We start from the raw sequence: 72089 nt of genomic DNA, 5'->3' as shown, positions 1-72089 counted from the left end.
AAAAACACCTATTGGATTGAAAGACTTACTAAACAAAATTTGGAAATCAAAGATATTGATGAATTTGTTGATTGGTTTTTGGAATCAGTTCAGAATGAGACATTGAATGAAAACGATTTTGCTTCCACTTCTTTCCTCGCTTATCGAATATCAAAAATTGCTATATGTGCCTTAACCAGAGTTCAACAAGCCACAATAGGCAGAAATATATCAATTAATTCATTACATCCTGGTTCTGTTAAAACTGACATGACTATGCAACATGGAGATTTTTCCATTGATCAATCGAGTAAAGCTCCCGTTTATTTGGCGTTAGATTGCGACCAGTCTCTGAAGGGGAAATTTATATGGTATGACAAAACTGAAGTCGATTGGGCTGATCCAAATGTTAAATTGAAGTGCCAGGATAAGGAAGAGGTGGACAGGTATTTTGAGGCTGTATCGAAGACATAATAGTATTGGTTTTCAATGTTATTGCTTTAAAGTAAACAATTTTATATTTAAAAGTATATTTTTTTTATTGGTGGTGGTCATTCAAAGGAAGCTTCATTTATCTCATAAATAAATACGTAACAGAATCACAATATCTTTTATTCTCTATTGTTATCAGTATTCCTATCAACATTTATTGAGTACTCCTATACCTAATCTTGTAATGAGGACAGTGATGGCGAAGGGCACTTGGCTAATAAGTGTGTGACTGTACGCTCGACTGGTTGCGGGTTCGATTCCCACACGAGAAATTGAAATATTTATTTGAATTTACATTTTCATTTCAAGGTAAAGCGTGGCGTTCTGTTCTGTCACTCAAAACGCAAACTTCTGGAATTTAGTGGAAAGCATCTTAATACTATTCCCTCTGCTTACCCTGCTATGTGCGTGATACAGCGTGAAGCTGATAATATTGATATAAATTATTTTAATAAGTATTTATATATGTATTCAGTAAAAAATACGCCATCGACAATTCATTATACAATAATAATAAAAGCAAAGATTTCAACTTTCAACGTTGCTAGTAAAAAAGCCGATAAGTTTCTGTAGCGAACCAATTATTTTTGCTCCTCATTTCTGTAAAAACGACTATCGCATCCAGAACAGACTACAGAGACCATTGCGGATCGCGACTGGATAATTGGACTGTCAGTTGTGGTATTGTCTTACCTACGACCTGTAAGCGAGCTGACGTCTTGCATTAAATACTTTAGTTGTACTATAATATATTAGTTTTTTAAATATATATTAGTTTTTTATTAAAAAAACGTACATAATATAAAAATGTTTGCAAATATTTCAATGCACATGGGGTGGGTTCAATCTATATGGAAAAAATATTTAGATATCTTTAACTTATTTTTATTTCCAACTTTCTCAATTGACTTCCGCTTATGCCATCGCCAAATTAATTACTAACAGCTAAATGTCGCTTATTATAGAAGTTTAATTTTTGATACGTATTCTTCACTTCCGGTACAATCAATCAACCAATCAAATTAGCCTATTCGGGTCCACTGCCGGATATAGGCCTCACCCAGGGTGCGCCAAAGCTCCCGATCCTCCGCCTTCCGCATCAAGTCGAAGCCAGCAACCTTCTTCAGGTCGTCGGTCCACCGAGCTGGAGGGCGCCCGATCCGCGGTCTCCACTGAAGGACTCGTCTGCTCCAACGGCCATCGGTCCTTCGACAGATGTGTACTTCCGGTACAATCGATATTAATTAGTCAATATAATAATATTTAAATAAGTATCAATCAAACTAATGAGTGATCATTGCAAAGAATATAAATAATAATTTATGAGTAGTTACTGCCGCTTACAGGTGAAAGAGGATGATTTGACATACACACTTAACACACGGCTAGGTTCAATAAAAATAAAGCTAGTAACTATATCTAAATACCATATAAGTGGATGCTTGAAAACAATTTTTCTGCATTATTCTCCATCCACTCTAGAATAATTAAAATTCTCTTCTTATTATTACCATTCTCTAAAGCTCCAATGTTATATGAGCAACAATTTGTATCATATGTTGCCATAAATTGGATTATTATATCGATTTCTGAATTTTTTTCTGCGCCTTACTTGGCATTTTACTCACCAGTAATGGTGGATGATTCTTAATATAATAGAGAAAATGGTGTCCAAATAAGCTCTTGGTTATTGTATTTATAATATTTATTTATAATTTAATATTTATAATATTATATTTATAATATTTATGAAACTTTTCATTACGAATAATATTTGTAGTCCTTCAAAATGTGAAAATTACAATAACGCCTCGCTAGCTTCTCCACTCGTTATAGGTACACTGAAAAAGCTAAAAACTCTTATATTTTTTTGTGTTTTTTGAAAATGATTAAAAGTAACACCCTCCTCGTTAAAATGTTCAGTTGTGGGAGTATTTTAGAGTACTTCAAGTAAAAATCTTTTACTTACTAAGGATGCTCGAAACACATATCTCTGTTTAATGATAGTCGAAAAAATACAGAATAAATATAACATATTTCACGATGTCATACTAAAATCTTATTTTTTTTCAAGTTATAAAGATGTACTGCCTAGGTCTGTTCTAGACACAGTGCTTAAGAGTGGATAAAATTAATCGTATTTAATAAATCTGAAGAAAGAGAGACCAGTCGTAGTGCAGGTTCACGAAGTGTCACTATAAACGTTAATGTTTGTAGGTTCGATGATATGAAATATTTATTTAAATATTTATTTCTTCAGTTTGGTATCGAGGCAAAGCGCGGCGTTTAGTTCCGCCACTGAATATGCAATGGCTCCAGAATTCGGCAGGAAGTGGGGAAATAAATGTCTTACTGGGTTTCTTTTTTCTGTCTACGATACTGTGTGCGAGATAAGTAAGACACTGTGTTCCTTCCTACCCTAAATCCCTAAATATATTAAGCCGTAACTACATGCGTGTTATTAAGTCCTTATCTCACTACAATAGCTTTAAATAAATATATATCAATAATTCCCACTAACCGAGACATATTTTATCAGAGCTAAGGCCCAAGGTTAAATAAAAAGCGAAATACAATGGAAAAGCAAAAGTAAATCTTATTTTTATACCGAACTCATTTAATAAGAGTATGAAAAATACGACCTAGAATGAAATAACTTTCTGAATATTAACATTAGATATTTAACTTGATATTCAACATGGAGGTTACTTGGGGTTTGTATAATAAATATTATTCTTGTGTGAAGTTGAAGTAATAGAAATGATATTCCTGGAAAATAGGATGTACCTATCTTTAATATAATAGTCCTTGTGACGCAGTGGCATATCACCTAATTGTAAACGGGACGGTTGCGGGTTCGATTCCTATTCAGAGTCTCTTCTGAGTTCAACGTAGTCCTTAATGGGCCGTAGTCCTTAGTGGAAATGGGATATAAGAAAACCAAAAATATCAAGAATTTTAGGTCACTATTTTTTGTCGTTTATATATCTTTCTCTGAATTCGTAGTACCATAGTTGGGACAAGAATCAATATAGTATGGCTATGAGTTCAAGCCTTAGTTACTATCTGCATCAGCATTCGTCCACTTTTAAATATAAGCATCTTCAATAACACACCACTGAAAGCCGGACCATTGAGAGTTGTGACTCTCAACCTTTCAACCGTTTGTGATATTCAACCCGGCGTTTGTAAATCGAACGGAAATTGAGAAAATAGACTTATGTGTGTCTTTGTCTACAATCTCTCTCAATCATGAATCTAAGAAAGTTATATGAAATTTTAATAAATTTTCATTTGGCCGCCAATTTGGTTTTGTTATCAAAAATTCCTTCACCTGAGTGGAATTAATATAGATTTTTTTATTATCTAATATTGAAAATGTAAAAAGATTGGTTGAACGCAATCGCAGGAACTACTGGTTCAAATTTAAAAAATCTTAATGTGTCGGATACTTTATCGGGGAAGCCCAATAAATTAATTAACCATAATATCACGGTAAACGTTTCAATGTAGCCCATCGTACAGTTAGTACTGTACGCTTATCTTAGTGATATATTAATCATAGTTAAACATTAATCTTAGTTAAACACTAATCGTAATTATTTCCAATTGACCATGGAAACGTAGCTGAAAGTCTAAGCCAGTCCATTATAAACGGATTTATAGCATAAAGTTTTTAATATCTTGCATCTCGTAGAGCATAAGTGAAATTCTTCTCTAAAATATATATACAGATAAATATATATACATTTATGTAGGTCACTTTAAAATCTTTTTCAACGACAATATGTTCCAGAATCCTTGTTATATAAGAATGTCTTGCGGGAGTATATGAATATTTTATATTGTCTTTTGTGAACGTTTAGTGTGAAAGGTCCCTATTTGTTTTCCGTCATACAACTCTCATGATAAATATTATATGTGTTTCTGTTGTCAAGTTTAAAAATATTTAAGGATTCTTTTAGTAGTACAGAAGAATTTGTTTTTTGCGACGAGGCCGTAGTGGCTTAGTGGCGTAAGATACGATGTCTCGAAAATTAAGCAGATAGTGCCATATTTTCTGCACAATTTCCGTGTATTTTATCACTAGGTTCCCTCAGACTGCGCGGGAAAAAGCGTTGTTTCTTTTATAATTCGAGAAAGTGAAATCAAAATTGTGTGAAGGTAATAAATCGATTTGGGCCGTTTCAATGTGTTATTTCTTTGGAAATTTCGTGGGAATTTGTTACTTAACTTGCAAAAAAGAAACAATTTCCTTTCACAATAAATAAAAAAAACAAACAAGTTCTTTGCATAACAAAATAAATTAAGCAACAAAAATACAAACAAAAAAAAGCAATACGACATTAAAATGTCACATAATTTCCATTGAAATGTCCCTCCAAGACGAATTTCCTCCAGTTAACGCATTCTGAGATCTCATCATGTAAAAAACCGACTTTTGAAGACGTTCTACAAAACAAAGTAAACCTAATGGAGCGAAATGAGATACGAAAAAATACAACGTCGCCCTTATCATCCGATTCCTCTGTCGTCGAATTCATTGAATTCTCCCGTTTTTATTTTACGATCTCGATGTCGAGAAGAACCTAGTCAAATGCAAATGGTTGTTAAATTTAATAAGAAACATGAGTTTGTTCGTACTTATTTAATATTTTTTGTCAGTTTTAGCAAATAAAGGAGTTTTAAATTATTTGATACATAGTACTTTAAAACAAGTGATAGTAAGGTCTAAGTCGGAGTTAACCAAAATGATTAGAAATGCATATAAAAAGAAATATGTATTTTTAATATAAACAGCTACGAGAATATTTTGAACCATTTTGCCTATAAGAAGAATACAAAAAAATCATAAATTTCCATAAGTATTTGCAAATAAATAATACAAAAAGTCATAACATTAAAACATTTCCTTTTGTTTCCATTGAAATAGTAAAATACGTCTCGAATTTAGAAATTTCAAGATTAAGGAACGAAGTATCGAAGAATTTTCATTAGGCGAAAGTGGAATTCATTTCCCCGGAGTCGATCGAGGAATTTAAAGTTCGTATATTCTAAGGGTATCGGAATTTTCATAATCAATCAAATTCCGTTTGTTTGCCGTCAAGGTACGCCGACTCGACGATTTGGACTTTGAAAAATCAATTATAGCGTGGGATGTTAAGTTATAATTTTCATTTGTATCATCGAGATTGGTATTAACATAAAATTGTATAAATTATTTTGATTATCTTTATTGTTTGAGATCTTCTTTGAGCGTTTAATTGATTTCAGTTTCTTTTGTTGTTTTGGCGTCCTTTTTGCACCGCTCAGATATTTATGGATTTTTCAGTTTGTTGTTTGTATATTGTATAAATTACAGTCGTTGTAATGTTATTTTTGAAAACAAAACATTTGTGTTGTCTAGTTATTATTAGAAACAGTTTTTATATAGCCCAAGATATAGGGCCCCCAGATTTACGTCATTTTACCAAAGCTGAAACTGTGAGGATTAGTAGTATGCGGTAGGTGATAGATTACAAAAAAAGGAAAAAAATATCACCTAACTCACTTAATACCTACTTTTTTTCCAAGCTTCGCGATAGATACGAGAGTATATTGTAGGGTAGGCAGAGGGAACCTAGTGGAAAGGAAGAGGGAAACTCGTGGCATTGCATGTTGAGTGGCAGAACTCAACGCCCCGTTTTGGCTTGAAATGAAATGAAAATATTAATTCATTCCTCTAAGTGGGTATCGAACAACCGTCGCGTTTACAGCCACTCGCTTGTACCACTACGCCACGATAGCCTCAATACATATATAATGTATGAAATATTGTACGTATGTATACGCTTGTTTATATTTTAAAAATATTCGTTCAAAATAAACAAGTATCATACAAAATATACGTTCTACGAGTACGAGTCTATTTAGAACACAGCTTGTGAAGGCGCTACGGCACGAAACAGTTAACTCTAAAACAACAGTCCTGCAGAACACTTATGTAAACAAAGCCGCGGGCGAGACCGAGTACAAAATAACACCCGAGCTTAGGTTTACGAGTCATTCACTCCATTGGATTTTTCTTCTAATGAGAGGGAAAACCTTTTGCTGCGTGAAGTAGATTGTAATTTTTTACATTTTCATGCTATATCTGAAAGCTGAGCATTGAAATTTCCCGTTTTTGACTGTGTCATTCCTGAAGGTAATGATCTGGTTGGGTCAGAAGATTACCATAAAAATAACATTTTAACTGGCTTTTAATTGTTTCAGAGTGTGAAATCATAGAAAAGTATATATTTCAAATTATTATATTCGCATAAAATATCTACTGTAGAGATTGAGCTAAGAACAGTATTTAGCACCAATAAGGTGAACATAATTTTAAAGTTAGTTTCACGCTTCTATTCACGTAGAGTATAGGCAGAGGGAGCCCTAGTCACTCTGTTCCCCATTTTTGCTCGATTTTCGACATGTTGAGTAGTGGAACTCAACGCTGTGATTAGTTTACCAGAGTGAGGAAATGAAATTAATGTATATATAAATATATATAACCTTAACATTTAGGTTAAGCCTATAAATAGACTGAACCATAGCCATTAAAACAAGTCAAATCAATCTAGCCGCAATATTTTCATTCGATTTCCTAGTTTTATTTCCGCAAAGAGTAAACTATATTCCGAAACGAATGGGCCAGAGTTTACGGGTGCTTTTCTGTTGAATTTTATTCAACTTGTGTCAACTATTTAGCGAGGCCCCCATCCCTGGGGGGTGGTAACGGACGGACGCGTCAAGTTATATTGGCCCGTCCTCCGTAATATTTCATAGTGATTTGTGATTTATTCCCCAACTGTCCCGAGTTAGAATCGAGCAAACAAATTGATTCAATACGTCTTCCTGTCCGAACAACAATTATTTGTGTTGGAAACTCGTCTACTGTGTGAAATTGTTATTTCTATACAAATATGTAACTGTCATCGTTTAGGTTATGTTGGGCGGTGTACTATACGGGTCATATAACAACGATATGGGTCAAATACCTAATAATTGCTAGAATTAGGTAAATATTCAAAAACTGGTCAAGTGCGAGTCGGACTTGCCCACTGAGTGTTGTCAATTCTTGCCAAATTTCATATTCAATGCTATAGAATAAGGTTGACAAATTTAAGAATGCGAGTGTATGTACTCGTTTTATGAGAAACGAACTGTAAATATATATTTGTAATGATTTTTTTTTATTTATACTCGTATTACAGTCATGGTAACGTTATTTTTGAAAGCTAATAATTAGTCATATCAATTAGGTAAAATTAGATAAAATAATTTTTCAATTTATCAGATAAAATAATTTTTCAATTTATTACATAAAATATTTTTTCAATTAGGTAAAATAATTTTTCAATTAGGTTAAATTAGATAAAATATATTTAGTGATGGCTTGCGCATATCATCGCCGCACATTATGAAAACATTAAATGATCCAAGCAATGTATGAAATATTTAAAAAAATATAATATATATAGCTTTTAAACCTTCCACTTTCACATAATAAAATCCAAATAAAGGAAGTTTCTGTAAAAAATTGGTACACTCGCATTCTAAATGTATGCGCATACATTTCCCATCGTTAGGATTCCACTCAGAATGCAATCTAAGATAGTGTTGCTCTAGATATGGAAAATATGTCTACATATAATATATATATTTCAAATTAGTTTTGCGTATTTTATTATTTTCTCTGTCATTTAAAATTTTTTTTTAACAGATATCAATGTAATCTGTCGTATTTTGTCTTATCAGAGCAGGAAGATGATAATACAGTCGTATATAGAGTATTAGAAAGTAGTCGATTAATCGAATGATCGCTTATCCGAACCACTACGTCCACCGGAGAACGAATAACCCCGAGAAGTGACCAGGATCAGAGCAGGTCATTACCTACATATTTGTCTGTATATCTTGCGTGATTTATTACAATAATTATGCTAAATATAGATAAGAATAACTCCATATTTAAGTGTGTGCTAAAATAGAAAACGCTAGAAAATTAACTTCTGTCGTATGCAATAGATGAATGTGTGCCCAACTGCCCACATATTTGAGATAGGAAATTTAGAAAGAGTAAATTAGAAATTAGACAAGTTATTTTTAAATAGGTATAACATTAAAGCTGTTGTGTGATATTTATATAATAATTGATAGAAAAGATTTATTGTATCTATGTACTCTTGTATGTATGATATTATATTCTACATATAAAAAAATATTTAAAAAATGTCATATCTAGAAAGTATTTATCGTTAAAATAAGTTACTCGTGTGGATATAGAATATTTTTATATTCTAACAATAGCTCTTAATAATTGGAAAAGGTATTTATAGAAAATAGAACAATTGTGATGGGTTGTGTTGAGCCAACTTCGCCTAGATATTTTATCTTTTATTATTTTTACAGATATATTTTTATTAAAGTTTCATGTTTATTATAACTCTAATAATTCTAATTAGGCAGAGGGAACCTAGTGTTAAGACACTGCGTTCCATAACTTCCTAACGTCCTTAACGCCGAAATCAGATAAAATATTGACACTATTGTTTAGTTATATTTTTGTATTACAAAACACTTACATAATATAAGTATTTTTTTTTTAAATACAGAAACAGTTTAAATCTAATGAATAAATACAAAAATACATTTTATCATTTTAATTATATAACAATCTACATAACAGGCTTTAGTTTAGTCCTAACATTACTGGGATGCCTCTCTTAAACCTTTTTCGACGTTTGCATAACAACAATGCAATTTAAGATTAGGATCTGTCCAATCTCTTTCAGATTTGTCGAACCAAATGTATTTTCCTTTCAGTGATTGATCAGCGTCCAATGCTAAATAAACAGGAGCGACACTTGATTCTTCCATTGTCAAATCACCAGCATTATTTGTCATGCTTGTTTTAACAAAACCTGGATGTAAGGAATTGATAGATATTCCTCTTCCTAATTCCTTTTGTTGCAGTCTCGTTATAGCACATAAGGCAACTTTAGATATTCTATAAGCGAGTAATGGCATTTCTTCAAAATCAGCCTCGTTCAAAGTATTATTCTTCACGGACTCTAAGAACCAATTTACGAAGGCGTTCACATCATCTGCAGTTATATCATCTTTAGTTAAGCGATCGATCCAGTACTTATTTCTTAAATTAGATATATGACCACAATCACTAGACACGTTGACAACACGCGCGTTATCTTTCAAAATAGGGAATATATGCTTTTGAACATTGAAAATACTGAAATAATTAATATTGATGACATATTTAGAATCATCATAGGTTGTTTCAGTAAAATTTGATGTTATAACACCTGCATTATTAATTAGAATATCGAGCCCTCCGTGTTGTTGTTTCAAATAAACTGCAAATTCTTGTACACTGTTCTCATCAGTCACGTCGAGTTGATGAAATACCGGATTATAGCCTTTTTTCTTTAAGTTATCTACTGCATCTTGTCCACGTTTCACATCTCGTGCTGTGAGGTAAACTACTCCAACTCCTCGTCTGCATAATTCTTCAACAATTGCATATCCAATTCCTTTATTAGAACCTGTCACTACTGCCACCTTATCCGCCATGGTTGTCTTATTTGTTATAACTGATCAACCGACGATTATAACGTGCCTTATAAATGTATTATTTTTGATAAGGCAAGATAATTGCGTAATAATAACTTTCACGTCTTTTGTACATGCGTTGTTTGTGTGATTACATCTTTGTGTTGATTATATAATAAAATAGTGTAATGTTTTTCAAAATATACGAAAAATATTTGTATCCTATCTATATATATAAAAGGACTTGTCCTCACTGACTGAGATAAGATGCAAGCACAGCTGTAACCGCTGTGCGTAAAAACGTGAAATTTGGGCAGATGTTTACTTTCGTAATCTGGACATCCACTAAGAAGGGATTTTGAAAAATTTTAACCCTAAAGGGGCGAAATAGGGGTTGAAGATTTGTATGGAAAAAAAATTAAAACGGCACCGATACTTATAAAATTTGAAATTTAGATTTTTAAAAGTATTTAATTGAACACGTGTTTTATCGTTTTCTAGAATTCTCCCCCTAAGGGTGAAAATAAGGGGTTAAAAGTTTCTATGGAAAAATTCTTAAATCGCCACCGATTTTTATAAAATTTGAAATTTAGACTCTTAAAAATATTTCATTGAACACATGTTTCATGGGTTATTAGAATTCATCCCTAAATACGCGAGTGAAGCTGCGCGCGTCCGCTAGTAGTAAATAATTGTAGAGATCAAATATGTAGCGGGATTTGAACCTGCGGCTCTTGGGGTAAGTATTTAACTTAGAATAGATCACGAAATTTTATTATTTTAGCTTAAAATTATATTATTTTTTAGCTTAAAAAATCTCATACATACATTCACATACAAGAGTACCTATTCTTTAATCAATGGAAGCTATCATCAGGAGCAGTTAATATCAACACAGTGTAATCTTGTTGGCGGCCAGCAGCATACAGTAGTAAATTACGCCTTATCTACAGTTCAGCACGCATTGCTTCGCAGATTATAATATAATCTTGTACTTCGTTTATACTTTATAGTGTAGAGGATTGCAATTATTGCTTGCGGCTTCGCCCGCTTGGACTACATAATTGTTTTCTTGTTCTAATAATATTACCATTTTAATACATTAGAAACTAAAATTCCAGCTAATTTAATGAAATAATTAATTGGTAGCGGTTTCGTCCAAATAAATGACATTAAATGTGCATACTAAACTGTATTTACGTAGCCGTTTTCTAAGCTGTTTATGAGATTAGCGTGCACAAACGCACAGACAAACCGACAAACATACAAATTTAAAAATCAATCAATAATAGATTTTCGTATATATCTCCAATGTACAAAACGCGATCACTCTCAATTTTCTTATATGTATATATAGATTATATATGACTAGTTTCTACCTGTGGCTTTCCCCGTGTGGTCAAATGGAAATAACAACGAGTTGTATATGATAGGTACAACATATTCTAAGTGCCGAGGGTACTTTGACCGCAGGCCGATATAGTGGGTTTCATAGAAGCGATAGCTTTCCTCCAAAATGAACTCTACCTCAATCCGAATTGAAAATAACATTTTTATTTTCATTTTCAACCAAAAAAATTTTCAAATTTATAATATAATATTGATATTTAAATTGTCAATTAGGCTATGTACTGTTAATTTATAAAAAAACTCGTTATTCATAGTGCAAAATTAAAACTATTTTAGAGAAGTCGATAGTTGTGGATTTAAATCATAATATTAATGAAATTGGTAAAATATTTGTATTCATAATGTTATCTATATTATCATATTTGGCTAAATAAAGATTGCACGATTATTTTAAATGAAAATAAAAAGTGTTTTTTAAATCAGCTTCACGCAGCATCCCGCACACAGCAGGGTACGCAAAGAGAAACTTGTGTTAAGATTCCGTTCCCCACTTTCCGCCGAATACTGGAGGCATTGCGTGTTGAGACGAACCAGAGCGAAGAAATGAAAATATACATTTAAACAAATATTTTATTTCCTCGAATGGGGATCGAACCCACAACCAGCCGGTTTTGCAACACACTTTGAGCCCCTGCGCCACGACTGGCCTAAGTGTTTTTCATCTTTAACAATGTCACTACCATTTTTAGTTTTAATTTATAGATATGAACTAAAAGATAAATAATTTGTCTAACTAATAGATCGAACAGAATAGAAAAATTATATATTTTAAAATACAAAATCCCTCAATAGAATATGAATCTACTACCATACCATTCAAACACTTAATGCACTTCGATGACCAACTAAATTACACCCTTAATTGATTATAATGTGCTAATACCGTTCTAAATAGGACGCCTGAGGCAGAGCTGAGTAATTTCGTAGTCTTGCATTGTTGCCACAATTAATTGAAATAGGCCAATACTGGCCACTACTACAAAACTGAGCTACAATAAACCCTATAACTATACAAATAAGGTATACACAAATTTCATTCAGTCTATTCAATTTGAAATGCAATAGCATTATAGGCTTAATGTAGTAAGAAATAAGGGTTATACGTTTGTATTATGTATATATGTATAGCCCGATTAGTCCTCTTTAAGACGCCGGCACCGCTATTATGGAGTCTTAGTGATTATAGATCTTTGATTGGTTTGTGTATATCTCTGGGCTATACCCAATGGTTATCTGATAGTCCTAGGCCTGGGATAAATGGGTATATTCCATTCGTTTGATTAATTTCTGTTTTAAATTAAGTCTACCCACTTTCTGTAGTCCAAGATCAGAGATAAAACGATATCGACGATGATTCACTTGCTCTGGTTCACCTGCTCTAGTGGCTCAGGGCGGCGTTGAGTTTCGCCACTCAACACGTAATGCTTCCAGAACTCGGCGGAAAGTTGGGAACGGAAGTGTCTTAATGGGAACGGAGTGTCCTAACACTACGTGCGGTGTGAAGCTAAAAAAAGTTGAGGCACTATTTTAATCTTCAAATAACTAAAAATACTCTACAATATTTATATATATATAAAATGAACCATAATTTCTATTTTCCTAAAAGACATTACTAAAATATCTAGCTATAATGACCATAAAATATGAAATAGTCCAAAAAAATGAATAGGGTAATTAATTAGTAAGATCCTTGTTTTAGTGGAGATGTTGGGGAAAATTGCTGTGTAATTTAAGTATACGTTAAATAAACTTGATCTTGTTTTAGATTTGACTAAAATTAAGTAGTACTCGAGTAATAGTCTAGTAATCGTAATAAATAACAGCATCTAACACTAAAGGCAATGGTTGTGGATTCGATTTTCACTCCAAGAAATGGGAAACAAGAAGAGCATAGGGTGCCGTCACTCAACACACAATGTCTTGAAAATTTGGTAATGGAGCATCGTAAAATTAAGTTTTTACCCAGGCCTAATCTTCGTTACCATTTTCATCACAAATTTAATTTCGTTTTTGGTAAAAAGTAAATGAGAAAGCAAGAATCATTACTTCATAGTATATTTTCTTTTACACAAAAACAAAACAAAACAGCTTTACCAACTCTAAAACAAATTTTAAACGTTTGGCGAAGAAATTTAAATGGCACTTCTGTTGCCACTCGCCGAGATTTTTTTCACAACATTAGACTGATCTATTCAACAAACTCTTAGTAAATCCATGGAACTATATCAGCGGAGTTGAATTTTCCGCTTCGGCGGTTATTGGAGGACTTTTCGCAATTTATGTCGACTGTTTAAAACTAGGTTTTTTGGCTTTTGGCTTTAAACTTTCAATCGTTTATTCATTCATTCATTATTAGTTCAGGCATTAGCCTTGTTTTTTATAAGCTCCAGACGCAACGGCTCCCGAATTCGGCAGAAAGTCGGAAACGGAGTGTCTTAACACTAGGATCCCTCTGCCTACCCTCCTGTGTGCGGGATACAGCGTGAAGCTGATGATGAGTTCCAGTGCCGTAAAGCGGTCAATAGCAACAGGCAGACCCTTAATATTTTTTGTTCCACAACATTTAACTGATCTATTCCACAAACTTCAAACAAATCGAAAGCTTTAACTACATCAGCGAAGTCGAATTTTCCACACGAACGGTTATGGGAAGACTTATCAGAATTTATGCGGACCGTCTGAAGGCTAGGTTTACTGTTTTCTTTGAAAGATTATTTGAAATATTTAATTGAATATTGAAATTTTGTTTAGTTCTAAGGTTCCGTAGGATTTGGCTATGTGTCAAAAACATTCATCTCAAGATTGTGGAGGAAGGGTAGAATAGAGATATAAATCTGAAATTAATATCAAATATTTAAGGTCTACGGAGAACAAAAAAGAAATGAAGCTTCTAAGTCAATGTAATTAATATATACTCGAGCATTTATACGTTGCTATTACAGAACCATTACAAAATTATATTTGAAAATCATTTTTAATTAAATAATAAAAATATATACAGTTTCCCTTTGAACTACAATCCGGAAAGAAATATCTCTCTCTCTCTTCGTATGCAAGCTCGACTCGCGCTTGACTGTTTTTTTTCTGATGTCTATATTCAAAGATGTTATAGTATCAAAATCATATTCGTTCTCCGTTTCTACTCTTCCATAATTAATATTATTATTAATATTTAATAAAACTTTACTGAAATTACATTAAATTGACGAATCAAACTCTAAAAGTTTATATAAACTCTAAATACTTCGCAATCACATTTCGTTATTTGTTTTGAATTTTCACTTTATCTAACAACGGCTGTAGGTCGCCGATAAGGGAATAAACATTTAGCGAGAAATATCTTAAAACTTTTTGGCACTGTCTTTTTTCGTTTCGTTTGTTCGTCTTATAATATTTATAGACTTATATAGATTGTATAGGTAATTTGCAGACAGTATTTTTAAACGAAATCAATCAATATTATTGAATTATTATATCAGTATATGTCGACACGAAAACGTATTGTTTAAGAGAAGCGTTCAGTTTTTTGTAAGAAAATCTTAAAATGTTATTACTGTAAGTAAGATCAAATATTATGTTTCCCCTACAAAATATTGCACCTTTTTTGAAGCATGAACCCAAAAAAAAAGTAGTGTACGTGTAGTGTTGAGAGTTAAGTCACTCAGTTACCTTATAGATTCGATCAAATTCAACTTTAAACTCAAATTCAACTTATAAGAACATAGCGTTTACAGTTCGACGTGATTAAAAGTAAATCTATAAAACAGTTTTAGTTTTAGTATAAGCTTAAAAAGTTTTTTAAGCACTAGAACTATAGAATAATACTCTTGGAAACGTACGAGGTATACTATAAATGTACGTATTGGTTCAAAAGGTCTAAAATATCGCGTGACTCACGAGTGGCGGCTAACGAAGCTCTTTGTTGCATCTGTCGAATAAGTTGGGATGTCATTATTTTAGGATTTAGTCCATTTTTTTTGTTTCATTGAATTGAAATCTATAAACCTGGGAACCTAATGTTACGATACCCGTTACCCACTTTCCATCAAGTTCTGAAGGTATTGCGTGCTAATTAATTGCGGAAATGAAAATAATAAATATTTCATTTGCTCGAGTGGAAATCGAACTCACAACTCGCATTCACAGTCGGTCGCTTGTGCCCTTAGAAAACAACTGGCCTCTATCAGCATATAGTCAGATAAAAAAAATTAACAATTTTTTTTTATTGATTAGGCAAAATCTATATGTTTTGTAGGCATAATTGGTAAATTTACTGAAAGTTCACATCAAAATTAGTAAATTTTCAAAACTCCCTCCTAGTAGTTTTTGACCTGACGTTCGAACTTTGACTTTACAACCTGAAGCTGTGGTTCATCATCAAGGAGTTACATATCAGTATACTATATCTACAAACAGTATCTATAGATTACTGATAACCTAACAAAGCAATCTGTGCCCACATTAGAATCGCTACAATTGTAATTGTCATTAACCCATCTTCAATTACCCTGTATAATTAATGAACGATTTCTACTAATTATAACTAAATATATATCTAGTTATATAGCAGTACACTTTGAAATATAAGACGATTTGTGAATTATATATTAGACTAGCGGACGCGCGCAGCTTCGCTAGCTTATTTAGGGGTGAATTCTAATAAACCATGAAACATGTGTTCAATGAAATATTTTTAAGAGTCTAAATTAAAAATTTTATAAAAATCGGTGGCGATTTGAAGATTTTTCCATAAAAACCTTATTTGCATCCTTAGGGGGTGAATTCTAGAAAACCATGAAACACATGTTCAATTAAATACTTTTAAAAATCTAAATTTCAAATTTTATAAAAATCGGTGCTAAATTTAAATTTTTTTCCATACAAACTTTCAACCCCTATTTCACCCCTTTAGAGTAAAAATTTTTCAAAATCCCTTCTTAGTGGATGTCCAGATTACGAAAGTAAACATCTGTCCAAATTTCACGTTTCTACGCACAGCGGTTACGGCTGTGCGTGCGTCTTACCTCAGTCAGTGAGGACAAGTCCTTTTATATATATAGATAACTTTGAGAATATTTGATAACATTGACAGGTTAGGTGATATAATGCAATATTCAGGCAGAAACATTGTAATATCTTGAATACGGACAGACGTAGATGTAGACAACGTTGATATTATATAAGAAAATATGAGTTTATATACCTATTCGTAATCTATATTCTTTAATACATTCCTATTCTTACCTTAAAAAAGTAGTGTTTGTCCTACATTCACATCCATTATTATTTCAGATATGAAATACTTGTAAATATACGTGTATATAATAAAATTCCGCAGTGTATTTTAGGTTTTCCACTTCCAAAATTTAAAATATCTTTAAAAAAAATTCTAACAAGTAAAGTTTATTACACTGTTCAAGAATATTAAGAGGATAAGCATGTATCGAATTAATGTCTATTGAATGTAATGCGGGATAGCTGCCAACTAATGTAATAGATTGTGATTGTACCATTGATTTTGAAAAGAGCAACTGTTGAGTTTCTTGCCGGCTCTTCTCAGCAGAACTGCCTTCCTAACCGGTGGTAGCTTTTTGTTCATATGTTCATTCGACGATTCAAAAGTGCTTATAATAATAGCCTATTTGAATAAAGAATATTTTGAATTTGAATTTGAATATCAGCCTATGTTTAGATTATGCAATACCAAAATACGATAGAGTCTATGCCAAATGTAAACGTTACCAACAAATCCATACTAAGATATCTGATATATGCAGTGTAGACGCCTTTGAAACTACTGTTACAGAATCTTGTAGAGAGGGAGTCAGTACCAGCCAGACCTTCGCTATGGTATAAAATACCGGTAATACCGGTAAGTAATATCAGGGAATATAAATTGGGATTTTGGTTACTTTTCAACGTGTATAAAATAGTATCTGACTTTCATTCTAAGCTCAAGATTTATTTTCTTGGAAATAATATTAGAAATGACATTATCGATTGCCAAACACTGTATTGTTTTTTACATGCCTAGTAAAAGACTCGTATTAAGATAATACAGCGCAGGATTCTTTATATAAGAAGCTGGTCCAAATTTTCTGCAAAACGATAGAAAACGATTCAATGTTTTGTTACTAAAAAAAAATTCTCTGTCGCTCATTTTATAGATTCGAGGATGTTTTTTTACGTGTTTGTAACTTGAAATTAACGAAATACTCTTTAATTTAAGGGTCAAAGGGACCCCCCCAAACTACTGGGGTAGTGGGTAATAAGTCAAACATTCAAATTTTAAGCTCCATTGTATGTACAATGTACATATTAAAATTGTATATCTCCTAAAACTTAAAATTATAATAACAGTTTGACCTTGACTACCAAAACTGGAAAAGGTCTTTAACAGGCACAATACATAACGCCGGCTTCGCCTCATTACCTCTCACGGGATTAATATCTGACAAGTTTGGTAGGAAAGTGGCTCCGGCGTTAGCTTCCTTGATGAATGGCCTGTGTGGAGTAGTGCGGTCATTTTGTAAGAGCTAAGGGATGTTTTTGGGTTTCTGGAGGCTGCGATAGGAGAACGCGCGTATGTTATGTATGAACAAATGAATTTGAAAATGAAAAACTAGTATTTTTTTTTTTTTATTTCGCACAGCAATGTGGCTCACCTAGTGTTAAGACACTCCGTGCTATCATAATATTTTTTGTGTATGAGTTGTGGATTTAATAACCACGGAGAATATTTATTTTTAAAAGAAATTTCTATGTTCTTAATAAGATATAGCGAGGACGAAGAACTATTTTGATTTTCTTGCCCCGGTGACAAGATTTAGACTAGCGTCGAAGTCGTAGTGCGTAAGTAAATAATACAATGTCTTAAAAAAAACCAAACCCCCCCATCTTTTACGAACGGAATAAATTGATATAATATTTATATAATATAGCACCATAAATATTATTTCAGTTATGGAACTCATTTCACCGAAGGGTCGTGTGTTCGGGAACACCCTCATTAATTTTGTCTACGTTTTTGGTCTCGTGATTGTTGCGGGGCTCGCGTGGTTGTTACAAAATTGGAGATACATGCCCCGAATAATATATGTAGCGGTGCTATTCGTTTCATTTTACCTGTATACGGTAAACGAGTCTTCGATGGTTGCTTAGGAAAGGAAAACATTAAGATGCTATTAAAAAAATTCTAGAAAGCCGCAAAAATAAATAACTTAATGATATCTGATGCCACGCAAGTTTTGCTGAAACAAGAAAAAATTGATATTTGGAAATGAAGTGAGACTTCGTCATTTTTGGTAGTTTAATTTCCTGTAATCTACTTTTATTATATATTTATTAGCAATTTACAAAATAGTTTATAATTACATAACTTTTTCTTTGTGATTGAATTAAAGCAATTTCCATGTACAGACGATTAGTTACGATTTTTTATAAGTATAGAGTATACATATATATGTAAGCCTTGTATGTTATGTACGTGGACAAGTATGTGTGCTCTGCCTAACATATATATTGTGGCACTTAAAAAGAACGACACTGGCTGGAGATACAAGCCTGCTTGTCAATTTTAAAATTTTACTTTTTCATTGTCTGAAACTACAAAATATTGGAAGTAAAAACCTTTAATTGTCGATTTTTTTATTTTAGGTTTGTAGATAACAATTTACGATGTGTAAATATTAGATTGTTGTTTATTAAAATGTTTAATATTATAATAACATTAAATTTTTCTATTTTATATAAACATATACATTTATATAAACATAACAACAATTGTGTGTTATTTACTCCGGTATCATCCAACATATTACACGTATATACATATTTTTTCAGAAAAATAAAAAAAAAAACCTGACGTTTAGTTTGATATCTCTCTCAAAAGTTCCTAATAACGATCGCGTACACTTCAGTGTACATACTCGTACGTATCTCAAGTGTTTCCAACGAACACGAGGCAATTTCTTCCCGCTATATGCTCCTGTGCTGGAAGGGTGGAATCTACTTTGGCTCCATTAACACCCTTATTGGTAAATATCAAATCTTATTACCGAAATACTCTTTAATATGTGAATAAGATTATTTTTTTCATGGTTAAAACGAAATGTGGTATACTTACTAAATATTCGAAGCCTGCTGTTGTTATTTTTATGTTGTTTTTAGATGTACGTGAGGTAGAATTTAGTTTTTTAAAATTAAGTTCTTCTGTATCCTGCATCCTGCTTATAGTAGGGAAGAAAGAGATAAATTAAAGATAAAGCAGGTTTAAGAGGAAAATTTTTGCCTGAGATTTGCGACACTTACAGCAGACAAACTAAGTGTAGGCTTAAGGAGCTCCCTCAAAATGCACATCCGCATTAACACTTACCTGCACTGTCTGACCTCGTCTTAACACAGATGCGAATTTAAAGAAAAATACAGTAATGAATTGATATAGTTCTAAAAAAATAGTTATAGATAGGTGGGTCCTGAAAATAAAGAAAATATGTACTATTATAGATGACTAGCGGCCCGCTCGCGGTTACACCCGCGTGAACTATGTTATTATTAATTTCTGTCTCCATGGCTACGTCCTAGTGACGTCTGTGCAAAATTTGAGACTTCTAGCATTTGTAGTAACGAAGTTTCATACAAACTTTCGACCCCAAAAACAACCCCTTAGAAGTCGAATATTGCAAATTCCCGTCTTAGCGAGCACCTACGTCCTATAAGTAACTCCTATGCAAAATTTCAGTTTCCTAGCACATGTAGTTTCTGAGATTTCGTGATGAGTGAGTGACCTTTCGATTTTATATATATAGATATAAGTAAGTATGTACTCAAATTTCAGATTACTACAATAATATTAAAAAAATATATACAATACACAAAGAAGAATATGAAGAGAAAGGAAATTTTAGGTGACGTATATTACAGGTGATAATAAATGTATGAAAACACATAAATACGAATAACAACCCGTGTTCTTGGGAAAGTCAAATTTAATGATTGTCAAAGTTACCGATGCTCGCTGTCGTCACATTTTTCCTTACATCTCTTAATATGGCCTGAAGCTTTGAACTGAGAGAGATATAATATATGTAGGTGTATTTTTTTAAGTAATATATTTCTTTTCTCAGTCTGGACTAATAATTTAAGAAATGTTAAAATTTCTTTAGTTATTTTAGTATTTCTATTAATAATTTTATAGAGACTCTCATTAAATTTTATAAAGACATTGTTTTGTCACGCATTGTTTTAACAAAAGTAAAAAATTGAAATAATTTTTATATTACAATTAGTTTTGTATTTACTTTAACGATTTACTTCTTAAATAATTAATAAAACGTGAATGGGAACCGAATCCAAGACTTTCATTCCCAAACTTATGTCACTAACATTACATAATATTTTACATCATACAAAACTTAAATTTTTCCTTTAATTATTACTTTTAAACACTTTTAAAAAAAAACCTCTTTTTCTCAGCTTTTATTTACTCGGAGGTTTAACTTTTAACTTGAGCCAAACAAAAGAACCTAATATAATGTCGCCTGTTGCTTCATAAAGCCTTTCCTGACACTTATTCAATGGTGACGCCTTTATACCAATTTTATATAATTTACATAAATATTCCTTTTTCCAGTTTGTTATTTCATTAATTAACATTTCCTCATGAAATAAATAATTTTACAGTATTAAATGATGTAATTACATTTCTAATTATAGCGCTTTGTCACTATTTCTCTTGTAAAATATGTATACAATATAAATCCTTTTAATAAATTGTTGAGTTCCTCCATTCAACACGCAATGCCTCGAAAATTCGGTGGGAAGTGAAGAACGAAATGTCCTAAGGTTCCCTTTGCCTAACCTGCTATATACGGGATAAATAAATAGTGTATATAAGTTATCCTTTTTTATTGTACCTCCTAAAGCAACCGCTTTGTGCGAGAAATCAACACCTCGCTTTACCTCGTTGCCAGAACGTGGAAAGGAAAATATTAAATGTTTGATTTCCTCAGGTAGGAATCGAACCCACCACTACAGTCGCACACTTGTAACCCTGCGTCCCGATTAACAAACATAATTATATACGTTAAGAAGTGCGCCGACCACCGCCGCGTGAGGTCGTGTGCTGGACCGCGCCGCCGCGCCGCCGCGCCGCTGTTGTAGTGACGACAAATACTTACTTTTATTATGATATACACGAGAAAGTAATTTTACAGTTGTACAAAAATATGAGTAACTTTTACACAGTCGTGGTAGTTGAGTAAACATTGAAGTGCCGACCGCCGCAGTTCGTGTGAAAATTACATACTTCGAAGTGATAAGTGTTAAAAGCGGGTATTACTAGAAATTTTTGCGACCATATGTTTTCACTTATTCTTGTACCTTGGACTTTTGATTATTATTATAATACGCAAGAATGAACTCCACGAACCAAAAATGTTCCAGCTGCACAAAAAAAATATTAAAAAAAGAATTTCTGAAATGCATAACATGTAAGGAAGTATATGATTTGGAATGTGCGAATGTTAGCCAAAAAAATTTTGGCTTAATGGATCATAAAGAACAATGGAAGTGTCCAGACTGCTCAAATAGAGGGCTTAAAGTAGGAAACATAAGTACGCCAACATTTACTACAGAAATTAGGAATGTAACTCATCGAGCAAGAACTACTCGGGTAAATAGCCCAAGTACAAGCCAGAAGGACCCTGACCATAACATGATGGAAGAGTTAAAATTTTATATGGCAAACTTAATTCGAAACAGCATGGACAGCGTCACAGAGGCCATAAATGGTCTCACAAACACCATACGGGATCAGAATATTCGTATCGAGCAATTAGAGGCAAGAGTTTGTTTACTCGAAAATAAAAAGGAGCAATCGTGTGATATCACTGCTCTCGAAAGTATCATAGAACAACTTAAAGGAGATATTTCTGATCGGGATCAGCGTATGTTATCTAATGACGTCGAAGTAGCAGGATGCCCGGAAACGCCCGCGGAGAACTGTGTTCACCTCATCCTCTCCGTTGCAAAAAAAATAGGCGTAGATCTAGATGAAAAAGATATTGTTAGTGCTCATCGGGCTGGTCCGGAGAGGTCGACCAGTGCAAATTCAGCAAATAGCGGCGGGCGCGCGCGGCCACGCCCTCTAGTCGTGTGTCTCGCTCGCAGAGCTCTGCGCGATGCAATGCTGCGCGCAGCTCGCGTGAGACGCAATCTTACGACGGAGGGCCTAAACCTACCTGGACAGACAAACTCCATATATGTTAACGAACGGCTTACAAAACACAATCGGCTCATATTTTATAAAGCGCGCTCTTTGGCTCGCGAGCATCAATACAAATATGTGTGGACTAGAGATGGAAAGATTTTTGTATGTCAGGCTCAGGGGAAGTTAAGACATCGCTTGCGCACAGAAGAGGATATTCTTAGGGTTTTTGATAAAAATTGTGTTGGATCATAAACTTAGCCAAAATTATTTAATTGTTATATGTTTAAACTTTTTTATTCATTATGTTTACATGTTTAAGTTAATTGTTTTTAAGTTAAGTTTTCCGTTCATTATATCATCAAATTCATATCAAGTATATTTTCCATTCACACACAATACCACACACCACATTCATAACTACACAATAAAATTTTCTAAATATGTGCATATATACACTGTTCTACTTTGCCTACTGACGTTTTATTTTTTCCTTTGTTTCTGGACAATTTTAATTATATTTTGGAAATATTTTTGCAATGACTAGTGGCAGAAAATATCTTTTGCGACTAGGGCTGCTAAATGCAAGATCTCTCAATACTGGTACTGATGAACTATTTGTAACTGTACAAAAATACACCCCTGACATTTTAGCTATCAATGAGACCTGGCTGAAAGCTGATGAAGAGAGTCTGGCACCAGTGTTGCCCGACTACAAGTTTCTACATAAAGCTCGTCAAGGTAAGAAAGGTGGAGGTGTAGGTTTCTATATTAGACAAGGCATAAATTTTCATACACATCCTCATCCGGATTCAATACTTGAACAATTTTGGCTAGAAGTTCGACTGTCAGGAGTCGTTTTGGCAATTGGCACTGCATACAGACCCGAAACTGTGAAAGTCAGTGATGCATTGGATGGTATAAGTGAATCGTTAAACGTCATGGCCCACTGTGACCATACTTGTATTCTAGGCGATCTGAATATCGACATCAATCGAACGGAGACTAGCATTGCAAGAGAATTAGGGGATTTTTGTAAGCAACATAACCTAGGGCAGCTAGTTAAAGAACCAACGAGAATAACTGAAACATCAAGAACCATCTTAGACGTAGTAATGACAGATATCATATCAAGATGTCGTGGGGTTCAAGTTGTACATAATCCATGTCTTAGTGACCATGCTATGATATTAGTCGATCTTGATATAAAAAAGCCGAATCTAATTAGACAAATTAAATTTAAACGTAAACTTAGCGACATAAACTTGGAACAGTTTAAATACGATTTAAAATCTATTCCTTGGCATTTAATTACCGCATCTAATAATGTCGATATTATGGTGGAAATGTTCAATAATTACTTGTTATGCTTATTTGACATCCACGCACCAATGCAAAAAGTTATATGTAAAAATACACCAAAACCATGGATCACAAACATGATTAAATTTATGATGACTCTACGTGACAAAGCTCTAGTGAAAGCACACGCGAAGAAAAATGATTCATCGATAAAATACTATCGCGACTTAAAAAATCTTGTTACCTCTGCAACAGATAGGGAAAAGAGAGCCTTTATTAATAGTTATATAAATGACACATTGCATCAGCCAATGATAATGTGGCACAACTTAAAAAATACAGTGATGCCTAACAAAAATGCAATAATTAATATTCCTGATCACATTAATGACCCGGATAAAATCAATGCTCATTTTCTCGATCTTCCACCTATTAATGACTGTGATATAGAAGGGGCAGGTGTTCCTGCAATTAATTCCAGCGCACTGTTCAATATAAAAACAACAACACAATCAGAGGTACTTAAAATAATAAATAACATTAAAACTAAGGCAATAGGTCATGATGATTTAAATATAGAAATGATAAAACTCACCTTAGATGTCACTTTGCCTATTATCACTGATATCATCAACAAATCGATAGAAACTCTAGCGTACCCAACATCTTGGAAACGTGCTCTGATCAGGCCTATTCCTAAAAAGCACTGTGTTGAACAGCTTAAAGACCTTCGCCCAATATCAATCCTACCTGTTTTGTCAAAGGTTCTAGAAAGAACAATACTGAATCAAATGTTAACCTTTTTAGATGCCAACAATATTGTACCTAAATTTCAATCCGGATTTCGCAGATGCCATGGCACCGAAACAGCCCTTCTAAATATTACTGACGATATAAGCGAAGCTTCAGACAAGGGTCTGAGTACAATTATGATCCTGCTGGACTATTCACGCGCTTTTGACTGCCTCCTCCCAGAGCTACTCTTAGGCAAGTTGGAATGCTATGGTTTTTCAAAGGAAACCTGCCAGTGGTTTAGGACATTTTTATTAAATAGAGAACAAATGGTCGTTACTGATGGTAATGACGGGCAAAGAAGATATTCTGCTTTGACAACAGTTCAGCGTGGGGTACCCCAAGGGTCCTTATTAAGTCCTATACTATTTTCGTTATTCACAGCAGATCTACCAAACCACATACATTTCTGCAAACACCATCTGTATGCTGACGATACCCAACTATATTACTCTTTTAAAGTTGAAGATACCAAGAATGCCATCCAGAACATAAATGAGGATTTGAAGCGCATATCCAATTGGTCAACAAAAAATTCACTATTCCTAAATCCATCTAAGTCACAATTGCTACTATTGGGCACTAAGAAGCAAGTGGAAAGGCTTACAACAGTTAGAGGAAAGATAAAAATTAACGACACGGCGATTGAACTCGTGAAAACCGCTCGCAACCTTGGCTTAATAATAGATCCTCAACAGAAGTACATCGAGCACATCAACACCAAGATTAGCAATGCATTTTTTAAACTTAAAACCTTGTATAAAATCAGATCCTATATAAGAGAGGACCTTCGACTCAAACTTGTGGATTCACTTGTCCTTTCCCTCTTTAATTATTGCAGTTCTGTCTTCAGTACTAGAATAAACTCGTACACGCTAAAGGCTATTCAACGGGTTCAAAACGCTTGTATCAGGTTTTGCTATAACGTGCCACGAAGAGAACACATAACACCCTATCTAAACCGCAAGGGTATACTAAATATGAGTGCAAGAATGGAGGTGCAATACGCGTCTCTTATTCAAAGGGTTCTGTGGAATAAAAAGCCACAGTACTTATTTGAAAAGCTCACCTGGGCTAGTGATGGTAACAGAAGCCTTCGGCCAGTTAACCGGAACCTATTGAATATACCCCCACATTACACATCCCGCTATCGCGGATGTTTTAAGTTTTCTGCAGCAAGAATTTGGAATGACCTACCGCCTCCCCTAAGAGTTAAAATTAGTGCAGCTAATTTTAAGAATAAATACAAAAGCGCACTACTAAAACGGCAACTTGATGCAGAAAATCATAACACGGATAAAAAGAGCTTAAAATATTATTTCTAGGCCTGAAATTTCAAATTAGTGTACTAGTATTATTGATGTATGATTTATTCTCCTTATTAAAACTTATTTATTTATTCCAAACCGGATGTAAAGGTGTATATAGGCACAAATAAGAACACACACACACACACGCACGCACACACACACACACACGCACACACAAACACACACACACACTCACGCACATACACACACGCACACACCCATGAACGGATACCTTAATTCTATTCTTATTATTTTTCTTTTTTGTGAGAGTCTGTTTGTCCGTGATCCAAGGTGTAACTGAAAAACAGCGATGCTTGAGAGTAAAAACTCAAGCATCATTTAGCTGAGTTATACCTTTTGCCATAATGTTCTTTTGTTAAATTGTTAATTTGTTTGTTAAATGTGTATATGTTGTTTATGGCAATAAATGTTTTTATTATTATTATTATTATTATTAATATATATTTATATTTCTAATCTTACACAAAATTCTATTACAAAAATAGCAATCTGATCAAAAAGTTGGCTTAAAGGCTTCAAATAGCCAAAAAAATCTTTTAGTTATTTCTCCACTGAAATTAGGGATTTTTAGAAAAGGCTCACTAAGCGTAATTACTGTGAGGCCAAATGAAAGGATTTCCTTTAGGCACTCAAATATTCTGTTGAAAGAGGGTTGTGTTGGGGTGCGGACGTGAAATTTCTTCCATCCCCTTCACCTGTTTACGTATTTTATACGGATTAAATAAAAACAAGGAATCGTTTTCTTGGTGGAATATTTTATTAGCAATATTTACCTGCCTGGCCTTTATTTCGTGCCTTTTTAGAACTTACTATACGAATATGACAGAAATTTCGGTAAAAATTCAGACGTATACACTAAAATAATACATATCTATATGTTAATAGGTTCTATTTTTTTAAGCGACTTCTATAAGAAAAGGAGGTTATCAATTCGACTGGCTATGTGGCTGGCTACTATCAATATTAGGCCTTACTACATATCATCTTCTTATATTCCACGTAGCTCCATCCTCCACTTCCTGCCATTGCGTATAAGGCGTGTTGGACCTGTTAGGTGGCAGTAACCAACGCTGTGTTTGTCATCAATCTCTTCATGGGGGACGCACTGGCGCATGTCACCTCCAAAAGGTAGCATTGCAAGTAGACAGGTATCGCTATGAACCAGAGTTGTTTCATATTTCTCCCCTCTATTCTTGCAAATTGTAAAATAAAAACTGGTCAAAAGCAAGTCGAACTCGCCCATCGAGCATTCTGCACCAATTTCGGGATTGTATGTTAAAGTGGTTCTTGCCAAAGTTCGTAATTGTATATCCCTTTAGGTTTTGATTATGGAAAGTTAAGTTTTTTAAAAATAAACTTTCAGTAATAAATGAGAAATTCATTTCGTCCTTTGACAGCTTATTATGATTAGAAATGAAATTAGCATTAACCGCAGTTCACCCTCGACTTCCTCCAGTAATTGATAGACACTGTATCATCAGTTAACTGGGATGATAATTAGTTAAATTAATTTTACGCCTAATTATCTATGGCTAGATGCTAACTAAAAGTATAAGTAAATGTTTAGACCGTCGCGCAGGGGTACAAAAATGCGTCTGTAAGCGCGATGGTTGTAGGTTCGATGTCCAATTGGGAGGAATGCATTATTTGCATTTTCCCGCAAATCATTCCATTTTTTTTATATCAAATAAGGCGCGCGACTTGACAGTGATTATTTCGAATTAGTTCTCAGGCAGAAAACAGAGTGTTTTAGCAATAGATTATCTCTGTCTACCCTGCTATTTGCGGGATACTGCGTGAAGCTAAAAAAATTGTTATATGTTAAACAAAATGTATAGTGTTCTCTCATACAAAATAATTGATATTTAGCATAAAATAAAATAGACAATATCAAAACAATGGACTTATTAACAAAAGGCACTAAGCATTTTATTAATGTTAAAAAATATTAAAAATTACATCAAAAACGGAATATTAAATCAGAACTAAAAGATTCGGCTTAAGCGTTCAGTTCACATTTAATATTCACTATCAACTCTATATTCCATACTAAAACGATATTTTTACATTATTACGTTTATTTTCATTATATCACGTACATAATTACCCGAGCCCTAGTTTAATTTTAAAATAGTAAAGTTATTTTCTTATATTAAGACTAGCGACGCGCTCGCGGCTTCGCCCGCTTGAACTACACAATTATTTGTTATCTAATCTAAATTAGTTTCGTTTTCTAATAATAATATCATTTTAAAGATAGGTTAGAGGCAAAAAAACTGACTTAAGACGTATGTGATTTTCTCATTGTCAAAACTAGACAAATGTGATTACAAGGAAAGCACCAGCTTTCAAAAAAAAAATCAAAATCAAAATAGGTTCACTTTTACCCAGCCCAAAGCTCTAAGGTAACAAACATAAAGAAAAAAAGTATAAAAAAATTTTTAAGTTAAACGGTTTTATATTGCAGATAAATGTACTAAAAGCTAAAAAATAATTTCATAGAAATTATGATTACTAAAATTTAATCGTGGGGCACGTCCAATATCTACAATTGAAAGACATAGCGTGAGACTTCACCCACCTAGTGGTAAGTAGCAAGTGTCCCCACGATTTTATTTTAGTAATCATAATTTCTATGAAATTATTTTTTAGCTTTTAGTACATTTATCTGCAATATAAAACCGTTTAACTTAAAAAATTTTTTATACTTTTTTATTTTTAAGTTTTTAGTTTTTATTTCTCATGCTATTCAATTCGTTGAAATGAGGCTCGATGTCTCATTATTGCAAGGTTAATACTTAATAAGAATGTTACGAACGACCCCCCCAGAGGTCCAATAGAGGGACAAGGCTATGTACAACAAGATGTGCCTGAATCTTGAGGGGAAAACGCTAACGACATATCATTTTTATCCACCTAGTGCCATACAGTTCTCGGCGCGCTTTTACCTTTTACCTTGGGTGGTACCCCTAGCGACGTATCATTTTTAGGCACCCTATAGCCACACAGTCCTCGACAGGATACCAGATCTTGACTTAGGTGGGAGATTCATATTGTAATTGTGTATAGTATACTGTATTATACTTACCAAGCCCTTTATTTTGATACCCATATTGATGGGATTGAAAACTACATTATCCGCCATTTTGTAGCAGTGGCCATCTTTGATTTTGATTTTGTATAGTGCACTGAATTCTACTTGACAAGCCCTTTCATTTGATACCCATATTGATGGGATCGAAAAAACTAACTTGTCCGCCATCTTGTAGCGGCGGCCATCTTGGATTTTGATTTTGTATAGTCCACTGAATTCTGCTTGACAAGCCCTTTCATTTGATACCCGTATTGATAGGATTGAAAAAAACTAACTTGTCCGCCATCTTATAGTGGCGGCCATCTTGGATTTTGATTTTGTATAGTCCACTGAATTCTACTTGACAAGCCCTTTCATTTGATATCCATATTGATGGGATTGAAAAAAACTAAGTTGTCCGCCATCTTGTAGCGGCGGCCATCTTGGATTCACAATAATATTGAATATGGATAATTGTATTGTCACCAGAATCAAAGGCGTATACCAAATTTCAGATCAATCGGTTAACGGGAAGAGGGTTAAATTTCAATTACTAAATTTGACCCAAACAAACAAACAAACGGGGTGAGCTAAATAAAACCGTTTAAAAATACAATCAAATTGATTCTCCTTTTACAGAAGTCGGTTAAAAAGACTAAACATCGATGCTTTCCATTTTACAAATGAATTTGAAGCCGTATTTACGAACATAGCCTATCGATTCCGATATTTGAACAAGTACACAGTACGTTTTCAAGAGCTGCCAGGCAATTTGCCTGCATTTCCTGTTCCAGTGTTCACTACAAACGTTGGCTTATGACATTCATTGGAACAGTTGCTATACAAGTCAATGGGGGTTTTAGAATTGTAAAAGTCGTTTTAAGTTTTTAAGATGAGTAGCAAAGCTTTTGATTGTAAATTCTATTGTTGTTCGTTCGGTTCTTAGTTGGGGGAAGGATTTGTTGAACTGATACAAATTAAAGCGAGTTGTATATAAAATTATATTAATTTTAGTCCAGTATATACCACTACAACCAAATGCAAGCCTATTTCAGTACAAAAAAATCACCTAATATCTAAATATCAATAATTTGTCACATACAAATTAAACATCTATTTTTTAATACTTATACATAAAATATGTAAAAAATAAACTCTTTTCTACATTATAAATGACATCGGTATCTCCCAACAAAAAAGCAATACAAATTTAGTTCAGCCACAAATTCAGCTGGTAAATGTCAATGAAACAATGCAATACGTCTGTCTATTGGATAAGAGGTGATCGCATCAAACTTTCATGTGCTTCATATATAGCATCGATGAATTTTGGTCTTTTATTGAATGAAATAATAATAGATTTTTTTTAATACACGGGCGTTAATATATTTGGTCGCGAATATATTTACTAGCAACCTGCTCGCGGCTTCGCCCGCTTGAACTTTATGATTATTTAATCAATGCACTAAAGTATTATGTTTTTTGTTTTTTTTTTAATGTTTGCAGCGCACTTGTGATTTCTAATGTAATTTTAAAAAGAAATGATATCATATTATCGTAATACTTATATTCATTAAGAATTCATAATTGTTTTACATAAAAATTCGACTAATACGGTTATTTAAGATCGATTCAGGAGTTTTTTAAATATATATGTACGAACTTTTTTCTTCATCCCTTTATAGTATGGTGGTTTTTAATTTGTTGCAATCACCACATAATAATAAAGAATTGGTACTGTTTTTAAAATCCCGATTATGTAATCAAAATCCCGTTTAGGGTAGCGACATCAGAGCGTAAAAAAATCCTCGAGTGGTAGTCGAACCGACAACCTGCCTCGTTTATATGCGCGCACACATATTTGAACCTCTGCGCCATGACAGACTAATTAATTGACAAAAAAAGTCTAAAAGCCACAATATATGCTTCCGTATGTTTACAGACCCAGAAAAAACACTCAATAGCAACTTTACACAATGTACCTTCACTATTCCCAACTCAGGAAGAAATGTTTCCTTACCGCCCAATGAGCGAGATTAATGAAGTTATTTGCTGTGGTAATGACGTTAATATGTTGTTACGTAGTTGTTTTTGCACGTTCGCTTCGTGAAATTAACAAATTATGGGCGATGATTGTGGATTATTTTTAGCGGAAATTATTATTTGGATGGATTTGGAATGGATTTAGTTTTGGAGATAAACTTTACATAGAATAATTTTATTTTTTAGTTATTTATTTATAAGGAAAAATAGTAAAATTAATTATTGATTTGAAAAAACATAAAAAATGATATAAAAACCAATCAAGTCTCTAAAGAAAAAAAAAATTGTAGATTGGCTACAATCAGAACATTCAATCGCTTGCGTTTCATTGCATAATCATAAAAAGATGCAAACACGATATCCATGAAAAAATTTTTATGATTCAATGATTATTTTTAGGGTTCCGTACCACAAAATGAAAAAAAGTAAGCCTCATAGGATCACTTATTTAGGCTTAAGATCCATTTAAGCACAGAAAAGTCCAGCTTCTAAGTCAACGGAACCAAAAGGTACAAACTTATATTTGTAGTTCATTTTATAAAAACTTCCGGTAGACCTACAGCCATGATGTTTTTTTAAAAAAAAAACAGCTTCATGCTCTATCCCGCACACAGCAGGATAGGCAGACGAATAGGTTTCCTCCGCCTAAGTCAAGTCACTCCGTTCCCCACTTTCCGCTTAATTCTAATTTGAAATAGGTACATATATATTGCGTAACATTATACAAAGGAGAACTCAATGATACTTACGCTGATGTATGTACGGTAAACAAGTTGTTAATATTATGAAAGCGTTTAACATTCATTGGAAGTAAACAGTTAGTTTACTTTGGATTATTGATTTTAGATTTCAATTCTATTTATATATAAAGTAAGGATATTGCAGGATGATGTGTGTTTTGTGCTTCGTCCTTACTTAGAACGTTTGAGGCCAGTCGTAGCGCAGAGGTAAAAGCTTGCGCCTGGAGAGGTGATAGATTGTGGGTTCGATTTCCACTAGAGGAGATGAAATATTTAATGTTTTTATTTTCACGCTTTGGCACGAAGCGCGGAGTTGAGTTCCGCCACTCAACACGCAATGCTTGAAGAATTTGACGTAAAGTGGGCAACGGAAGTTTCTTAATGGGAAAGGAGTGTATTAATAATAGGTTCCTAGGTTCCCTCTGCGTATCCTGCGTCACGACTGGTACATAGAAAATTAGTGCCAAGAGGTTTTGAGTTTGCCACTCATCCAACAATAGTAAACAGTTCACGTGAAGTGTTAAATAAACAATGTTAATGATCAATATAGCAAATATATTGTACAAAGCAATTAGCGCGCCAGTTATGTTTACACGAATTTAATATAATGTTGGAATAAACACAAATTTACATTATAAATACTAAAATTTAGTTGAAAAGTGAAAATGTTAACTTGTGGTCGTGGTAAAGTTGAGTGATTTGACACTTATTCCCTCATAGCAGGTTAGGCACAGGGAGTCAAATATTAGGGGCAAATTCTGCCTAGTTTTCGAGGCATAGCATATTGAAGGGTGTTGATATTCAAGTAACATCCTATCCTATCCTATATCTTATAAAACAAAGTCGCTTTTTGTGTCTGTCTGAACTTTCTAACTCTTCTTCTTCTAAACCACCCAACGGATTTGGATGCGGTTTTCACCATTAGGTCGAGAATTTCTCAGAGAAGGTTTATATATAGTTTATTATTTGTACATTCTTATGTAAATTAACATAAATACGATAAATGTGTATAAAGTCCTACCCGTTGAGACACTTTCGCGCATGCGCTGCTTTAATGGTAAGTACTACATGAAAAAAATGTACTGTTCCTCTTAATAAGATCTACAAAAAAGTCCGCGAGAGCATATTCTTATCTTTTAAGAATAACGTGTGGTGATCATTTTTCTGTCTAAAAATAATAATTTCAATATATTTTTTATTGTGAGGGATATTTTTCCATAATGGTATTAATCCTTATCCTTTAAAATACTTTATTAATTTTCTACGTTAAACGAAGATAAAATTTGCTTTTTACAATATTTCGAAATTGCGAATAGTTTTACAGAAAAACGCATTTAATTGTTGACACATCCCGCCGTTGACACATCAGCTGTATGTTACTCAAGTTTCACTTATCCCTTACTCTCAGCATATAAATAAGTATATTAGTTACGTTGGCCATTTAATGTAGACCAAAAATGTTTTTTACTGTTTTTCATTTTAATAAGTACTTTAGAAGTTGTTACAATATCAAAAAAATCCTTGCTGCGAAACGGCTCGCCACTCGCCATGCGTCCGCCGTGCCCGCTTGCCTTACACGCATCGGTGGTTCAGTGGTAGAATGCTGGCCGGCCACGCGGGCGGCCCGGGTTCGATTCCCGGCCTATGCATTCTATTTAATTTTCCTCACAGGCAGCCACGTAGTGCTTGCTTTTCATCAGGGACAGAATACCCCCTTCAGCATTAACCACAAGCTCGAAAAAAGAAAACCCGCCTGCCTCTATAGCAACGAAGATTTAGATGCGTTTGCACGTATTGGATAATTGGAGTTGAATGTATTATTTAAGCGCGATATATTTGGTTTCACATTTTTTGTAGCAGTTATTAGTAGGTAGGTTTTTGTTTATAATTTCTTCCGTTTAAAAATAGTCATTTAATTATCTAAAATAGTCATTTAAATATATTTTAATAAGTACTTGAAAAGATTAGTAGCACAGATTTAAAATTACGGTATCTACTAAAAAATCGTTGCTGTGCAAAACAATTGGAAAATCCTTATTGAAACTACAAAAATGCGGGTTGCATTAGGATTTAATTAATTTTCACATTATCTTAAGTGCTTTGCAAACATACATTACATGAATAAACCAGTAGTTAAAGCGGGCGAAGCCGCAAGGGGGTCGCTAGTGTTTCTATATATTGGCAAAAACAAAAAAATATATTTGCTATTTATATTGAAAATAATTCAAAATCATATTAAACAATATATTAATCTAATGTTACACTTCTCTTATCATAATCTAATGTTAGATAATTCAAAAGAATGAGTCATACTCATAAATAGATATATTATTATCAAATAGCCTTCAGTCGAGCGCTGCTGTCGAGCCATGAAGATCGACAAAGTTGCTGTTGTGACCGGTTCTAATAAGGGAATCGGTTACGGTATCGTGAGAGAACTGTGCAGGCGTGAAGTTAAAATAGTGTATTTAACTGCTCGAGACATAAAAAGAGGAGAAGAAGCTGTAAAAAAACTAAAAGAAGAAGGATTCTTTCCATTTTTCTACCAATTGGATATCACTGACAAAAAAAGTGTAGAAAATTTTGCCAAACATTTAGTAAGAAAATATTCATATATAGATATTTTAATAAACAATGCTGCTACTACACCGGAGGATTTTAACAAGACAACTTATGTTGACGCTAAACGTGTTATCGATGTAAATTATAGAAGCTTTTCTAATATTCAAGAATATTTATTTCCAATACTAGGCGATGATGCAAGAGTTGTAAACATCTCTAGTGATTGTGGTCATATTTCAAATTTAAAAAACACCTATTGGATTGAAAGACTTACTAAACAAAATTTGGAAATCAAAGATATTGATGAATTTGTTGATTGGTTTTTGGAATCAGTTCAGAATGAGACATTGAATGAAAACGATTTTGCTTCCACTTCTTTCCTCGCTTATCGAATATCAAAAATTGCTATATGTGCCTTAACCAGAGTTCAACAAGCCACAATAGGCAGAAATATATCAATTAATTCATTACATCCTGGTTCTGTTAAAACTGACATGACTATGCAACATGGAGATTTTTCCATTGATCAATCGAGTAAAGCTCCCGTTTATTTGGCGTTAGATTGCGACCAGTCTCTGAAGGGGAAATTTATATGGTATGACAAAACTGAAGTCGATTGGGCTGATCCAAATGTTAAATTGAAGTGCCAGGATAAGGAAGAGGTGGACAGGTATTTTGAGGCTGTATCGAAGACATAATAGTATTGGTTTTCAATGTTATTGCTTTAAAGTAAACAATTTTATATTTAAAAGTATATTTTTTTTATTGGTGGTGGTCATTCAAAGGAAGCTTCATTTATCTCATAAATAAATACGTAACAGAATCACAATATCTTTTATTCTCTATTGTTATCAGTATTCCTATCAACATTTATTGAGTACTCCTATACCTAATCTTGTAATGAGGACAGTGATGGCGAAGGGCACTTGGCTAATAAGTGTGTGACTGTACGCTCGACTGGTTGCGGGTTCGATTCCCACACGAGAAATTGAAATATTTATTTGAATTTACATTTTCATTTCAAGGTAAAGCGTGGCGTTCTGTTCTGTCACTCAAAACGCAAACTTCTGGAATTTAGTGGAAAGCATCTTAATACTATTCCCTCTGCTTACCCTGCTATGTGCGTGATACAGCGTGAAGCTGATAATATTGATATAAATTATTTTAATAAGTATTTATATATGTATTCAGTAAAAAATACGCCATCGACAATTCATTATACAATAATAATAAAAGCAAAGATTTCAACTTTCAACGTTGCTAGTAAAAAAGCCGATAAGTTTCTGTAGCGAACCAATTATTTTTGCTCCTCATTTCTGTAAAAACGACTATCGCATCCAGAACAGACTACAGAGACCATTGCGGATCGCGACTGGATAATTGGACTGTCAGTTGTGGTATTGTCTTACCTACGACCTGTAAGCGAGCTGACGTCTTGCATTAAATACTTTAGTTGTACTATAATATATTAGTTTTTTAAATATATATTAGTTTTTTATTAAAAAAACGTACATAATATAAAAATGTTTGCAAATATTTCAATGCACATGGGGTGGGTTCAATCTATATGGAAAAAATATTTAGATATCTTTAACTTATTTTTATTTCCAACTTTCTCAATTGACTTCCGCTTATGCCATCGCCAAATTAATTACTAACAGCTAAATGTCGCTTATTATAGAAGTTTAATTTTTGATACGTATTCTTCACTTCCGGTACAATCAATCAACCAATCAAATTAGCCTATTCGGGTCCACTGCCGGATATAGGCCTCACCCAGGGTGCGCCAAAGCTCCCGATCCTCCGCCTTCCGCATCAAGTCGAAGCCAGCAACCTTCTTCAGGTCGTCGGTCCACCGAGCTGGAGGGCGCCCGATCCGCGGTCTCCACTGAAGGACTCGTCTGCTCCAACGGCCATCGGTCCTTCGACAGATGTGTACTTCCGGTACAATCGATATTAATTAGTCAATATAATAATATTTAAATAAGTATCAATCAAACTAATGAGTGATCATTGCAAAGAATATAAATAATAATTTATGAGTAGTTACTGCCGCTTACAGGTGAAAGAGGATGATTTGACATACACACTTAACACACGGCTAGGTTCAATAAAAATAAAGCTAGTAACTATATCTAAATACCATATAAGTGGATGCTTGAAAACAATTTTTCTGCATTATTCTCCATCCACTCTAGAATAATTAAAATTCTCTTCTTATTATTACCATTCTCTAAAGCTCCAATGTTATATGAGCAACAATTTGTATCATATGTTGCCATAAATTGGATTATTATATCGATTTCTGAATTTTTTTCTGCGCCTTACTTGGCATTTTACTCACCAGTAATGGTGGATGATTCTTAATATAATAGAGAAAATGGTGTCCAAATAAGCTCTTGGTTATTGTATTTATAATATTTATTTATAATTTAATATTTATAATATTATATTTATAATATTTATGAAACTTTTCATTACGAATAATATTTGTAGTCCTTCAAAATGTGAAAATTACAATAACGCCTCGCTAGCTTCTCCACTCGTTATAGGTACACTGAAAAAGCTAAAAACTCTTATATTTTTTTGTGTTTTTTGAAAATGATTAAAAGTAACACCCTCCTCGTTAAAATGTTCAGTTGTGGGAGTATTTTAGAGTACTTCAAGTAAAAATCTTTTACTTACTAAGGATGCTCGAAACACATATCTCTGTTTAATGATAGTCGAAAAAATACAGAATAAATATAACATATTTCACGATGTCATACTAAAATCTTATTTTTTTTCAAGTTATAAAGATGTACTGCCTAGGTCTGTTCTAGACACAGTGCTTAAGAGTGGATAAAATTAATCGTATTTAATAAATCTGAAGAAAGAGAGACCAGTCGTAGTGCAGGTTCACGAAGTGTCACTATAAACGTTAATGTTTGTAGGTTCGATGATATGAAATATTTATTTAAATATTTATTTCTTCAGTTTGGTATCGAGGCAAAGCGCGGCGTTTAGTTCCGCCACTGAATATGCAATGGCTCCAGAATTCGGCAGGAAGTGGGGAAATAAATGTCTTACTGGGTTTCTTTTTTCTGTCTACGATACTGTGTGCGAGATAAGTAAGACACTGTGTTCCTTCCTACCCTAAATCCCTAAATATATTAAGCCGTAACTACATGCGTGTTATTAAGTCCTTATCTCACTACAATAGCTTTAAATAAATATATATCAATAATTCCCACTAACCGAGACATATTTTATCAGAGCTAAGGCCCAAGGTTAAATAAAAAGCGAAATACAATGGAAAAGCAAAAGTAAATCTTATTTTTATACCGAACTCATTTAATAAGAGTATGAAAAATACGACCTAGAATGAAATAACTTTCTGAATATTAACATTAGATATTTAACTTGATATTCAACATGGAGGTTACTTGGGGTTTGTATAATAAATATTATTCTTGTGTGAAGTTGAAGTAATAGAAATGATATTCCTGGAAAATAGGATGTACCTATCTTTAATATAATAGTCCTTGTGACGCAGTGGCATATCACCTAATTGTAAACGGGACGGTTGCGGGTTCGATTCCTATTCAGAGTCTCTTCTGAGTTCAACGTAGTCCTTAATGGGCCGTAGTCCTTAGTGGAAATGGGATATAAGAAAACCAAAAATATCAAGAATTTTAGGTCACTATTTTTTGTCGTTTATATATCTTTCTCTGAATTCGTAGTACCATAGTTGGGACAAGAATCAATATAGTATGGCTATGAGTTCAAGCCTTAGTTACTATCTGCATCAGCATTCGTCCACTTTTAAATATAAGCATCTTCAATAACACACCACTGAAAGCCGGACCATTGAGAGTTGTGACTCTCAACCTTTCAACCGTTTGTGATATTCAACCCGGCGTTTGTAAATCGAACGGAAATTGAGAAAATAGACTTATGTGTGTCTTTGTCTACAATCTCTCTCAATCATGAATCTAAGAAAGTTATATGAAATTTTAATAAATTTTCATTTGGCCGCCAATTTGGTTTTGTTATCAAAAATTCCTTCACCTGAGTGGAATTAATATAGATTTTTTTATTATCTAATATTGAAAATGTAAAAAGATTGGTTGAACGCAATCGCAGGAACTACTGGTTCAAATTTAAAAAATCTTAATGTGTCGGATACTTTATCGGGGAAGCCCAATAAATTAATTAACCATAATATCACGGTAAACGTTTCAATGTAGCCCATCGTACAGTTAGTACTGTACGCTTATCTTAGTGATATATTAATCATAGTTAAACATTAATCTTAGTTAAACACTAATCGTAATTATTTCCAATTGACCATGGAAACGTAGCTGAAAGTCTAAGCCAGTCCATTATAAACGGATTTATAGCATAAAGTTTTTAATATCTTGCATCTCGTAGAGCATAAGTGAAATTCTTCTCTAAAATATATATACAGATAAATATATATACATTTATGTAGGTCACTTTAAAATCTTTTTCAACGACAATATGTTCCAGAATCCTTGTTATATAAGAATGTCTTGCGGGAGTATATGAATATTTTATATTGTCTTTTGTGAACGTTTAGTGTGAAAGGTCCCTATTTGTTTTCCGTCATACAACTCTCATGATAAATATTATATGTGTTTCTGTTGTCAAGTTTAAAAATATTTAAGGATTCTTTTAGTAGTACAGAAGAATTTGTTTTTTGCGACGAGGCCGTAGTGGCTTAGTGGCGTAAGATACGATGTCTCGAAAATTAAGCAGATAGTGCCATATTTTCTGCACAATTTCCGTGTATTTTATCACTAGGTTCCCTCAGACTGCGCGGGAAAAAGCGTTGTTTCTTTTATAATTCGAGAAAGTGAAATCAAAATTGTGTGAAGGTAATAAATCGATTTGGGCCGTTTCAATGTGTTATTTCTTTGGAAATTTCGTGGGAATTTGTTACTTAACTTGCAAAAAAGAAACAATTTCCTTTCACAATAAATAAAAAAAACAAACAAGTTCTTTGCATAACAAAATAAATTAAGCAACAAAAATACAAACAAAAAAAAGCAATACGACATTAAAATGTCACATAATTTCCATTGAAATGTCCCTCCAAGACGAATTTCCTCCAGTTAACGCATTCTGAGATCTCATCATGTAAAAAACCGACTTTTGAAGACGTTCTACAAAACAAAGTAAACCTAATGGAGCGAAATGAGATACGAAAAAATACAACGTCGCCCTTATCATCCGATTCCTCTGTCGTCGAATTCATTGAATTCTCCCGTTTTTATTTTACGATCTCGATGTCGAGAAGAACCTAGTCAAATGCAAATGGTTGTTAAATTTAATAAGAAACATGAGTTTGTTCGTACTTATTTAATATTTTTTGTCAGTTTTAGCAAATAAAGGAGTTTTAAATTATTTGATACATAGTACTTTAAAACAAGTGATAGTAAGGTCTAAGTCGGAGTTAACCAAAATGATTAGAAATGCATATAAAAAGAAATATGTATTTTTAATATAAACAGCTACGAGAATATTTTGAACCATTTTGCCTATAAGAAGAATACAAAAAAATCATAAATTTCCATAAGTATTTGCAAATAAATAATACAAAAAGTCATAACATTAAAACATTTCCTTTTGTTTCCATTGAAATAGTAAAATACGTCTCGAATTTAGAAATTTCAAGATTAAGGAACGAAGTATCGAAGAATTTTCATTAGGCGAAAGTGGAATTCATTTCCCCGGAGTCGATCGAGGAATTTAAAGTTCGTATATTCTAAGGGTATCGGAATTTTCATAATCAATCAAATTCCGTTTGTTTGCCGTCAAGGTACGCCGACTCGACGATTTGGACTTTGAAAAATCAATTATAGCGTGGGATGTTAAGTTATAATTTTCATTTGTATCATCGAGATTGGTATTAACATAAAATTGTATAAATTATTTTGATTATCTTTATTGTTTGAGATCTTCTTTGAGCGTTTAATTGATTTCAGTTTCTTTTGTTGTTTTGGCGTCCTTTTTGCACCGCTCAGATATTTATGGATTTTTCAGTTTGTTGTTTGTATATTGTATAAATTACAGTCGTTGTAATGTTATTTTTGAAAACAAAACATTTGTGTTGTCTAGTTATTATTAGAAACAGTTTTTATATAGCCCAAGATATAGGGCCCCCAGATTTACGTCATTTTACCAAAGCTGAAACTGTGAGGATTAGTAGTATGCGGTAGGTGATAGATTACAAAAAAAGGAAAAAAATATCACCTAACTCACTTAATACCTACTTTTTTTCCAAGCTTCGCGATAGATACGAGAGTATATTGTAGGGTAGGCAGAGGGAACCTAGTGGAAAGGAAGAGGGAAACTCGTGGCATTGCATGTTGAGTGGCAGAACTCAACGCCCCGTTTTGGCTTGAAATGAAATGAAAATATTAATTCATTCCTCTAAGTGGGTATCGAACAACCGTCGCGTTTACAGCCACTCGCTTGTACCACTACGCCACGATAGCCTCAATACATATATAATGTATGAAATATTGTACGTATGTATACGCTTGTTTATATTTTAAAAATATTCGTTCAAAATAAACAAGTATCATACAAAATATACGTTCTGCGAGTACGAGTCTATTTAGAACACAGCTTGTGAAGGCGCTACGGCACGAAACAGTTAACTCTAAAACAACAGTCCTGCAGAACACTTATGTAAACAAAGCCGCGGGCGAGACCGAGTACAAAATAACACCCGAGCTTAGGTTTACGAGTCATTCACTCCATTGGATTTTTCTTCTAATGAGAGGGAAAACCTTTTGCTGCGTGAAGTAGATTGTAATTTTTTACATTTTCATGCTATATCTGAAAGCTGAGCATTGAAATTTCCCGTTTTTGACTGTGTCATTCCTGAAGGTAATGATCTGGTTGGGTCAGAAGATTACCATAAAAATAACATTTTAACTGGCTTTTAATTGTTTCAGAGTGTGAAATCATAGAAAAGTATATATTTCAAATTATTATATTCGCATAAAATATCTACTGTAGAGATTGAGCTAAGAACAGTATTTAGCACCAATAAGGTGAACATAATTTTAAAGTTAGTTTCACGCTTCTTTTCACGTAGAGTATAGGCAGAGGGAGCCCTAGTCACTCTGTTCCCCATTTTTGCTCGATTTTCGACATGTTGAGTAGTGGAACTCAACGCTGTGATTAGTTTACCAGAGTGAGGAAATGAAATTAATGTATATATAAATATATATAACCTTAACATTTAGGTTAAGCCTATAAATAGACTGAACCATAGCCATTAAAACAAGTCAAATCAATCTAGCCGCAATATTTTCATTCGATTTCCTAGTTTTATTTCCGCAAAGAGTAAACTATATTCCGAAACGAATGGGCCAGAGTTTATGGGTGCTTTTCTGTTGAATTTTATTCAACTTGTGTCAACTATTTAGCGAGGCCCCCATCCCTGGGGGGTGGTAACGGACGGACGCGTCAAGTTATATTGGCCCGTCCTCCGTAATATTTCATAGTGATTTGTGATTTATTCCCCAACTGTCCCGAGTTCGAATCGAGCAAACAAATTGATTCAATACGTCTTCCTGTCCGAACAACAATTATTTGTGTTGGAAACTCGTCTACTGTGTGAAATTGTTATTTCTATACAAATATGTAACTGTAATGTTAGGTTATGTTGGGCGGTGTACTATACGGGTCATATAACAACGATATGGGTCAAATACCTAATAATTGCTACAATTAGGTAAATATTCAAAAACTGGTCAAGTGCGAGTCGGACTTGCCCACTGAGTGTTGTCAATTCTTGACAAATTTCATATTCAATGCTATAGAATAAGGTTGACAAATTTAAGAATGCGAGTGTATGTACTCGTTTTATGAGAAACGAACTGTAAATATATATTTGTAATGATTTTTTTTTATTTATACTCGTATTACAGTCATGGTAACGTTATTTTTGAAAGCTAATAATTAGTCTTATCAATTAGGTAAAATTAGATAAAATAATTTTTCAATTTATCAGATAAAATAATTTTTCAATTTATTACATAAAATATTTTTTCAATTAGGTAAAATAATTTTTCAATTAGGTTAAATTAGATAAAATATATTTAGTGATGGCTTGCGCATATCATCGCCGCACATTATGAAAACATTAAATGATCCAAGCAATGTATGAAATATTTAAAAAAATATAATATATATAGCTTTTAAACCTTCCACTTTCACATAATAAAATCCAAATAAAGGAAGTTTCTGTAAAAAATTGGTACACTCGCGTTCTAAATGTATGCGCATACATTTCCCATCGTTAGGATTCCACTCAGAATGCAATCTAAGATAGTGTTGCTCTAGATATGGAAAATATGTCTACAGATAATATATATATTTCAAATTAGTTTTGCGTATTTTATTATTTTCTCTGTCATTTAAAATTTTTTTTTAACAGATATCAATGTAATCTGTCGTATTTTGTCTTATCAGAGCAGGAAGATGATAATACAGTCGTATATAGAGTATTAGAAAGTAGTCGATTAATCGAATGATCGCTTATCCGAACCACTACGTCCACCGGAGAACGAATAACCCCGAGAAGTGACCAGGATCAGAGCAGGTCATTACCTACATATTTGTCTGTATATCTTGCGTGATTTATTACAATAATTATGCTAAATATAGATAAGAATAACTCCATATTTAAGTGTGTGCTAAAATAGAAAACGCTTAACTTCTGTCGTATGCAATAGATGAATGTGTGCCCAACTGCCCACATATTTGAGATAGGAAATTTAGAAAGAGTAAATTAGAAATTAGACAAGTTATTTTTAAACATAACATTAAAGCTGTTGTGTGATATTTATATAATAATTGATAGAAAAGATTTATTGTATCTATGTACTCTTGTATGTATGATATTATATTCTACATATAAAAAAATATTTAAAAAATGTCATATCTAGAAAGTATTTATCGTTAAAATAAGTTACTCGTGTGGATATAGAATATTTTTATATTCTAACAATAGCTCTTAATAATTGGAAAAGGTATTTATAGAAAATAGAACAATTGTGATGGGTTGTGTTGAGCCAACTTCGCCTAGATATTTTATCTTTTATTATTTTTATAGATATATTTTTATTAAAGTTTCATGTTTATTATAACTCTAATAATTCTAATTAGGCAGAGGGAACCTAGTGTTAAGACACTGCGTTCCATAACTTCCTAACGTCCTTAACGCCGAAATCAGATAAAATATTGACACTATTGTTTAGTTATATTTTTGTATTACAAAACACTTACATAATATAAGTAATTTTTTTTTTAAATACAGAAACAGTTTAAATCTAATGATTAAATACAAAAATACATTTTATCATTTTAATTATATAACAATCTACATAACAGGCTTTAGTTTAGTCCTAACATTACTGAGATGCGTCTCTTAAAGCTTTTTCGACGTTTGCATAGCAACAATGCAATTTAAGATTCGGATCTGTCCAATCTCTTTCAGATTTGTCGAACCAAATGTATTTTCCTTTCAGTGATTGATCAGCGTCCAATGCTAAATAAACAGGAGCGACACTTGATTCTTCCATTGTCAAATCACCAGCATTATTTGTCATGTTTGTTTTAACAAAACCTGGATGTAAGGAATTGATAGATATTCCTCTTCCTAATTCCTTTTGTTGCAGTCTCGTTATAGCACATAAGGCTACCTTAGATATCCTATAAGCGAGTAATGGCATTTCTTCAAAATCAGCCTCGTTCAAAGTATTATTCTTCACGGACTCTAAGAACCAATTTACGAAGGCGTTCACATCATCTGCAGTTATATCATCTTTAGTTAAGCGATCGATCCAGTACTTATTTCTTAAATTAGATATATGACCACAATCACTAGACACGTTGACAACACGCGCGTTATCTTTCAAAATAGGGAATATATGCTTTTGAACATTGAAAATACTGAAATAATTAATATTGATGACATATTTAGAATCATCATAGGTTGTTTCAGTAAAATTTGATGTTATAACACCTGCATTATTAATTAGAATATCGAGCCCTCCGTGTTGTTGTTTCAAATAAACTGCAAATTCTTGTACACTGTTCTCATCAGTCACGTCGAGTTGATGAAATACCGGATTATAGCCTTTTTTCTTTAAGTTATCTACTGCATCTTGTCCACGTTTCACATCTCGTGCTGTGAGGTAAACTACTCCAACTCCTCGTCTGCATAATTCTTCAACAATCGCATATCCAATTCCTTTATTAGAACCTGTCACTACTGCCACCTTATCCGCCATGGTTGTCTTATTTGTTATAACTGATCAACCGACGATTATAACGTGCCTTATAAATGTATTATTTTTGATAAGGCAAGATAATTGCGTAATAATAACTTTCACGTCTTTTGTACATGCGTTGTTTGTGTGATTACATCTTTGTGTTGATTATATAATAAAATAGTGTAATGTTTTTCAAAATATACGAAAAATATTTGTATCCTATCTATATATATAAAAGGACTTGTCCTCACTGACTGAGGTAAGATGCAAGCACAGCTGTAACCGCTGTGCGTAGAAACGTGAAATTTGGGCAGATGTTTACTTTCGTAATCTGGACATCCACTAAGAAGGGATTTTGAAAAATTTTAACCCTAAAGGGGCGAAATAGGGGTTGAAGGATTGTATGGAAAAAAAATTAAAACGGCACCGATACTTATAAAATTTGAAATTTAGATTTTTAAAAGTATTTAATTGAACACGTGTTTCATCGTTTTCTAGAATTCTCCCCCTAAGGGTGAAAATAAGGGGTTAAAAGTTTCTATGGAAATATTCTTAAATCGCCACCGATTTTTATAAAATTTTAAATTTAGACTCTTAAAAATATTTCATTGAACACATGTTTCATGGGTTATTAGAATTCATCCCTAAATACGCGAGCGAAGCTGCGCGCGTCCGCTAGTAGTAAATAATTGTAGAGATCAAATATGTAGCGGGATTTGAACCTGCGGCTCTTGGGGTAAGTATTTAACTTAGAATAGATCACGAAATTTTATTATTTTAGCTTAAAATTATATTATTTTTTAGCTTAAAAAATCTCATACATACATTCACATACAAGAGTACCTATTCTTTAATCAATGGAAGCTATCATCAGGAGCAGTTAATATCAACACAGTGTAATCTTGTTGGCGGCCAGCAGCATAGAGTAGTAAATTACGCCTTATCTACAGTTCAGCACGCATTGCTTCGCAGATTATAATGTAATCTTGTACCTCGTTTATACTTTATAGTGTAGAGGATTGCAATTATTGCTTGCGGCTTCGCCCGCTTGGACTACAGAATTATTTTCTTGTTCTAATAATATTATCATTTTAATACACTAGAAACTAAAATTCCAGCTAATTTAATGAAATAATTAATTGGTAGCAATTTTGTCCAAATAAATGACATTAAATGTGCATACCTACTAAACTGTATTTACGCAGCCGTTTTCTAAGCTGTTTCTAAAATTAGCGTGCACAAACGCACAGACAAACCGATAAACATACAAATTTAAAAATCAATCAATAATAGATTTTCGTATATATCTCCAATGTATAAACAGCGATCACTCTCAATTTTCTTATATGTATGTATAGATTATTGATGACTAGTTTCTGCCTGAGGCTTTCTCCGTGTGGTCAAATGGAAATAACAAAGAGTTGTGTATGATAGGTACAACATATTCTAAGTGCCGAGGGTACTTTGACCGCAGCCCGATATAATAGTGGGTTTTATAGAAGCGATAGCTTTCCTCGAAAATGGACTCTACCTCAATCGGAATTGAAAATAACATTTTTATTTTCATTTTCAACCAAAAAAAAATTTAAATTTATAATATTGATATTTAAATTGTCAATTAAGCTATGTACTCTTAATTTATAAAAAAACTCGTTATTCATAGTGCAAAATTGAAAATATTTTAGAGAAGTCGATAGTTGTGGATATATATCATAATATTAATGAATATTTTAAATGAAAATAAAAAGTGTTTTTTATAATTCAGCTTCACGCTGTATCCCGCACATAGTAGGGTAGACAGAAGCAACCTCTTGTTAAGACCCCGTTCCCCACTTTTCGCCGAATACTTTGTTGTGTGTTTACCGTGCTTTGGCTTGAAACCAGAGCGAAGAAATGAAAATATAAATTTAAACAAATATTTTATTGCACACTTGTGTTTTTCACCTTTAATAATGTCACTACCATTTTTAATATTAATTTAAAGACATTAACTAAAAGATAATAGATAATTTGCCTAACTAATAGATCGAATAGAATAGAAAAAATATAAATTTTTAAATATAAAATCCCTCAACCGAATTTGAATCTACTACCATACCAATCAAACACTTAATGCACTTCGATGACCAACTAAATTATACCCTTAATTGATTATAATGTGCTAATACCGTTCTAAATAGGACGCCTGAGGCAGAGCTGAGTAATTTCGTAGTCTTGCATTGTTGCCACAATTAATTGAAATAGGCCTATATTGGCCAGTACTACAAAACTGAACTAAAATAAACCCTATTATTATACAAATAAGGCATACACAAATTTCATTCAGTCTATTCAATTTGAAATGCAATAGCATTATAGACTTAATTGGGTAGAAAATAAGGGTGTTATACGTTTGTATTATGTATATATGTATAGCCCGATTAGTCCTCTTTAAGACGCCGGCACCGCTATTATGGAGTCTTAGTGATTATGGATCTTTGATTGGTTTGTGTATATCTCTGGGCTATACCCAATGCTTATCTGATAGTCCTAAGCCTGGGATAGATGGGTATATTCCATTCGTTTGATTAATTTCTGTTTTAAATTAAGTCTAACCACTTTCTGTAGTCCAAGATCAGAGATAAAACGATATCGACGACGATTCACTTGTTACTCTCACTCAACACGTAATGCTTCGAGAATTCGGCGGAAAGTTGGGAACGGAGTGTCTTAATGGGAAGGGAGTGGTCAAACACTAGGTGCGGTGAGAAGCTAAAAAAATTGAGGCACTAATTTAATCTTCAAATAACTAAAAATACTCTACAATATTTATGTATATAAAATGAACCATAATTTCTACTTTCCTAAAAGACATTACTAAAATAAATAGCTATAATGACGATATAATATGAAATAGTCCAAAAAAATAAATAGTGGAGATGTTGGGGAAAATTGCTGTGTAATTTAAGTATACGTTAAATAAACTTGATCTTGTTTTGGATTTGACTAAAATAAAGTAGTACTCGAGTAGAAGTCGAGTACTCGTAATAAATAACAGCATCTAACACTAAAGGCAATGGTTGTGGATTCGATTTTCACTCCTGTGAGACTGTAGAGAAACAAATTGTCATTGTGAGACTGTAGAGAAACAAATTATTACTAATCTTAGCTCGGATCATTGTGGTCAAATGTTTTCGGTAATAGATAAAACAGTCGCAGAACGTAAACAAATATCAATTAGACCAATTACTGAAAATAAAATTAATCTTTTTAATAATAAAGTGAGTGAAAAAATTGCAAACTTAGAAATAACCGGATTAAATCCGAATCAGCTATATTGTAAAGTTTTTAATTTACTCACTACAGAGTTTGATAACATTTTTAAAGTTAAACAGATATATAAAAACTCGAAGTTAACTTTTAGCGACTGGGCAACTGTTGGTATATACCGAAGCAGAAATAAACTATATGAATTATATAATATGAGGCAATGGAAACAAGATCCGGCGTTCTTGTTAAAAGTTAGAAATTATTCAAAAATATTTAAAAAGGTATGTGTCCAGGCTAAGTCTATGCATATAAGAGCAAAAATTTTGAACTCTAATAATAAAATTAAAACTACATGGGATGCTATCTCTACTGTGACTGGGAGATTTAGAGCTGTCAGTGAACCTATTAAATTAAACGTTAATAATATAATTTTAAATTCAGATTTAGAAGTGGCAAATACTTTTCAAAATTGTTTTTCTGATATATCTACTGAAGTAACACGTTCACTGCCATCATCTCCTTCGGAAGCAGAATTAATACTAAAAACCCATGTAAATAGTTGTAGACAAAATTTTGTGTTTAAGAATGTGTCACCAGATGAAATTGTCAAAACTTTTAAAAGCCTTAATTTAAAGAAAACTGGTGACTTATGGGGCATGTCTGTTAAAGTTTTTAATTCAATTATACCTAATATTGCTCCTTACCTCGCTTTAATTTTTAACAATTGTGTAGAATCCGGTACTTTTCCTGATTTAATGAAATATAGCAAAATAGTGCCGCTTTACAAAAGTGGAGATAGATCTGAGCCTGGAAATTACAGACCGATTTCTGTTTTGCCATCCTTAAGTAAAATATTTGAAAAAATAATGTTCAACCAGCTCACAATTTTCTTAAATATTAACAATTGTTTCCATAATGAGCAATATGGTTTCACCAAAGGCAAGTCCACTACGGATGCGGGTGCCGCACTCCTAAAGCACATTTATGACGCATGGGAGAGGTCACAAAATGCAATTGGAGTGTTTTGTGACTTATCCAAAGCCTTTGATTGCGTAGACCATGTAACTCTGTTGTTAAAACTAAACCATTATGGTATACAGGATACTGCCCTTGACCTTATTGCCTCATATCTAAACCAAAGAATCCAGACGGTTAGTATAAATAATGTAAAATCATCTGGATCTCCTCTAAAGATGGGCGTTCCACAAGGATCTATACTTGGTCCTCTTTTATTTCTTCTTTATATTAACGATCTGCCTTTTTATGTGAAGAACCTATGTGATATTGTACTTTTCGCGGATGATACCTCTTTAATATTTAAGGTTGACAGAAATATAATAAACTATGACGAAGTGAATAGTGCATTATCGCATATTCTTCGTTGGTTTGATGTTAATAATCTAATGTTAAATGCTAAAAAAACGAAATGCATCGAGTTTGCCTTACCAAATGTTAAAAAACATAATTTTAATGTAATAATTAAAGGAGAACCTCTTAATGTGTCGGAATCAGCTATTTTTTTAGGTGTTACTATAGATTCCAAACTCCAGTGGAACGCTCATCTGGAAGCACTTGCAGATAAACTCAGCTCTGCCGCGTTCGCAATTAAGAAAGTAAGACAAATGACGGACGTTGAAACTGCCCGACTAGTCTACTTTAGCTATTTCCATAGTATTTTATCCTATGGAATGCTGTTATGGGGCAGTGCTTCAGATATCAATTCAATATTTATTCTCCAAAAAAGAGCCGTAAGATATATTTATAATCTAAGAGCTCGAGATTCTCTGCGAGATGTTTTCAAAGATGCAGGTATTATTACAGTTGCTTCCCAATTTCTATACTATAATATTCTCTTTGTCCGACAAAATATACATTGTCATAGAAAAAATAGCGACAGTCATACGATAGAAACGAGAAATAAAGATAAGCTTGTTACACCAAGTTTTCGCCTCCAGAAAGTTAATAAATCCTTTATGGGTCTAAGTATACGTGTATATAATAAAATTCCGCAGTGTATTCTTAATTTGCCACTTCCAAAATTTAAAATATCTGTAAAAAAAATTCTAACAAGTAAAGCTTATTACACTGTTCAAGAATATTTAGAGGATAAGCATGTATGGAATTAATGTCTATTGAATGTCAGGCAGGACAGCTGCCAACTAATGTAATAGTAAAATATACCATTGACTTTAAAAAGAGCAACTGTTGAGTTTCTTGCCGGCTCTTCTCAGCAGAACTGCCTTCCGAACCGGTGGTAGCTTTTTGTTGACATGTATATTCGACGATTCAAAAGTGCTTATAAAGTTTATTTGAATAAAGAATATTTTGAATTTGAATTTTGAATTTGAAGAAATGGGAAACAAGAAGAGCATAGGGTGCCGTCACTCAACACACAATGTCTTGAAAATTTGGTAATGGAGCATCGTAAAATTAAGTTTTCACCCAGGCCTAATCTTCGTTACCATTCCACCACAAATTTAATTTCGTTTTTGGTAAAAAGTAAAGGAGAAAGCAAGAATCATTAGTTCATAGTATATTTTCTTTTACACAAAAACAAAACAAAACAGCTTTATCAACTCTAAAACAAATTTTAAACGTTTGGCGAAGAAATTTAAATGGCACTTCTGTTGCCACTCGCCGAGATTTTTTTCACAACATTAGACTGATCTATTCAACAAACTCTAAGTAAATCCATGGAACTATATCAGCGGAGTTGAATTTTCCGCTTCGGCGGTTATTGGAGGACTTTTCGCAATTTATGTCGACTGTTTAAAACTAGGTTTTTTGGCTTTTGGCTTTAAACTTTCAGTCGTTTATTCATTCATTCATTATTAGTTCAGGCATTAGTCTTGTTTTTTATAAGCTCCAGACGCAACGCCTCCAGAATTCGGCAGAAAGTCGGGAACGGAGTGTTTTAACACTAGGTTCCCTCTGCCTACCCTCCTGTGTGCGGGATACAGCGTGAAGCTGATGATAAGTTCCAATGCCGTAAAGCCGTCAATAGCAACAGGCAGACGCTTAATATTTTTTGTTCCACAACATTTAACTGATCTATTCCACAAACTTCAAACAAATCGAAAGCTTTAACTACATCAGCGAAGTCGAATTTTCCACACGAACGGTTATTGAAAGACTTATCAGAATTTATGCGGACCGTCTGAAGGCTAGGTTTACTGTTTTCTTTGAAAGATTATTTGAAATATTTAATTGAATATTGAAATTTTGTTTAGTTTTAAGGTTCCGTAGGATTTGGCTATGTGTCAAAAACATTCATCTCAAGATTGTGGAGGAAGAGAGGAAGGAATAGAGGTATAAAGCTGATATTAATATCCAATATTTAAGATCTACAGTCACTAGGAAAACGGGAAAAATGAACCTTCTAAGTCAATGTAATTAATATGTACTCGAGCATTTATACATTGCTATTAATTACAGAACCATTACAAAATTATATTTGAAATTCATTTTTAATTCAATAAAAAAAATATATACAGTTTCCCTTTGAACTACGATCCGGAAAGTAATCTCTCTCTCTCTCTCTTCGTATGCAAGCTCGACTCGCGCTTGAATGGTTTTTTTATCTCTATATCAAAGATGTTATAGTACCAAAATTATATTCGTTCTCCGTTTCTACTCTTCCATAATTAATATTATTATTAATATTTCATAAAACCTTACTGAAATTACATTAAATTGACGAATCAAACTCTAAAAGTTTATATAAACTCTAAATACTTCGCAATCACATTTCGTTATTTGTTTTGAATTTTCACTTTACCTAACAACGGCTGTAGGTCGCCGATAAGGGAATAAACATTTAGCGAGAAATATCTTAAAACTTTTTGGCACTGTCTTTTTTCATTTCGTTTGTTCGTCTTATAATATTTATAGACTTATATAGATTGTATAGGTAATTTGCAGACAGTATTTTTAAACGAAATCAATCAATATTATTGAATTATTATATCACTATATGTCGACATGAAAACGTATTGTTTAAGAGAAGCGTTCAGTTTTTTGTAAGAAAATATTAAAATGTTATTACTGTAACTAAGATTAAATATTATGTTTCCCCTACAAAATATTGCACCTTTTTTTAAGCATGAACCTAAAAAAAGTAGTGTACGTGTAGCATTAAGAGTTAAGTCACTCAGTTACCTCATAGGTTTCATCAAATTCAACTTTAAACTCAAATAAAAACTTATAAGAACATCGCGTTTACAGTTCGACGTGATTAAAAGTAAATCTATAAAAGAGTTTTACAGTATAAGCCTACAAAGTTTTTTAAGCACTAGAACTATAGAATAATACTCTTAGAAAAGTACGAGGTATAGTATAAATGTACGTATTGGTCTAAAAGGCTGCGCTAAAATGTCGCGTGACTCACGAGTGGCGACTAACGAAGCCCTTTGTTGCATCTGTCGAATAAGTTGGGATGTCATTATTTTAGGATTTAGTCCATTTTTTTTGTTTCAGTGAATTGAAATGTATAAACCTGGGAACCTAATGTTACGTTTCCCGTTACCCACTTTCCATCAAGTTCTGAAGGTATTGTGTGCTAATTAATTGAGGTAATGAAAATAATAAATATTTCGTTTCCTTGAGTGGAAATCGAATTCAGAACTTGTCGCATTCATAGTTAAATACTTGTGCCCCTGCAAAACGACTGACCTGTATCAACATAATATAGGACAACTATATGTTTTGTAGGCATAATTTATCAATTAATACTGAAAATTCACATCAAGATTAGTAAATTTTCAAAACGAATGACCCAACAATTTTTGACGTGACGTTCGAACTTTGACTTAACAACCTGAATCTGTCATTCCATCAAGGAGTTACATATCAGTATACTATCTCTACAATCAGTATCTATAGATTATTGATAACCTAAAATAGCAATCTGTGCCCACGTTAGAATCGCTACAATTGTAATTGTAATTGTCATTAACCCATCTTCAATTACCCTGTATAATTAATGAACGATTTCTACTAATTATAACTAAATATATATATGTGGTTATATAGGAGTACACTTTGAAATATAAGACGATTTGTGAATTATATATTAGATAACTATGAGAATATTTGATAACATTGACAGGTTAGGTGATATAATACAATATTCAGGCTGAAACATTGTAATACCTTGAATACGGACAGACGTACATGTAGACGACGTTGATATTATATAAGAAGATATGAGTTTATATATGCGTAATCTATATTCTTTGATACATTCGTATCCTAATTTCAAAAAAGTAGTGTTTGTCCTCTATTTAAATCCATTATTATTTTAGATAAGAAATACTTGTAAATATCAGCCTATGTTTAGATTATGCAATACCATAATATGATAGAGTCTATGCCAAATGTAAACGTAACCAATAAATCCATATTACGATATCTGATATATGCAGTGTAGCCTTTGAAACTACTGTTACAGAATTTTGTAGAGGGCTCTAGATCGAGCCAGACTTTCGCTATGGTATAAAAATACCGGTAATACCGGTAAGTAATATCAAGGAATATAAATTTGGATTTTGATTACTTTTGAACGTGTATAAAGTAGTATCTGACTTTCATTCTAAGTTCAAGTTTTTTATATTTTCTTGAAAATAATATTAGAAATATCATTATCGATGGCCTGACACTATATTGTTTTTTTACATACCTAGTAAAAGATTCGTATAAAGATAATACACCGCAGGATTTCTTATATAAAGAAGAAGAAGCTGGTCCAAATTTTCAACAAAACGAAAGAAAACGATTCATTTTTTTGTTACTAAAAAAAATCCCTTTGTCGCTCATTTTATAGATTCGAGGGTGTTTTTTACGTTTTTAAAACTTGAAATTAACGAAATACTCTTTAATTTAACGACACGACGATCGATTGTATGTACATATTAAAGCTGTATATCTCCTAAAACTTAAAATTATAATAACAGTTTGACCTTGGCTACCAAAACTGGAAAAGGTCTTTAACAGGCACAATACATAACGCCGGCTTCGCCTCATTACCTCTCACGGGATTAATATCTGACAAGTTTGGTAGGAAAGTGGCTCCGGCGTTAGCTTCCTTGATGAATGGCCTGTGTGGAGTTGTGCGGTCATTTTGTAAGAGCTAAGGGATGTTTTTGGGTTTCTGGAGGCTGCGATAGGAGAACGCGAGCACGTTATGTATGAACAAATGAATTTGAAAATGAAAAACTAGTAATTTTTTTTTTGTATTTCTCACATCCATGTAGGCCTCTAACCTAGTGTTAAGACACTCCGTACTAGCATAATATTTATTGTGTATGAATTGTGGATTTGATAATCACGGAGAATATTTATTTTTAAATGAAATTTCTATGTTTTTAATAAGATATAACGAGGACTAAGAACTATTTTCATTTTCTTGCCCTGGTGAGAAGATAAAGAAAGCTTAGCGTTGAAGTCCACCATTTAACGCAGTCTTGAAAATTGCGCAGTGCGTAAGTAAATAATAGAATGTCTTAAAGAAAATCAATTCTCCCCCATTTTTTACGAACGGAATAAATAGATATAATATTTATATAATATAGCACCATAAATATTATTTCAGTTATGGAACTCATTTCACCGAAGGGTCGTGTGTTCGGGAACACCCTCATTAATTTTGTCTACGTTTTTGGTCTCGTGACTCTTGCGGGGCTCGCGTGGTTGTTACAAAATTGGAGATACATGCCCCGAATAATATATGTAGCGGTGCTATTCGTTTCATTTTACCTGTATACGGTAAACGAGTCTTCGATGGTTGCTTAGGAAAGGAAAACATTAAGATGCTATTAAAAAAATTCTAGAAAGCCGCAAAAATAAATAACTTAATGATATCTGATGCCACGCAAGTTTTGCTGAAACAAGAAAAAATTGATATTTGGAAATGAAGTGAGACTTCGTCCTTTTTGGTAGTTTAATTTCCTGTAATCTACTTTTATTATATATTTATTAGCAATTTACAAAATAGTTTATAATTACATAACTTTTTCTTTGTGATTGAATTAAAGCAATTTCCATGTACAGACGATTAGTTACGATTTTTTATAAGTATAGAGTATACATATATATGTAAGCCTTGTATGTTATGTACGTGGACAAGTATGTGTGCTCTGCCTAACATATATATTGTGGCACTTAAAAAGAACGACACTGGCTGGAGATACAAGCCTGCTTGTCAATTTTAAAATTTTACTTTTTCATTGTCTGAAACTACAAAATATTGGAAGTAAAAACCTTTAATTGTCGATTTTTTTATTTTAGGTTTGTAGATAACAATTTACGATGTGTAAATATTAGATTGTTGTTTATTAAAATGTTTAATATTATAATAACATTAAATTTTTCTATTTTATATAAACATATACATTTATATAAACATAACAACAATTGTGTGTTATTTACTCCGGTATCATCCAACATATTACACGTATATACATATTTTTTCAGAAAAATAAAAAAAAAACCTGACGTTTAGTTTGATATCTCTCTCAAAAGTTCTCAATAACGATCGCGTACACTCCAGTGTACATACTCGTACGTATCTCAAGTGTTTCCAACGAACACGAGGCAATTTCTTCCCGCTATATGCTCCTGTGCTGGAAGGGTGGAATCTACTTTGGGTCCATTAACACCCTTATTGGTAAATATCAAATCTTATTACCAAAATACTCTTTGATATGTGAATAAGATTATTTTTTTCATGGTTAAAACGAAATGTGGTATACTTACTAAATATTCGAAGCCTGCTGTTGTTATTTTTATGTTGTTTTTAGATGTACGTTAGGTAGAATTTAGTTTTTTAAAATTAAGTTCTTCTGTATCCTGCATCCTGCTTATAGTAGGGAAGAAAGAGATAAATTAAAGATAAAGCAGGTTTAAGAGGAAAATTTTTGCCTGAGATTTGCGACACTTACAGCAAACAAACTAAGTGTAGGCTTAAGGAGCTCCCTCAAAATGCACATCCGCATTAACACTTACCAGCACTGTCTGACCTCGTCTTAACACAGATGCGAATTTAAAGAAAAATACAGTAATGAATTGAGTTCTAAAAAAATAGTTATAGACAGGACTGACTGACAGACTGAAAAAAAACAGACTGAAATATTAAAAATATATATACATATAAAGAAGAATATGAAGAGAAAAAAAATTTTAGGTGACGTATATTACAGGTGATAATAAATGTATGAAAACACATAAATACGAATAACAGCCCATGTTCTTGGGAAAGTCAAATTTAATGATTGTCAAAGTTACCGATGCTCGCTGTCGTCACATTTTTCCTTACATCTCTTAATATGGCCTGAAGCTTTGAACTGAGAGAGGTATAATATATGTAGGTGTACTTTTTTTAAAGTAATATATTTCTTTTCTCAGTGTGGAGCAACAATATAAGAAATGATAAAATTTCTTCAGTTCTTTTAGTATTTCTATTAATTTTATAGATACTCTCTTTAATTTTTATAAAGACATTGTTTTGTCACGCATTGTTTTAACAAAAGTAAAAAATGGATATAACTTTTATATTACAATTAGCTTTAACAATTTACTACTTAAATAATTAACCAAACTTGAATCAAATCAAATCCAAGACTTTCACTCCCAAATTTTTGCACTTACATAGTAACATCATATTTAATATCATAAAAAACCAGAATTTTCACGTTAATTATTACTTTTAAACACTTTTTTAAAAAACCTCTTTTTCTCAGCTTTAATTTACTCGGAGGTTTTACTTTTAACTTGAGCCAAACAAAAGAACCTAATATAATGTCGCCTGTTGCTTCATAAAGCCTTTCCTGACACTTATTCAATGGTGACGGCTTTATACCAATTTTATATAATTTACATAAATATTTCTTATTCCAGTTTGTTATTTCATTAATTAACATTTCCTCATGAAATAAATAATTTTACAGTATTAAATGATGTAATTACATTTCTAATTATAGCGCTTTGTCACTATTTCCCTTCAAAATATGTATACAATATAAATCCTTTTAATAAATTGTTGAGTTCCTCCATTCAACACGCAATGCCTCGAAAATTCGGTGGGAAGTGAAGAACGAAATGTCCTAAGGTTCCCTTTGCCTAACCTGCTATATACGGGGTAAATAAATAGTGTATATAAGTTATCCTTTTTTATTGTACCTCCTAAAGCAACCGCTTTGTGCGAGAAATCAACACCTCGCTTTACCTCGTTGCCAGAACGTGGAAAGGAAAATATTAAATGTTTGATTTCCTCAGGTAGGAATCGAACCCACCACTACAGTCGCACACTTGTAACCCTGCGTCCCGATTAACAAACATAATTATATACGTTAATATATATTTATATTTCTAATCTTACACAAAATTCTATTACAAAAATAGCAATCTGATCAAAAAGTTGGCTTAAAGGCTTCAAATAGCCAAAAAAATCTTTTAGTTATTTCTCCACTGAAATTAGGGATTTTTAGAAAAGGCTCACTAAGCGTAATTACTGTGAGGCCAAATGAAAGGATTTCCTTTAGGCACTCAAATATTCTGTTGAAAGAGGGTTGTGTTGGGGTGCGGACGTGAAATTTCTTCCATCCCCTTCACCTGTTTACGTAATACGGATTAAATAAAAACAAGGAATCGTTTTCTTGGTGGAATATTTTATTAGCAATATTTACCTGCTTGGCCTATTTCGTACCTTTTTTAGAACTTACTATACGAATATGATAGGAATTTCGGTAAAAATTCAGGCGTATGCACTAAAAAAAAACACATACAGTCGATTTGATAACCTCCTTTTCTTACAGAAGTCGGTTAATAATACATATCTAGACTACTATCGGTTGAATATATATAAACACTCTTTCTTGCAAATTGTAAAATAAAAACTGATCAAGTGCAAGTCGAAGTTGCCCATCGAGCATCCTGTACCAATTTCGTAATTGTATGTCTCTTTAGGTTTTGATTCTGCAAAATTATTTTTTTTATAAATAAACTTTCAGTAATAAACAAGGGATTCACAGTATGAATATGCCACGCATCAGTACTCCCTTTGACAGCTTATTATGATTAGGAATCAAAATTAGCATTAACCGCAGTTTACCCTCGACTTCCTCCAGTAATTGATAGACACTGTATCGTCAGTTAACTCGGATGATAATTAGTTAAATTAATTTTAAGCCTAATTATCTATGGCTAGATGCTAACTACAAATATAAGTAAATGTTTAGACCGTCGCGCAGGGGTACAAGAATGCATATGTAAGCGCGATGTTCGTAGGTTCGATGTCCAATTGGGAGGAATGCATTATTTGCATTTTCCCGCAAATAATTTCATCTCATTTTCTTCGTATCAAACCCAGTGCGCCACTCGACAGTTAATATTTCGAATTGGGGCAGAGTTCTTGGGCAGAAAACTGAGAGTTTTAACAATTGATTATCTCTGTCTACACTGCTATTTGCGGGATACTGCGTGAAGCTAAAAAAAATGTTATATGTTAAAAAAAATATACAGTGTTCTCTCATACAAAATAATTGTTATTGATATTTAGCATAAAATAAAATAGACTATATCAAAAAAACGGATTTATTAACAAAATAAAGCATTTTATTAATGTTAAAAAATATTAAAAATTGCATCAAAAACGGAATATTAAATCAGAACTAAAAGATTCGTCAGCTTAAGCGTTCAGTTCACATTTAATATTCACTATCAACTCTATATTCCATACTAAAGAGATATTTTTACATTATTACGTTTATTTTCATTATATAACGTACATAATTACCCGAGCCCTGGTTTAATTTTAAAATAGTAAAGTTATTTTCTTATATTGAGAGCTTCGCCCGCTTGAATTACACAATTATTTGTTAACTAATCTAAATTAGTTTCGTTTTCTAATAATAATATCATTTTAAAGATAGGTTGTAGGCAAAAAAACTGACTTAAGACTTATGTGGTTTTCTCATTGTCAAAACTAAACCAAATTAAAAAGTGATTACAAAGAAAGCACCAATTTTCAAGAAAAAAAATCAAAATCAAAATAGATTCACGTTTACCCAGTCTAAAGTTCTAAGGTAACAAACATAAAGAAAAAATACAGTCGAATTGATTCTCCTTTTACGGAAGTCGGTTAAAAAGACTAAACATCGATGCTTTCCATTTTACAAATGAATTTGAAGCCGTATTTACGAACATAGCATATCGATTCCGATATTTGAACAAGTACACAGTACGTTTTCAAGAGCTGCCAGGCAATTTGCCTGCATTTCCTGTTCCAGTCTTCACTACAAACGTTGGCTTATGACATTCATTGGAACAGTTGCTATACAAGTCAATGGGGGTTTTAGAATTGTAAAAGTCGTTTTAAGTTTTTAAGATGAGTAGCAAAGCTTTTGATTGTAAATTCTATTGTTGTTCGTTCGGTTCTTAGTTGGGGGAAGGATTTGTTGAACTAATACACATAAAAGCGAGTTGTATTTAAAATTACTTTAATTTTAGTCCAATATATAGCCAATGGTCTAACCACCGAGGACGCAAAAGACCGTGCAAAGTGGAATAGGTTGAGTAGGAGGGCAGACCCTGGCAATAGCCGGGATTAATGCCAGGAGGAAGAAGAAGATATACCACTGCAACCAAATGCAAAACTATTTCAATACAAAAAAATCACCTAGTATCTAAATATCAATAATTTGTTACATACAAAATAAAAATCTATTTTTTAATACTTATACATAAAATAAATAATAAATTCTCTTCTACATACAAAATGACATCCATATCTCCCACCAAAAAAGCAATACAAATTTAGTTCAGCCACAAATTCAGCTGGTAAATGTCAATGAAACAATGCAATACGTCGATTGGATAAGAGGTGATCCCATCAAACTTTCATATGCTTCATATATAGCATTGACAAATTTTGGTCTTCCATTGAATGAAATAATAATAGTTTTTTTTAAATACACGGGCGTGGAGTCGCAAATATGTATACTAGCAACCTGCTCGCGGCTTTGCCCGCTTGAACTTTATGATTATTTAATCAATACACTAAAGTATTTTGTTTTTTATTTTTTTTATGTTTGCAGCGCACTCGTGATTTTTAATGTAATTTTTAAAATGATTGATATCATATTATCGTAATACTTATAAGAATTTATAATTGTTTTACATAAAAATTCGACTTACACTTTTATTTAAGATCGATTCAGGAGTTTTTTTAAATATATATGTATGAACTTTTTTCTTGAGCGCTTTATAGTATGGTGACTTTTAATTTGTTACATTCATCACATGTTAAACAAGAATTGGCACTGTTTTCAAAATCCCGATTGTGTAATCAAAATCCCGTTTAGGGTAGCGACATCAGAGCGTAAAAAAATCCTCGAGTGGTAGTCGAACCGACAACCTGCCTCGTTTATATGCGCGCACACATATTTGAACGTCTGCGCCATGCCTGGCCTAAAAAATTTGCTAATTAATTGACAAAAAAAGTCTAAAAGCCACAATTTATGCTTCCGTATGTTTACAGACCCAGAAAAAAACACTCGATAGCAACTTTACACAATGTACCTTCACTATTCCCAACTCAGGAAGAAAAGTTTCCTTACGGGCGGTAATGAGCGAGATTAATGAAGTTATTTGCTGTGGTAATGGCGTTAATATGTTGTTGCGTAGTTGTTTTTGCACGTTCGCTTCGTGAAATTAACAAATTATGGGCGATGATTGTGGATTATTTTTAGCGGAAATTATTATTTGGATGGATTTGGAATGGATTTAGTGTTGGAGATAAACTTTTCATAGAATAATTTTATTTTTTAGTCATTTATTTATAAGGAAAAACAGTAAAATTAATTATTAATTTGAAAAAACATAAAAAATGATATAAAAACCAATCAAGTCTCTAAAGAAAAAAAAAAATTGTAGATTGGCTACAATCAGAACATTCAATCGTTTGCGTTTCAATGCATAATCATAAAAAGATGCAAACACGATATATCTATGAAAAATTTTATATGATTCAATGATTATTTTTAGGGTTCCGTACCGCAAAATGAAAAAAGTAAGCCTCATAGGATCACTTATTTAGGCTTAAGATCCATTTAAGCACAGAAAAGTCCAGCTTCTAAGTCAACGGAACCAAAAGGTACAAACTTATATTTGTAGTTCATTTTATAAAAACTTCCGGTAGACCTACAGCCATGATGTTTTTTAAAAAAAAAAACAGCTTCATGCTCTATCCCGCACACAGCAGGATAGGCAGACGAATAGGTTTCCTCCGCCTAAGTCAAGTCACTCCGTTCCCCACTTTCCGCTTAATTCTAATTTGAAATAGGTACATATATATTGCGTAACATTATACAAAGGAGAACTCAATGATACTTACGTTGATGTATGTACGGTAAACAAGTTGTTAATATTATGAAAGCGTTTAACATTCATTGGAAGTAAACAGTTAGTTTACTTTGGATTATTGATTTTAGATTTTAATTCTATTTATATATAAAGTAAGGATATTGGATGATGTGTGTTTTGTGCTTCGTCCTTACTTAGAATGTATGAGCTCACTCGTAGCGCAGAGGTAAAAGCTTGCGACTGGAAACCAACAGATTGTGGATTTGATTGCCACTAGAGGAGATGAAAAATTTAATGTTTTCATTTTCACGCTTTGTCACGAAGCGCGGAGTTAAGTTCCGCCACTCAACACAATGCTTGAAGAATTTGACGGAAAGTGGGGAACGGAAGTGTCTTAATGGGAACGGAGTGTATTAATACTAGGTTCCGAGGTTCTCTCTGCGTATCCTGCGTCACTACTGGTCTCAACTATTTTAGTCTATGGTACATAGAAAATCAGTGCCAAGAGGTTTTGGGTTTGCCACTCATCCAACAATAGTAAACAGTTCACGTGAAGTGTTAAATAAACAATGTTAATGATCAATATAGCAAAGATATTGTACAAAGCAATTAGCGCGACAGTTATGTTTACACGAATTTAATATAATGTTGGAATAAACATAAATTTACATTATAAATACTGAAATTTAGTTGAAAAGTGAAAATGTTAACTTGTGGTCGTGGTAAAGTTGAGTGAGTTGACACTTATTCCCTCATAGCAGGTTAGGCAGAGGGAGTCAAATTTTAAGAGTCAAATTATTTTATCACAGTTAAATTAGCGGTTTGGCCCTGATTGCGTAAAAGACAGACAGACAGACAGACAGAGTTACTTTCGAATTTATAATATATAATATTATTTCCAATATTTCATGCATATTTAAGTGCAATATAATTAAACAACGACACTTATCTTATCATAATCTAATGTTAGATAATTCAAAAGAATGAGTCATACTCATAAATAGATGTAATATTTTCAAATAGCCTTCAGTCGAGCGCTGCCTGTCGAGTGATGATGATCGACAAAGTTGCTGTTGTGACCGGTTCTAATAAGGGAATCGGTTACGGTATCGTGAGAGAGCTGTGCAGGCGTGAAGTTAAAATAGTGTATTTAACTGCGCGAGACATAAAAAGAGGAGAAGAAGCTGTAAAAAAACTGAAAGAAGAAGGATTCTTTCCATTTTTCTACCAATTGGATATCACTGACAAAAAAAGTGTAGAAAATTTTGCCAAACATTTAGAAAAAAAATATTCATATCTAGATATTTTAATAAACAATGCTGCTACTATACCAGAGGATTTTAACAAGACAACTTATGTTGACGCTAAACGCGTTATCGATGTAAATTATAGAAGCTATTCTAATATTCAAGAATATTTATTTCCAATATTAGGCGATGATGCAAGAGTTGTAAACATCTCTAGTGATTGTGGTCATATTTCAAATTTAAAAAACACCTATTGGATTGAAAGACTTACTAAACAAAATTTGGAAATCAAAGATATTGATGAATTTGTTGATTGGTTTTTGGAATCAATTCAAAATGAGACTTTGAATGAAAATGATTTTGCTTCCACTTCTTTCCTCGCTTATCGTATATCAAAAATTGCTATATGCGCCTTAACTAGAGTTCAACAAGCCACAATAGGCAGAAATATATCAATTAATTCCTTACATCCTGGTTTTGTTAAAACTGACATGACTATGCAACATGGAGATTTATCCATTGTTCAATCGAGTAAAGCTCCCGTTTATTTGGCGTTAGATTGCGACCAGTCTCTGAAGGGGAAATTTATATGGTATGACAAAACTGAAGTCGATTGGGCTGATCCAAATGTTAAATTGAAGTGCCAGGATAAAAAAGAGGTGGACAGGTATTTTGAGGCTGTATCGAAGACATAAAAGTATTGGTTTTCAATGTTATTGCTTTAAAGTAAACAATATTTGTATTTAAAAGTATTTTTTTTACTGGTGGTGGTCATTCAAAGGAAGCTTCATTTATCTCATAAATATATACGTAAGAGAATCACATTATCTTTTATTATTTATTCTTATCAGTATTCCTATTAACCTTTATTGAGTACTCCTATTCCTAATCTTGTAATGAGGACAGTGATGGCGAAGGGCACTTGGCGCACAAGTATGTGACTGTAAGCTTGACTGGTTGTGGGGCCGATTCCCATTCGAGAAATTGAAATATTTTTATTTGAATTTACATTTTCATTTCTTCGCTTTAGTGTCAGGGTAAAGTGTGGCGGTGTATTCTGCCACTCAACAAGCAAGCTTCTGGAATTTAGTAGAAAGTGGAAAACACTATGACCCCTCTGGTTACCCTGCTGTGGGCGTGATACAGCGTGAAGCTAATAATCTTAATATATATTATTTATATAAACTCATAAGTATTAGTATAAGTATTCAGTAAAAAAAATACGCCACCGACAATTCATCCTATATCTTATAAAACAAAGTCGCTTTTCGTGTCTGTCTGTTGTTTCTAACTCTTCTTCTTCTAAACCACCCAACGGATTTTGATGCGGTCTTCACCATTGAGTCGAGTGTTTTTCGTACAAGGTTTATATATAGTTTATTATTTGTACATTCTTATGTAAATTAACATAAATACGATAAATGTGTATAAAGTCCTACCCGTTGAGACACTTTCGCGCATGCGCTGCTTTAATGGTAAGTACTACATGAAAAAAATGTACTGGAGTATTGTTCCTCTTAATAAGATCTACAAAAAAGTCCGCGAGAGCATATTCGTATCTTTTAAGAATAACGTGTAGTGATCATTTTTCTGTCTAAAAATAACAATTTCAATATATTTTTTATTGTGAGGGATATTTTTCCATATAAGTATTAATCCTTATCCTTTAAAATACTTTATTAATTTTCTACGTTAAACGAAGATAAAATTAGCTTTTTACAATATTTCAAAATTGCGAATAGTTTTACAGAAAAACGCATTTAATTGTTGACACATCCCGCCGTTGACACATCAGCTGTATGTTACTCAAGTTTCACTTATCCCTTACTCTCAGCATATAAATAAGTACATTAGTTACGTTGGCCATTTAATGTAGACCAAAACTGTCTTTTACTGTTTTTCATTTTAATAAGTACTTTAGAAGTTATTACAATATCAAAAAATCCTTGCTGCGAAACGGCTCGCCACTCGCCATGCGTCCGCCGTGCCCGTCTGCCTTACACGCATCGGTGGTTCAGTGGTAGAATGCTCGCCTGCCACGCGGGCGGCCCGGGTTCGATTCCCGGCCCATGCAATCTATTTAATTTTCCTCACAGGCAGCCACGTCGTGCTTGCTTTTCATCAGGGACAGAATACCCCCTTCAGCATTAACCACAAGCTCGAAAAAAAATCCCGGCTGCCTCTATAGCAACGAAGATTTAGTTAGATGCGTTTGCACGTATTGGATAATTGGAGTTGAATGTATTATTTAAGTAGTTAAAGCGGGCGAAGCCGCAAGAGGGTCGCTAGTTATACAATAATAATAAAAGCAAAGATTTCAACTTTCAACGTTGCTAGTAAAAAAGTCGATAAGTTTCTGTAGCGAACCAATTATTTTTGCTCCTCATTTCTGTAAAAACGACTATCGCATCCAGAACAGACTACAGAGGCCATTGCGGATCGCGACTGGATAATTGGACTGTCAGTTGTGGTATTGTCTTACCTACGACCTGTAAGCGAGCTGACGTCTTGCATTAAATACTTTACTTGTACTATAATATATTCGTTGGTTAAATATATATTAGTTTTTTTAACCGACTTCTGTAAGAAAAGGAGGTTATCAATTCGACTGTATTTTTATTTTTTTTTTTATTTTTTTTTTATTTTTTTTTTTTATGTTTGTTACCTCATAACTTTTAACTGGGTGGACCGATTTTGATAATTTTTTTTTTATTTGAAAGGTATAGCTTCCCGAATGGTCCCATTTTTTTTTGGTTCATATCTGACAATGGTATCCATGAGAAAATCACATAAGTCTTAAATTTGCATTATGCATGTGCGCGACTAATAGCCGAATAACTCAATGTCGCGCCAACCGATTTTGATGATTCTTTTTTTATTTGAAAGGATACACTTCAAGGATAATTTGGTGAAAGTTTGGTTAGGTTTCGATTATGGAATCCGGAGAAAATTGAGAAAGTTTGTTTTTTTTGGTCAAAAATTAATTATACTGTAATAGTTACAAGCAAAAACTTTTTAAATTGATGTCAGAAGTGAGATTCCTGATCGTTGCATTTCTTTTCAACCAATCTCAAAAAAGAGGATGTTCTCATTTTCAACCAACTTCAAAAAATGGAGATTCCGAATTCACCCGAATACTTTTTATGTTTGTTCTTGTCAATATACCAAAATGTACCTTTGCACAAAAATAATAGCTAATTAAATGAAGTTTTACATAGAACAATCACAACCACTCGTTGACAACCACTACCACCACCATCACCACTCGTTCAAGAAGCATCATTTTAAGATCTACCCATCACTAAAAATCGTAAAATAAATTAATTTTTAACAAAAACAAGAACCGACTTCTAACAACGAACTAAAAAGTGAAAAATAATTATATAAAGATTTTGTAATTTTGAAGTCGGTGTCAAACTAATGCTACAACACCTTTACTACAATATCTAATTACTAAGCCTGTTTGTTTTACTTGGCACCGACTTCAAAATTACAAAATCTTTATATAATTATTTTTCACTTTTTAGTTCGTTGTTAGAAGTCGGTTTTTGTTTTTGTTAAAAATTAATTTTTATTAAAAAAACGTACGTAATATAAAAATGATTGCAAATATTTCAATGCACATGGGGTGGGTTCAATCTATATGGAAAAAATATTTAGATATCTTGTTTTTATTTTCGACTTTCTCAATTGATGCGTCCGCTTATGCCATCGCCAAAAGAGTTATTAACAGCTGAATGTCGCTTATTATAGAAGTTTAATTTTTGATACACATTCTTCACTTCCGGTACAATCAATCAATCAAATCAGCCTATTCGGGTCCACTGCCGGATATAGGCCCCTCCCAGGGTGCGCCAAAGCTCCCGATCCTCCGTCTTCCGCATCAAGTCGAAGCCAGCAACCTTCTTCAGGTCGTCGGTCCACCGAGCTGGAGGGCGCCCGATCCGCGGTCTCCACTCAAGGACTCGTCTGCTCCAACGGCCATCGGTCCTTCGACAGATGTGTACTTCCGGTACAATCGATATTAATTAGTCAATATTTAAATAAGTTTCAATTAAACTAATGAGTGATCATTGCAAAGGAAATAAATAATAATTTATGAGCAGTTACTGCCGCTTACAGGTGAGAGAGGATGATTTGACATATACACTGAACACACGGTTAGGTACAATAAAAATAAAGCTAGTAACTACATCTAAATAGCATATAAGTGGATGCTTGAAAACAATTTTTTTGCGTTATTCTCCATAATTGAAATTCTCTTTTTATTATTACTATTCTCTAAAGCTCCTTACCGTAATGGTGGATAATTCGTAATATAATAGAGAAAATGGTGTTCCAAAAAGCTCTCGGTTATTGTATTTATAATATTTATTTATAATTTAATATTTTTAATAATGTATTTATAATATTTATGAAACTTTTCATTACGAATAATATCCTTCAAAATATGAAAATTACAATAACGCATCGCTAGCTTCTCTCGTTATAGGTACACTGAAAAAGCTAAAAATTCTTATATTTTTTGTGTTTTTTTGAAAATGATTAAAAGTAACACCCTCGTTAAAATGTTCATGGGAGTATTTTAGAGTATTTCATTTATCTTTTACTTACTAAGGATGTACGAAAAACATATCTCTGTTAATGACAGTCGAAAAAATACAGAATAAATATAACACATTTCTCGATATCATACTAAAATCTTATTTTTTTCCATGTTATAAAGATTTACTGCCTAGGTCTGTTCTAGACACAGTGCTTAAGAGTGGATAAAATTAATCGTATTTAATAAATCTGAAGAAAGAGAGACCAGTCGTAGCGCAGGTTCACGAAGTGTCACTATAAACGTTAATGTTCGTAGGTTCGATGATATGAAATATTTATTTATATATTTATTTCTTCACTCTGGTTTCGAGGCAAAGCGCGGCGTTTAGTTCCGCCACTGGAATATGCAATGGCTGCAGAATTCGGCAGGAAGTGGGGAAATAAATGTCTTACTGGGTTTCTTTGTTCTGTTTACGATACTGTGTGCGAGATAAGTAAGACACTGTGTTCCTTCCTACCCTAAATCCCTAAATATATTATGTTCTTATCACACTACAATAGCTTTAAATAAATATATATCAATAATTCCCACTAACCGAGACATATTTTATCAGAGCTAAGGCCCAAGGTTAAATAAAAAGCGAAATACAATGGAAAAGCAAAAGTAAATCTTATTTTTATACCGAACTCATTTAATAAGAGTATGAAAAATACGACCCAGAATGAAATAACTTTCTGAATATTAACATTAGATATTTAACTTGATATTCAACATGGAGGTTACTTGGGGTTTGTATAATAAATATTATTCTTGTGTGAAGTTGAAGTAATAGAAATGATATTCCTGGAAAATAGGATGTTTCTACCTCTAATGTAATAGTCCTTCTGGCTTAGCTTATCATATAATTGCAAACGTGACGGTTGCGGATTCGATTTCTATTCAGAGACTCTTCTGAGTTCAACGTAGTCCTTAATGTGCCGTAGTCCTTAGTGGAAATGGGATATAAGAAAACCAAAAATATCAAGAATTTTAGGTCACTAATTTTTGTCCTTTACATATCTTTCTCTGAATTCGTAGTGACATAGTTGGGACAAGAATCAATATAGTATGGCTATGAGTTCAAACCTTAGTTACTATCTTCATCAGCATTCGTCCACTTTTAAATATAAGCATCTTCAATAACACACCACTGAAAGCCGGACCATTGAGAGTTGTCACTTTCAACTTTTCAACCGTTTGTGATATTCAACCCGGCGTTTGTAAATCGAACGGAAATTGAGAAAATAGACTTATGTGTGTCTTTGTCTACAATCTATGAATCTAAGAAAGTTATATGAAATTTAAATAACTTTTCATTTCATTTCAGAACTCAACGCCGCCTTTGATCTTGCTACCAAAAATTCCTTCACCTGAGTGAATCCCCTAATCTTAGTTGTACACTAATCATAGTTTAACACTAATCTTAGTTAAACACTAATCGTAATTATTTCCAATTGACCATGGAAACGTAGCTGAAAGTCTAAGCCAGTCCATTATAAACGGATTTTTAGCATAAAGTTTTTAATATCTTGGATCTCGTAGAGCATAAGTGAAATTCTTCTCTAAAATATATATACAGTACATTTATGTAGGTCACTTTAAAATCTTTTTCAACGACAATATGTTCCAGAATCCTTGTTATATAAGAATGTCTTGCGGGAGTATATGAATATTTTATATTGTCTTTTGTGAACGTTTAGTGTGAAAGGTCCCTATTTGTTTTCCGTCATACAACTCTCATGATAAATATTATATGTGTTACTGTTGTCGAGTTTAAAAATATTTAAGGTTTCTTTTAATAGTACAGAAGAATTTGTTTTTCGAGGCCGTAGTGGCGTAGTGGCGTAACATACAATGTCTTGAAAATTAAGCAGCTTCATTCAGCTTCAAGCAGATGCCATATTTTCTGCACAATTTTCGTGTATTTTATCACTAGGTTCCCTCAGACTACGCGGGAAGAAGAATTATAATTCGAGGAAGTGAAATCAAAATTGTGTGAAGGTAATAAATCGATTTGAGCCGTTTCAATCAGTTATTTCTTTGGGAATTTGTTGCTAACTTGCTAAAAAAAACAATAAAAAAAACAAACAAGTTCTTTGCATAACAAAATAAATTAAGCAACAAAAATACAAACAAAAAAAAGCAATACAACATTAAAATGTCACATAATTTCCATTGAAATGTCCCTCCAAGACGAATTTCCTCCAGTTAACGCATTCTGAGATCTCATCATGTAAAAAACCGACTTTTGAAGACGTTCTACAAAACAAAGTAAACCTAATGGAGCGAAATGAGATACGAAAAAATACAACGTCGCCCTTATCATCCGATTCCTCTGTCGTCGAATTCATTGAATTCTCCCGTTTTTATTTTACGGTCTCGATGTCGAGAAGAACCTAGTCAAATGCAAATGGTTGTTAAATTTAATAAGAAACATGAGTTTCAGCGTATTTATTTAATATTTTTTGTCAGTTTTAGTAAATAAAGGAGTTTTAAATCATTTGATAAATAGTAGTTTAAAACAAGTGATAGTAAGGTCTAAGTCGGAGTTAACCAAAATAATTAGAAATGTATATAATAAGAAATATTTTTAATATAATAAGCTACAAGAATATTTTGAACCATTTTCCCTATAAGAAGAATACAAAAAAATCATAAATTTCCATAAGTATTTGCAAATAAATAATACAAAAAGTCATAATATTAAAACATTTCCTTTTGTTTCCATTGAAATAGTAAAATACGTCTCGAATTTAGAAATTTCAAGATTAAGGAACGAAGTATCGAAGAATTTTCATTAGGTGAAAGTGGAATTCATTTCCCCGGAGTCGATCGAGGAATTTAAAGTTGGGATATTCTAAGGGTATCGGAATTTTCATAATCAATCAAATTCCGTTTGTTTGCCGTCAAGGTACGCCGACTCGACGATTTGGACTTTGAAAAATCAATTATAGCGTGGGATGTTAAGTTATAATTTTCATTTGTATCATCGAGATTGGTATTAACATAAAATTGTATAAATTATTTTGATTATCTTTATTGTTTGAGATCTTCTTTGAGCGTTTAATTGATTTCAGTTTCTTTTGTTGTTTTGGCGTCCTTTTTGCACCGCTCAGATATTTATGGATTTTTCAGTTTGTTGTTTGTATATTGTATAAATTACAGTCGTTGTAATGTTATTTTTGAAAACAAAACATTTGTGTTGTCTAGTTATTATTAGAAACAGTTTTTATATAGCCCAAGATATAGGGCCCCCAGATTTACGTCATTTTACCAAAGCTGAAACTGTGAGGATTAGTAGTATGCGGTAGGTGATAGATTACAAAAAAAGGAAAAAAATATCACCTAACTCACTTAATACCTACTTTTTTTCCAAGCTTCGCGATAGATACGAGAGTATATTGTAGGGTAGGCAGAGGGAACCTAGTGGAAAGGAAGAGGGAAACTCGTGGCATTGCATGTTGAGTGGCAGAACTCAACGCCCCGTTTTGGCTTGAAATGAAATGAAAATATTAATTCATTCCTCTAAGTGGGTATCGAACAACCGTCGCGTTTACAGCCACTCGCTTGTACCACTACGCCACGATAGCCTCAATACATATATAATGTATGAAATATTGTACGTATGTATACGCTTGTTTATATTTTAAAAATATTCGTTCAAAATAAACAAGTATCATACAAAATATACGTTCTACGAGTACGAGTCTATTTAGAACACAGCTTGTGAAGGCGCTACGGCACGAAACAGTTAACTCTAAAACAACAGTCCTGCAGAACACTTATGTAAACAAAGCCGCGGGCGAGACCGAGTACAAAATAACACCCGAGCTTAGGTTTACGAGTCATTCACTCCATTGGATTTTTCTTCTAATGAGAGGGAAAACCTTTTGCTGCGTGACGTAGATTGTAATTTTTTACATTTTCATGCTATATCTGAAAGCTGAGCATTGAAATTTCCCGTTTTTGACTGTGTCATTCCTGAAGGTAATGATCTGGTTGGGTCAGAAGATTACCATAAAAATAACATTTTAACGGGCTTTTAATTGTTTCAGAGTGTGAAATCATAGAAAAGTATATATTTCAAATTATTATATTCGCATAAAATATCTACTGTAGAGATTGAGCTAAGAACAGTATTTAGCACCAATAAGGTGAACATAATTTTAAAGTTAGTTTCACGCTTCTTTTCACGTAGAGTATAGGCAGAGGGAGCCCTAGTCACTCTGTTCCCCATTTTTGCTCGATTTTCGACATGTTGAGTAGTGGAACTCAACGCTGTGATTAGTTTACCAGAGTGAGGAAATGAAATTAATGTATATATAAATATATATAACCTTAACATTTAGGTTAAGCCTATAAATAGACTGAACCATAGCCATTAAAACAAGTCAAATCAATCTAGCCGCAATATTTTCATTCGGTTTCCTAGTTTTATTTCCGCAAAGAGTAAACTATATTCCGAAACGAATGGGCCAGAGTTTATGGGTGCTTTTCTGTTGAATTTTATTCAAGTTGTGTCAACTATTTAGCGAGGCCCCCATCCCTGGGGGGTGGTAACGGACGGACGCGTCAAGTTATATTGGCCCGTCCTCCGTAATATTTCATAGTGATTTGTGATTTATTCCCCAACTGTCCCGAGTTAGAATCGAGCAAACAAATTGATTCAATACGTCTTCCTGTCCGAACAACAATTATTTGTGTTGGAAACTCGTCTGCTGTGTGAAATTGTTATTTCTATACAAATATGTAACTGTCATCGTTTAGGTTATGTTGGGCGGTGTACTATACGGGTCATATAACAACGATATGGGTCAAATACCTAATAATTGC

At 33.0% G+C, this 72089-nt stretch overlaps 5 protein-coding genes across 5 annotated transcripts in view; 3 read left to right on the top strand and 2 right to left on the bottom strand.

Annotated features, from left to right (window-relative positions):
- The window catches only part of LOC146539647 (carbonyl reductase [NADPH] 3-like), a 987-nt gene extending 467 nt beyond the window's left edge, over positions 1–520 (top strand). Inside the window, exon 1 of the mRNA XM_085208304.1 lies at positions 1–520. This exon is cut by the window's left edge and continues 467 nt beyond it. Coding sequence (XP_085064430.1) covers positions 1–453 — 453 coding nt within the window. The 3' untranslated portion in view covers positions 454–520.
- Positions 521–9134: 8614 nt separating this feature from the next.
- LOC146539646 (carbonyl reductase [NADPH] 3-like) lies at positions 9135–10093 on the bottom strand. The gene has a single exon (XM_085208396.1). The coding sequence runs from the start codon at positions 10081–10083 to the stop codon at positions 9202–9204; it is 882 nt and encodes a 293-aa protein (XP_085064522.1). The 5' UTR covers positions 10084–10093; the 3' UTR covers positions 9135–9201.
- A 24206-nt stretch (positions 10094–34299) lies between these two features.
- Positions 34300–35285, top strand: LOC146539645 (carbonyl reductase [NADPH] 3-like). Its single transcript, XM_085208303.1, has one exon. It carries the CDS (start codon positions 34329–34331, stop codon positions 35217–35219), a length of 891 nt encoding a protein of 296 aa, XP_085064429.1. The 5' UTR covers positions 34300–34328; the 3' UTR covers positions 35220–35285.
- An 8626-nt stretch (positions 35286–43911) lies between these two features.
- On the bottom strand, positions 43912–44853 carry LOC146539644 (carbonyl reductase [NADPH] 3-like). The gene has a single exon (XM_085208398.1). It carries the CDS (start codon positions 44835–44837, stop codon positions 43956–43958), a length of 882 nt encoding a protein of 293 aa, XP_085064524.1. The 5' UTR covers positions 44838–44853; the 3' UTR covers positions 43912–43955.
- A 17607-nt stretch (positions 44854–62460) lies between these two features.
- Positions 62461–63420, top strand: LOC146539643 (carbonyl reductase [NADPH] 3-like). The gene has a single exon (XM_085208401.1). It carries the CDS (start codon positions 62476–62478, stop codon positions 63364–63366), a length of 891 nt encoding a protein of 296 aa, XP_085064527.1. The 5' UTR covers positions 62461–62475; the 3' UTR covers positions 63367–63420.
- Positions 63421–72089: the final 8669 nt, after the last annotated feature.

The sequence above is a fragment of the Heliconius melpomene genome, chromosome 4 (genome assembly GCF_056956725.1).
Source record: "Heliconius melpomene rosina isolate 202511_hmr_F chromosome 4, ASM5695672v1, whole genome shotgun sequence".
Taxonomy (NCBI): Eukaryota; Metazoa; Arthropoda; class Insecta; order Lepidoptera; family Nymphalidae; genus Heliconius; species Heliconius melpomene.
This window is presented reverse-complemented; position numbering and strand designations above follow the sequence as displayed.

What these genes read in the sequence shown, in the direction of transcription:
- LOC146539643 (XM_085208401.1), top strand. Translation starts at nt 62,476, where the DNA reads ATGATGATCGACAAAGTTGCTGTTGTGACCGGTTCTAATAAGGGAATC.
- LOC146539645 (XM_085208303.1), top strand. Translation starts at nt 34,329, where the DNA reads ATGAAGATCGACAAAGTTGCTGTTGTGACCGGTTCTAATAAGGGAATC.
- LOC146539646 (XM_085208396.1), bottom strand. Translation starts at nt 10,083, where the DNA reads ATGGCGGATAAGGTGGCAGTAGTGACAGGTTCTAATAAAGGAATTGGA.
- LOC146539644 (XM_085208398.1), bottom strand. Translation starts at nt 44,837, where the DNA reads ATGGCGGATAAGGTGGCAGTAGTGACAGGTTCTAATAAAGGAATTGGA.